Below are 72,089 nucleotides of genomic sequence, written 5' to 3'. Positions count from 1 at the left end.
ATTTTTATATATTTATGACTATGGCCACGAATACACTTTGATTTAATCTTTATTTTAGATTCTAATAAAGGAAGAAAATGTATTTGAAATATGATGATTTTTTAAAATAAATTGTTTTTTTAATAAAGAATAATAATTTTAAGTATTATTCATATTCCGACTATGACCGTAAATACGAACTTTACTTAGTTTTATTTATCTTTTATTAAATGGTTCACGTGACATTCAAGTTTTCCCATAGTAAATTAAAAATAAAATAAAAATAAATACAATAATTAATTATGAGAAATTAAAACTAATCTATATGTTCATTCATTCTAAACTAAGTATAAAGTAATTTCTCATTAATGGAATTATTATAATACTTGAATGAATTTACATTAATTAAAAATAAAGAAAAGAAAAATCTTGCAAAATGAGCGAACATGTTAGAAATAAATGTAGGAATTTATGAATTTTCTTCAATTATTGAAAAATTGAGAAAATCCCTAATTTAGCCTTTTTATGCCCCAAAGATAAAGGAAAGATCTATAAACATATTAGAAATTGATGAAATTTGATTTGAAGATTTCTAATAACCTAAAAAGTATCCTAAAATAAAAAATGCAGAAAAATGTTTGGAGGAAAACTCGAATTTGGGTTTTTTTATCCAAGTAAAACAAGATATTTCAAATTTGAGATATGTAAATCGACCCTATTAGAGTATTTTGAATGAATAGAAGCCTAAAACAACTCCGATTGAGTTGAAAATTGATTTCATGGATTTCTAACTTTTCAAGAAAGCATATCCTTTTTACATATCTCAAAAAGCATTTTTAAAACTTGAGATATGATTAAAATATTAAGAAATAAATTTTGAAAACAGGAAATTAAGCTTTGACAGATAAGTTTATGTAATTTTTGTGTTTTAGAGGCTAAATTGATTCAATTTCTTCCAAATTTGTGGTAGAAGTTGATCAGTTCAACTATGAAACATTTCCAATTTACAGATTCAAAAAATGATCTCCCATTATGGAGATCCCAGCTAATCAAGTTGATCAAAAATCTGTAAAAGCCTGTTAAAGAAAATTCAATAGGTTTAGGATTTTTTTTTGAATGATAGATGAAAACTTAATAAAAACTTCTAAAAATTGTCATGCATAAACTAGACATTTTAAAGAGAAAACTTTTTTTATAGATATAAAAATTGATCTCCCATTAGGGAGATATGAATACAACAAGTTGCTTTTAGGTCAGAATAATGCCCGTAATTGTAAACATATAAGGTTTTGACTTAAAATAAAAATATTTCATAAAAATGAATGAAATTTACATAAAGAAACTAGGCATGCAGATAAAGACGATCATTTTTACAAATCTTGAAAACGATCTTCCATTAGGGAGATATCATTAAAACAAATTGGGCCAAAACCGGACCATAAAAGTGACATAGTAAAACATAGTTGCGGTTTTTTGCCAAAAACAGATATCAAAACACTATGGAAATTGATGAAAAATTACATAAAAAAAACTAGACTTAATAGTAAAAATTTCCATTTTTACATATTTGAAATATCACCTTTGGTTATGGAGAGATCACTCAAATAAGTTGGTCTGATTTCAGGAAAAATCCAGACAAGGCTAAACAGCAGGGTCCGAATCCTGATTTTTTTGAGGGATCAAACCAACTCAGATTGATCTGTTTTTTTGTGCGAATCTCAAAAATATACTAATAAAGATGTGATAAAAAAAGCAGATAAAAATAAGACCTAATTATATGCAAAATGATGAAGGCAAAAATGGACCAGAATTGAAAATACTGAGCGGTTTGAACTTCTGGTGAACTTAGATCAGACTCACTGGGATGGGATCTAATGGATTTAACTAACTTGGGGACAGTTTGGTTAAAATTCAAGCTAAAATGAGTTCATTTCGCCTAAAATGAGCTAATTTAGCTGAAATGATAAAAAATGATCAAGATTCGCTCATCGTGAGCCTAGAGGAGCTAGAGATGACAAACATTCTAACTTTTCTAAACTTGAGATGGGCTTGGTTAAACCTAACTGATGAAAGGTCTAAGGGTGACCTAGAGGTAAAATGATAATTTTATTGGTTGAAAGGGGGTAAACTGGTCTCTAAACTGGGATAAACCTAGGGATATCACCCTGCAGAGGACTGACATCTGTGAAATGAAGATGTCTGGAATGGACTTGGAAAATTTGGGGTGTTTACAGAGCTCCATAAACATGGAGGGAACCTAGCTCACTGGTACCTACACTCATCAGTGGTGACTTTCGCTGGCCTTGACAGAGCCAACACGACATCTGTGATAGGTCAGCAGACAGTGTGTCGCTATTCTGCACCTCCTTCCTTATGTCATCGATTCTTAAAAACTGAATGAGTGTCCGGTGATGGAGATGAAAGTGTTATCAAATCTGGCAAGCATGGCTAGATCGCTGATGCACCCACATGCGCAGCAACAACGTGATGTGGGCCTATAACCTAATGTTAGTGTAAACTATGGGAGGACACTACTTAATGTAGGACACCATGGTCGATATGATCGAAGCTTTGATAAACATGGGTGGTCAACATTCTCCTCAGCCAATCGACGCCCTTGACGAGCCCAAGCCATCAAGTCAAATGGTGAGCAGGACTCTTGAATCCAGAGAGAGATCATCTAGGTAGTTCTCATCAAGCTACCATGGGTCTCCTTATCTAGTGGGAGATGAGTGGGGATACATGCATGACGTTCATGCATATTGAATGTGAACCTTTTATATAAACATAACAACCCTCCCACTCTTATGACATATCTTGGTGTGCTTGTGTCCAACCAGATCACATCTGGTTGGACCCAATCCAAAAGTTCAACAAAGGCTACCCTAATGCAAAAATAAAATTTTTGATATGATGGGGAAGAATTTTTCCTATCAAAAACCTGACTTTTTTGAAAAAAAAATCATTCAAAAATTTTTTTTCATTTGAAACAGATGAAAAAGTTACAAAATTTTCTTTCCCACTTTCACTTTTCCTACTGTTTTCCTGCTTCCAATCTAAGGATCTCTTAACTGACCTCTTCCTTATCCAAATAGAGATACCCTTGATTCTCCCCCCTTATATCAATGATTTATAATCCCTAATATAAGATCTCCACGGTTTGAAATGCTTTCATAACATATGCAGTGTTGTTGCATGGTGGACATGTAGTAACCTGCCTCACAGTCGTCTATATTGGCGCATTTTTTAAGGTGGGCGTGGTTTCTATCTTGAGAAATGTTGAGATGGATGAGCAGCCGCAACAATTGTAAAAGAGTGATTTATTTTTTAACCTATTTTGTTTGTAAGCTCTAGGGTTGAGCTATCGTGAGCCAAAAAAGTTCATGTTGTTGTTTTACAAGGGGTGCAAAATGGTTGTATTGGTTACTAGCACCGTTAAGCTAGTAGATTTAGCGGATTGAGCATGAGGCTGAGAGGATGTAGGCCAAAATTGGTTGAACCTCTATAAATTTGGTATCTTGAATTATCTCATTCTCCCTATCTCTAGCAATTTCTCTTGTGTGAAGCAAAAGGTTTTAAAACTCAATTCACTCCTCCCCTTGGGCATTTTGCCATATTGGGACCCAATAATTGGTATCAGAACTTGGCTTATTCTTTAAGAACTTCATTGTTCGAAGAAGAAGATCTTTATGGCAAACATCGTAGGAACTCATCTTGGTGAAGAAGCTTCATCGACCCGACCTTGTCTATTCGATGGATCAAATTATAGCTATTAAAAAATTATGATGAGCATCTTTATTCAATCCATTGACTATAAGGTATGGAAGGTTGTTATGAATGAGTCATTCAAACCAAGTGTAGTGGATGAGTCAAAATGGATAAAATTTGATTTCAAAAAACTAGCCATCAATGTTAAAGCTATAAAATTTGTTATTTTGTGTTCTTGATGCTAATAAACTTAATTGTGTGTCTATTTGTAGAAACGCTAAAGAGATATGAGACAAGCTTGAAGTCACTCACGAAGGAACTACTCAAGTGAAGCAATCCAAAGTAAACATGTTGGTACATGATTATAAAATCTTTAAGATGAAGTTCGAAGAGACAATATCTGAAATGTTCTCAAGGTTCACTAACATCATCAACGGATTAAAAACTCTTGGGAAAGAATACTCAAGCTCAAAGTTGGTAAGTAAGGTACTTTGATCACTTTCCAAAACTTTGAGCCTGAAAGTAACAACTATTGAGGAAGCCATAGACCTCAACAAATTGTCTTTGGATGAACTCGTGGGTTTTCTCAAGACTCATATAATCATCTTAAAAAGAGAGAATAATGAAACCAAGACAAAAGAAAAAAAGACATTTGCTTTAAAAGCAAAGTCATGAAGTCTTCTTGAATCAAGTAGTGAAGAAAAAAAATTGAGTGAAGATGAAGAATTTACCATGATGTCAAGAAAGTCTAAAGAATTTCTTAGATAGAAAAAGAATTGCAAATAAAGCAGTAGAAGATTCATAAAGAAATCATCACCCCACAAAAAACAAGATAAAGAAGAAACTTAGTGTTTTGAGTGTAAGAAACCTGAATATATTATAATAGATTGTCTCTTATTGAAGAACAATCAAAGTAAAAAAAAAAAAGAGAAAATGCAAGAAAGTTATGATTGCTACTTGGAGTTATGAAGATGACTCATCATCAGATGAAAGTGAGCATGAAGTAGCAAATATATGTTTCATGGCCAGCGAGAACGGCCATTAGGAGGTAATTGATCTTGATCACTCATCATTTACCTTTGATGAACTTTTAGAAGCATTCAAGAAAATTTTGTAAGAAAATTGTTAAAAGATTACTTAAACTCAACGAAGATTGCAAGATGAAGTAAATGACTTGACAATAGACAAAAATAACTTTTGTGTTAAAAATGAATGACTTGAGAAATAAATTATTGATTTGAACAAATATCTTGCAAAATTTATATGAGGCAAAGAAAAATTATATGCTATGCTCGGGTCTCAGAAGGGGGTGTTTCGAAAGAAAGGAATAAAATATTCTCTTAAAAATGATCCTTCCCTATAAAAGAATGTTTAAGCTAAAGTTATATTTTCCAAATCTAAATTATATAGTACTTTTGTCACTTGTAATTTTTGTGGTAAAAAGAGACGTGTATAAGGCTTGTTGGTTCTAGAAAAATAGTTACAAAGGAAAAATTACGTGGGTTTCTAAAGATCAAATTAAATTATTGACTAACATTGGTGGACCCAAACACATTTAAGTACCAAAAACATGTACTCAAACTTGTCTCTCTTATAGGTATGCTTTGGAGCCAAAGATGATGGTGATACTTGGATCTTGGATAGCGGATGCTCAAGGCATATGACCGGGGACATATCCCACTTTAACTTTCTCATCATGCAAGATGGTGGATGGATTGTCTATGAAGATAATAGGAGAGAAAAAATCATTGGGGTAGAAACCATAGGTAATGAAAGTTCCACCTTTATTGAAAATGTCTTTTATGTAGATGAAGTTAAACACAATCTTCTTAGCATTAGCCAACTATGTGATAAAGGACATAAAGTATACTTTGATGAATCACATTATAGAGTAATAACTAACTCATCTAATATTATAAAATTTCATAAAAAAAACCCTTAAAAATGTGTATGTCATTAAATTGGATAAATTGAATGAGAAAAATGTATGTCTTATATCTAATGGCAATGATGAGATTTGGTATAGAGGGTTAGGACATGCTATCACTAGTGTTATATCCAAGTTAATCAAGCATGATTTAGTAAATATGATTTGTCAAGACTACGTTTTGCTTTAGAAAACAATTGTGATGTATGTGCAAAATGTAAACACACTAAATCCTTATTTAAATAAAAAATATATTATTTTTACCTCTAGACCATTAGAGCTTTTTTGTTCCAACTAAAACTAATAGTCTTGGTGAAAAAAGATTTGGCTTTGTAATTGTTGATGATTTTTCACGTTTTACTTGGGTTATTATTCTTGCAAACAAGAATAATGTGTTAAATGAGTTTATTAAATTTTGTAAATGCACTCAATTACAAAAAAGAAAATTAATTACATACATTGTAAGTGATCATGATGTATAATTTAAAATTTTAGAGTTTGCAAAATTTTGTGATGAGAATGAATTCTCTCACAACTTTTCGGCACCTAGAACTATTCAACAAAATTGAGTTGTTGAAAGAAGAAATAAGACTTTAGAGGAAATTACTAAAATCATGTCTTGTGAAAACAATCTTCCTCGTTATTTTTTAGTCAAAGCCATAAATAAATCATGTTATATCATAAATAGGGCTATAATAAAGCATATCCTTAAAAATACTCTATATGAGCTTTACAAGAGAAAAAAGCCTAACATTTCATATTTTAAACATTTTTGTTGCAAATGCTTTGTTTCAATGGTAAAGATAATTAAGATAATTTTGAGGTTAAAAGTGATGAAAGGATACTCATTGTCTTTTAAAGCTAATAGAATTTTTAATAAAAGAACTCTTGTTGTTAAAGAATTGATTCATGTTATACTTGATGAATCTAACATCTTTCCAAATGAGAACAATATTAATGATAAGATCAATATTTTTGAAAGCAAGAAAGAAGGTGAAAACATGAACCAAGATAAGAGTACACAAAAAGAGATAAAGCCACCTTTAAAAGATTTGCAAAAGAAGAGAATCTAACATAATGATCTTCCTAAGGAATAGATGTATGTCAAGGATCATCCAAAGGAAAACATTCTTGGTAATCTAAGTGGAGGGATAGAAACTCGACTAATTTGAATAATGTATGCAAGTTTCTCAATTTTGTTTCTCAAATAAAACCTAAATCTATTGAAGTAGCCCTTAGTGATGAACCTTAGATAATAGCTATGCAAGAATAACTTAATCAATTTGAAAGAAATGATGTTTGATATTTAGTTCCTAGGCCTAAAGATCATCATGTTATTTAGACAAAATGGATATTTAGAAATAAACTTGAAGAATTCGGTGAAATAATTTAAAAAAGCCTACACTTATTTTCCAAGGATATAACCAAGAAGAAGGAATTGACGTTGGTGAAACGTATGTATTGGTAGCTAGATTAGATCTAATTAAAATATTACTAGCATTTTCATGTATACTTGACTTCAAATTATATCAAATGGATGTCAAAAGTGCATCTTTAAATGAATTTATTAAAGAATAAGTTTATATAGAACAACCCCCTAGTTTGAAGATCCGCATTTCTCAAACCACATTTTTAATTCAAAGAAAACTCTTTATGGTTTGAAACAAACCACATCATGCTTGGTATAAAAGGCTTAGCACATTTTTGATAAATCAAGGTTTTACAAAAGGTCAAGTAGATACTACTTTTTTCATCAAAAAGAATGAGTATGACATTTTAATAATTCAAATTTATGTAAATGATATTATTTTTTGTGCTACTAATGATGCTAGGAGTAAAAAAAATTCTAAACTTGTGCAAGGAGAATTTAAAATGAGCATGATTGGAGAATTAAGTTTTTTTCTTGAACTTCATATTAAACAAAACAAATAAGGTATCTTTATTAGTCAAACTAAGTACACAATGGAGTTACTTAAGACAGATTGCATAACTCAAAAGGAAGCTCAACTCTTATGTCTACCTCAACAAAATTAGAAATTGATAAAAATAAATAAATCTATTGACCCCAAACTCTATAGAGGTATGATAAGTTCATTATTGTATTTAATGGCTAGTAGACCGAACATTCTATTTAGTGTTTGTGTGTGTGTGCTTGATATCAAAGCAATCATATACTTCATGGCATAGTCTACCACAAAGGCCGAGTATGTGGTTGGCGGTAGTTGTTGTGCTCAAATTTTATGGCTCAAGCATCAATTATGTGAGTTTGGTATAAATTTAGATCATATTTCTCTCTATTGTGACAATACTAGTGCCATCAATCTTTCAAAAAACCCAATTCAACACTCTAGATCTAAACATATTGAAGTTAGACATCACTTCATTAAAGATTATGTAAGGGTGATATAGAACTATGGTTGATTGACATCGATAAACAATTAGCAGATATCTTTATTAAGCCCTTGAATGAAGAAAGATTCACCACAATTAGAAGAGAGCTTGGTATGTGCAATAGTTCATGATTTTCTATGAAAACTAATGCTCTTAGATGTATATGGTGCTTACTAACAATTGTGTGAATCTTCCAATGTTATGAGATTGATTTGCTTGCTAAATTATTATTTTTTAAGTAGTTCTTTTGTCATTCTCAAAAGTATGCTTTGATCACATACTCTCATCACTTTTAAAACTCAAGCCTGCTTTGGTCAATTTATTTTATCCTAAGAGTCGACCCCTCCTTAATTTTGTCCTCTCGAGTCTTAGTTGTAAGCTCTGAGAGTCGACTCATCTAGTTTAAGAGTTGGCCCCTTTCACTCTTAGACTCCTCTGCTTAAATTGCAAGAGTCAACTCATCTATTTGAAGAGTTGACCCATCTCATATTTTGAATATATTAGTCTCAAGAGTCAACTCATTGAAAACCTTGAGTAGTCTACCCCCCTCTTTCGAGAGTCTACCCACCTAATAAACCCTAAAGCGCCTATTTATGGCAGAGCCAACCCTGAGTCTTCACTTTTTCTCCCTATTTCTCTCTCTTTCGCTCTCTCTCTCTCTTACCAACTCTAGCGTAGGGCTTTGAAGATTCCAAACCACCACATCCCCTGTCGGGTGTGGATTCCTCACCATCCATCGTGTGCATTTATATGTGTTCATCAACGGTGTAAATCCCTTGAGGAAACTGAAAATGATGCAAAAAACCTTGCAGACAAGAAACACACGGCCTTCATCAAGGGAAAGAGAGGTGCAATTAAAGGTGTCTCAAGGGACATCAGAACCTCCTTCCTCTACAAGGAAAAGAGAGGTTCATTCTAAAGCATCACAGGAAATCCATGTTCCTCCAACCACTTTCAGGGAAAGGGAAGTCAAGTCCAAAGCAAGCCAAGACACTTTTGTTCCTCCCTCTTCCTCCAGGCAAAAAGAAGCAACGAAGGCTTCTCAAGACATATCTGCTCATCCACCTGATTTTGACCACTGCTACTTTCTAAGCAAGAATCAGGCCTTATTTGAACTCAAGTTTAGGGATAGGAGGGTGTTGAACAGTAAAAAGGGTAGATTTTGACTTTATGAAGATATTTTTGTTACCACTGAAAGAGAAGTTTGAAGCCATGGGTGGACTGATTTTATGTTTATTAGAGATCCCACATACCCCATCTTGACTGGGCATTTTTACTATAATATGAGAATGTCTAATAATGGATTCACTATATTTGTAAAAGGGAAGCAAATAGAAGTAAACAGAGATATTTTAAACCATATTTTGCATCTGCCGAACAAATGAGTGGTAAATATGGATGACTTTCATAAATGTGAAGCGCTTAGATTCATTTATGAAATTTCATCTGAGATGAAGTATTATGTGCTACAAAGTTTAGGGTGGATTGTCGACTAATCCACTACATCATTATAAATATTCTGCTACCTATTAGCAAAAAACTAGGTGGAGTTTTTGTTCTTCAACTAATGTTCATAGAAAGCTTCATAAAGGGTCATCACGTAAATTTGTCTATGATCAAAGTATTGTGCACAAAATGGGTTATATATGGCAAAACCATAAATGGATTTTGAATATAAGAAGACAATCAACATCTATTGAAGGGGAGCCTACTGAGACATAGGAGGAGGTGCCTTATTCAAATGTCTAATAATGGATTCATTGTTAGTTGAGCAGTGTGGCCATATATTTGATCTGGAGGAGCAGCCTCACAGATATCAAAGGGGAGTTTGAGAACCTCAAAATTTAGACTTCATCACAAAAGAAGCATCAGTAAATTTTGGATCATCTTCGCTTATCCAGAATTTTCTTTTCATCATCATGTTTCTCTGGTCTAGTTTATGACCTTTTTTGGATTTCATGGCGTGTTTGTGTTTAATGACATATATTGACTAATGACCATGTATTTTGTGATTATTATGAGACATATCTATGATGGATACTTTTTTGGCTCTCTATATGTGTTGGGCTATATTTACTTATAATGTTTTATATCTTTTGTGCATTGACTTTTTTATAATGTCAAAAAGGGGAAGATATGGTATCAAATGAAAACATATGAGCTTAATCCATATATGAAAATGAGCAATATGAAAAGAATGCAAAAATAAGATAAGAATGTTGAACTGGTTATATTTATCTTCTTATTGAATTATCACATTTTTACGGTTGCATATTTTTTTTTCTTGCATTATTATTGAAAAGGTTGGTCATCATAAAAAAGGGAGAGATTGTTGAGCTCCTAAATTGATTTTGATGATTGCAAAACTCTCCAAGGGCTAATATTTGAATCATAAGTATGCAAGAATTTGATCTTAAATCATATGCCTATAAAGTTCAAAATGCAGATAAAAATATCCAAAATGTGCTTAAAAGAATACTCATATTCAATGGAATTAATTGAAGCAAAGTAGGCAAAGTATCTTGACTCCAGTGAAGAAGAGTCTACTCTTGAAGAAGCTTCTGTTCATGAGTCAACCCAAGATAAGACTCAAGCACAATGCATAGATAATCACTCTAGGGTCGACCCTTAACTATACTAGAGTCGACCCTCAAAAATCCAAACAAAAATCACATTTTCTATGCAGAATGAGTCGACTCTACCTATCATGAATTGATCCTCAGAGAAGGTTGAGTCAACTCACAAGGATGGATGAGTCGACCCTCAAGTTTAAGAGTCGACTCACTAATATTTGAGTCAACTCACTATATTAACAAGAGCTAACTCTCACAGTTACTTTTCATCCCCAGTTATAAATTGATGACGAAGGAGTCATTTGGAACTGTTGAAATGACATCTACCTTCAAGTGCATCAAAAATTTAAAGGTTTCAATCATTCAAGGTCTTCAAAGATCTCCAACAACGACCTATCTTGAATTTCTTCACTTGTGTTGGATATATTTTAGGCGGTTTTGCTTGGGTTTATTTTACTTTTGATTATCATTGTATACAAATCTTGTATTGTAAAAGAGTGACTTGTTTTCAACTTATTTTTGTTTGTAAGCGCTAGGGTTGAGCTATCATGAGTCAGAAAAGTTCATGTTATTTCACAAGGGGTGTGAAATGGTTGTATTGGTTACTAGCACTGTTAAGCTAGTGGATTTAGTGGATTAAGCATGAGGATGAGGGGATGTAGGTTGTGATTGGCCAAACCTCTATAAATTTGGTGTCCTGAATTATCTTTTTCTCTTTATCTCTAGCAATTTTTCTTATGTGAAGCAAAAAGTTTTAAAACCCAATCCATCCCTCTTTTAGGTGTTTCACCATATTGGAACTCAACAGAACAGTGCTCCATGCATCTTTGTGCATTGGATCTTCCAAGGGTAATCAACCATAGTCTATGGGTTCTTTCTCGTACATACAACTGTGACTCTGTTACTGCAACTCTTCATGAATTTTGCTTTAGAATTATTCTTGATCACATGATTTTTCAAAAACTCATGATATTACTCAAGATCATTAAACCTTTTATTGCAAGCAATTTTTCCATCATTTAAGTTTGTTGTTAGCCATTGAAACTATTAAAAATCATTGAGTTTTTCATTGTGCAACTCGTCATAAAACTCAGATGCCTCCACTTAAATGATTTTTAATTGCTCTTTATTGAATGAGAAACCATTAAACGAAAACCAAAGGTTTGACTTCCCAAATGTCATTCGTGTATCGTTCTCACCCATCATTATTTGTCTCATATCATCATTGTCTTGGTGCTCTCCTATCATTTCTGATTACTGCTCACCTGATATATTATAGTCATCATTATCACTATCATCTAAGTTTTCATTGTAGTCATCATCGCTATCACCCCCAAATGGACTGATCATTTGTATAAACTAAATCAAAATTTATCGTATATATCGCTCTCTTTGCTTTCATACATGCAACATTTCTATATTTTCAACTTTCAATATTAACAATAAAAATAACACTTTTTTTTTTAAAGTCCAACAACCTTTACCTAGGTTTGTCATCTATATTAAAAGGCTTGATGTCATCAAATTTACTGCAATGAAGATCACTAGCACTGATTTGCCCATGTGGTTTCACATCCTCTATAGTGATCCTCTCAACGTTAATTTTTTGGGACGGTGAGATGTTCTCCAAAGGACTAAGCCAATACATAAATATGTCTGAGATAGATCCATATTATCCACAAGATCTCATCATTTCATTCATCAATTGGTTCTTGTACATCGCTTCTAATTGTTTCTTGTACATCACTTCTTACTGCTTCTTTTGCAACTTTGCAACCAACTTCTTTTTTAACTTCGCAAACAATGGCTTCTTGATTACCTTTACTAGCACATATAACTTTACTAACAACTAAGTAAACAATCACTACTATATAATACTAGTTCTAAATCATCATCGTTCAAGACATGTATTAATATATGTTAGTTATATAATTTTGAAGAACACTTACACCAGAGGATCATTAACTCTTCCATATATCTGGTTTTACAAGACATCGATGTTACAGATTCCTTATAGTTGTTTTTAGAGATCAATATAGATCTCCAAAAGGTTGATCAATGCTACAGTAAAATACTCCTACCCTTTCACAAGCCATCATAATTGCTTACACCAACCACACAACATCAGTTAACATCAATCACCTAAAAAACCAACAACCCACAATTACCCATGTAACCCATATTCAATGCTATTGCAGAGTCAACCCAACCACATCTACCAGAGGAGAAATGACCAAGATTTGAAAAGATCAACCCCAAACTAACACCCATTAACAAAAGGGTGAATTTTTGTATACAAATCACAAGTATTAGATCAATGAACACGTAGGCGTCTTCCTAACACCAGCTTGACTATATAAAAAAATAACAAATATATATATATATATATATATATGTGCAAAAAACCCTAAACATAATAAACCCTAAACGATAAATCTGGTGTCAAATATTAAATAAAATATTCACAACATGAAAACATACATAATACATCAACATCAACATCAACATCAACAACCAAACAAAAACACTACAAGGCTATTAATTGCTCATATCTTTAGAAGAAAAAAATCTGAAAACAACATTAATCGCTTGAATGAAACGAAAAAGCTAACCAAAGAAGTCGATGATTAGAATGGAGCAAAAAAAATTTATAGGAATCAATGCAAGGATACAAGAAAAAAGGTTAAGGTTAGGGTTCTATATGAAAAAAATTACTGTTCTTTTTATATACAAATGAAAAAAAGAAAAAAAATGACAAATGCCTAAATATAAAGGTAAATCCCAATGCTAAAACAGAATCTCGCATCGCTTAAAGTCGACAGCATGCAAAAGTCAGTGAATACCACAAACTTTTTATGAATTTCAAATCGAAACTAGACTTTCGCAATAGTCAACACGAAACTCTTGATGAAATTCACACTCTAATCGCCTATATATACACGTAAATTTGCACAATAAAACAGAATTTTGTGTCACTATAAGTCAACAACATGCGAAAGTCCATGAATTCCACAAACCTTTTATAAATTCTATATTAAAAGATAGACTTTTGCAACCACCAACATGATACTCTTGACAAAATCCTCAAAGTCACAGATTTTCGTAAGCATTGTCACGATATTTGTACTATTTGTGTGAAATTCATGATTTATGTAGAAATATTGTGTGAATTTCATTTTTAGTGAGATTTAGTAAGATCTAGAAAGTGTTGCGACATAATGCATCAGGAGATATGCTCATGCTAAAGGTAAAAAGGTCTTACAAAGTAGAAAACCTAGAAAATTGGATATCAGACTAATTTTGAAATTTGTGGAGCATTTGGGAAAACACGTTAAATTTGTCGTACAGTATAATCATTTTCTGTAAAAATAAAGATCATGACCATTCCACCTGGGTAACTAATGGCCTATCCAGCTGCATTCTTAGACAAAACAAAGGATGGGGATAATTAGTCATTAGCCATATTAAAAACTATGAAATCACAGACATGGAAAGCACGATCCCATTTCTAGATGATGAACTTATAGACCAATAGTGAGATGATAGAGAAAAATCAACACGTGGGTGGTAGTCAAGCTGAAGAAAAACACTAATCCAAACTAAGAAAAAAAATAAAAATCTTAGAAAGCAAGGGAACACATAATCATTCATTTCAGGTATTTAAACATCCATAAAACAAGCATCAAACTATCATAGGTTCCTTGATCACAATATCGACAAAACCTGTTGGTAATTCAGATTGTCAAAGAAGCAGTAGCTCCTACCAACCACGCCAGTGGTACGATTGAATAATAAAGATACGAAGACACTTAATTTTTAGGGTTATTTGCAATGACACTCAGTTTTCTTTGATAATTCAGATTCACACCCAAAAAAGTTGGTAATTCAAATACACACTTTATTTATCTTATCGGTTAACAAAAAATCATAACAGTGGTTAGTTTCCCACGCTGACGGTTCACATTCTCAATCTAAGTCTCCATTTTATTAAAAATTATGCTTTACCCTTGACAGTTTTATTCTTCATCCGACTCCTGTTCTTTTTTTTCACACTTCTAAAATACCACATTACACTACATTCATTCATCCGAGTCTCCATCTTCTACAACCAAGATCAGAAGTTCATGGAAGACACAGAAGGCAATACCCATACATGAATGAATCTCTTTGAACCACCATGATGCTTCCCCAATTGGGTGTTCAGGTTTTTTGTGGTGCAAAGTGGATTGAAATCTAGTTGGAAGGAGGTTAAAAAAGAGGGCGAAGAGGAGGAAAACCTGCAATTTTCTGGTTGGGCAATGACCCACTTGAAGATGGTGTTTGTGTTGTAACCCACTCACAAGAACCCATCCAAAATGGTGATTTTGATCACCAAGACTATAGATTGACTGAAGTCGTCTAAACAAATGCAGAGAGAGAGAGAGAGAGAGCAAGGTGGTAACGGGATGAATTGAGACAGAGTGAAAATATTTAATGAGGGTAAAATTGGTAAGTTCAAAAAAATACTAATTATTAACTATGGTTAAAAGGAGTGCAGCTACTTTAGGTATGCATTTGAATAATTACATATAAACTTAACTATGCACTTGAATTATAAGTTTTTTTAGGTATAATTCCCAATTATAAAAATGAACTGGGTATATTTTTTAAATAACCCTTGTATCTACTTCAACATCAGTACATACATTTTTTTTATAGGCAGTACATGCATTTACTTTATCAGTAGAGAACAAAAATCAATTTTAACAATTTCGGAAGATCTATTTTGAATCACATTAATAAAAAAGTACGTAGGCTGAATGTAATAACCAAAAGGTTGGGCAGCTTTTTGTGAATAGGTTATAATTTGGAAGGCGCTTCGTACTACGCTCAAGAAGAAAATTTTGGCAAGCTAGAGGACCTTTAGCTCATGTTAAAATAATATCATTCCGAGGTTAAATGTGGTGACTGACTCATTTGAATTGCCACATTCCGATGAAGGGATATGAGGTTGAAATCCTACACATGACAATTAGTTAAACACCAAGCTGACTTATGAATTATGATAAATTTTGGTTGCTTAGGTTGAGTAACAATGGCAACGCTAAAAAAGGCCCCCCAGCATGTAAGGTACAAAGGGAAACGTATCACTTGACTTCTTGGTTCAGGCATTTGGAGAAACAGCATCTACAAAAATTGTCTACGAAAAACCCTGCCTGTGACAGTCAAACTGTAAAAGAGTTGTCACCAGAAGACCACAATGAAAATATTTCCAAGCATGGAAAGAAAATGCAGACTATGGATTATTCTGACAAAACCAGCAACTCTATAGCCCTGCGGGTTCCATGGCCAGTGGGGTCTGAAAGTTGTCACCTGTCACAGGATGGCCAAGGATCGAAACCAACCTCAGTCGAAGCAAGTGAATGTACCCTGGGAGCAGGGGGGGCTATAAAGGGGTTTTTACTGGCACAAAACCGAGTTCAGATCTAGTCTCCAAGTCAGGTCAGATTTTTGCTCTCTAATAAAAATAACAAAAACAAAAACAGCAACTCTAAAACAAAGAGTCCTCAAGGAAGCTAGATACAGACGGATGCTTGATCCCATGGATTACATTCTTAGGGAAGCAATCAGGTGTATAGATAAATACCATGTAGAAGGGTCTTCCCATGAAGATTGGCATAGAAAAACGACCACTTCAAGAAATGAAATGAAACTTGGAGAACCACAAAGCAAGGAAGAAGCATCCTACACTTGAAATGCTTTCCTTAAATATCTGCAGAAAAGCAGCATCTGAAACTCATGCATTCCCCTTGTGGATGTTTCTCTACAATCTTGGATATGCTCTGAAGATCCTTTCACCTCATAAACAGTAGGTTCCACTCAATTTGTTGCCAATCTAAATGAGTTTTGCCATACTTCATAGGATTTAGCAGTTTTTCCAGCCAGTTGCCTGTGTCTTGACACAAACCATATTTCATGTTAAGGTTTAGAATGACAAAGGCAGAAGCTTTATTATACAGCAAGAAAACCCAATATTGTGAAATGCAGACCCTTTTTCCTTTATCTTTTCCATGGTTTTGCTGTTATTTCATGTCAAAATCATGTTTTGAATTGCTCTAATAGTCTCAAAAGACTATATGACTCCGCATCAGGTCTTGCCCCTCCTAAAATCATCTTTCTCAGAAAATCAGGAGCATAAATCTTTGACTTCACATATGATCTTAGCAGAGTATTATGTACAAAAGTGTACCTACTATACCTTCCTTCTTTCAACTCCCTAAACAATTTCTTTGTGTTCTCTACATCACCCACAGCAGCAAGAATCTCAATTATCGAAAGCGTAGTTTCCAACCATGGTGTTGATCTGCTGACCTCTTTAGATGAGCTATGATCATATGCCATATCCAAAGTCTTTAGTGCCTGCTCCAGTAGGCCAGCTCTCAAGCAACCTAAGGTAAGATGTCGATATGTTATTGCATTAGGTTTGCAATTAAATGCTAGCATCTTTTTAAATAGTTCAGATGCTTTGTCCACAAGGCCATGTCTAGCATAAACTGATATAATTGAATTAAACTGCTCTGTGAACTTCAGTGTTTTCTTCGACTTCATTTCCAGCCATAGTTCTTCAGCCCTATTAATCTGACCAATCCTACCAAATGCTTCAATTGCCAATACATAGCTTTTAGATCTGACATGCGGAAGGCTTCCAATAACCTTCCATGTACGTTCAATCATGTCCTCCTTACCCACATACCCGTAGAGTGTCATCAGCACATCTAAAGTAGACCAGTTGGCACCTGTTTTGGATGCTTCCACAGCTTCAATGTAAGCCTCACACACAGTATATAATCTTGCCACAGCATGTGCAGTGGCTAATATACAATAAGTAACTTCATTGGGCTCAACATTTGCCCGCTTCATGTCACTAAAAACCTTCATGACTCCTTCAATATTGTGTTCACTAGCTTCTAATTTCAGGAGAATGTTGTATGTGGATGAACTTGGGTTCACACCATCAGCCTTCATCTGAGTCATGATTCTTGGTATGTTTTTCTTGCGACCTGGCGAGGAATGCAATATTATCAAGCGGTTGAAGACCAGAGGAGAGATCCGGAAACCCAATTCCCTCATCTTCTTCATGTAATCCAGTGCCAACCTTATTGCGCTTTTTTCCAGACATGCCAGGACAAGGTTATTATACAACAACTCGTTTTGGAACTCAACAGGAACACGAGTGAAGAGCTTTTCACCTTGCACTATACCATGAAGTTTTGTTGTGAACTCCAGTAGATATGAATAGTCTAGTTCCTTCAGTTTATATGGTCTCTCTCTGATAACCCACTCCATAACCTGCCATAAAAGGAAAGCGTTAAAAGTCATTTTAGTTCATTAATGCCTCTTGAAAAATGAGCATGTATTAGATTATGTTCTAGCTGATGGTTACATAGGAAAACTATCTCAACATGAGAATTATCATTTTTCACACTTGAGAATGCTTAGATTCTTTTGAAGTACATGCTGCATTCAAAGTATCAATAAAACACCAAAACTGGCAAGGATGCTGGGAACAATCCATAAGAATAAAAGATTCAAAATTAAAATTGAAGTAATTTACCAAATCCCTCATGATATTGGAAAATAAATGGTAAGAGAAACCTTGGAACTTATGGCAACAATACTGAGTATTTTATCAAACATTTGGTGGGTATCATTCATATCACTGTCGGCACCTCTTCACACATATATTAGCTAATAAAATTGATCATAAGGAACAAGAATGGGAGAGAATGAAGCAGTTTTGTCTACTGAAAACTCGGATCATTGAAAATCAGAAGAAGCAAGGGTTGTTGGAAGTGGGAGATGCTATTGTAACTTAGGCTCATTTGGAAGTCGTGAATTGAGATGGAAACACCATTTCCATGTGCTACCAAAATGTGTTGTTGAGTATGGTGTTGCCAAAAACATCCTCTTGTGAATGACGTTGATATGTGGTATTGGGGCTGCCAACTCCATTTCCAATGCAGTGTTTTGGCATAACCGTTGCTCCCAAACAGCAGAGAGCATGAAAGCAGTGAGGGAAACCGCAACACACCTCCGATTCAAGGCTCCTGAACAGACCCTTAAGCATGCCATCAAAATTCTGTAATATCAACTTTCTCTTTTGAATTTTTAAAATTTAGTCGGCCTTTCCATGTTTTGGATAACTTCCATGTTTTCCACATATAAGTGCCCCATTCTACCTCTCAATTTTTTTTTTGACAGAGAAAACTGGGGCAGACCCCTACCAGTTAAAAAACCATGCCATTTGGGGTTCGAACTTGCAACGTCCCAACACAAGGTGACGTGCACTACCTCTCAATTTAGCATAAGCTTCAGTTATTCTCATCTTGAGTGAAACTCAGTAAGTTGGTCATCCAGTTCCAGTAAAGGAGGCACTCAGACCACGGAGAGCAGTCCAAGATCCTCACTGAATTCCACAAGGTGGGCCAAGTGCCGCTTCAATTCAGCAACTCGAGGCACGAACTTCTCAATGAGATCGACTCCCACAGAATGACAATCCTTTTGACAAGAATTCACTCCAAGTAACCAGTAAATCATAGGTAATTCATTTTTTTTTTTAAAAAATCATTGGTAAAGCATTTGAAAACTTTATTTACTTTTCATGATCCTATAGTACCTTGTGGTTAACTTGATTTTCACATCTCAGTCGAAAGAGTTCCAATGTCTCCTCATACTGATTTTACATCCTCACTAGAAAGGGCTTCATCTTTCCTTCTTTCCACACATCTTGAACGATGCCCACTCTCAGTGTTCATGTATGCATGTTGGAAATTCATTCACAAACTTAACACATTCAACAATAAAGCCTCATATTTTGCGAAATCCAAGTCTTCCAACTACATAAATATCTGTTCACACGTCGCCCCAACAATAAAAAATCTCTAAAACAATACTGAATCAAACTACATATCACCAACAATCAAGCAATAACACCCAAAGTATCTACATTGCACATCAAAACCAAAATTTTCTCAAACAACAAAGAATTCAGAAAAAAGAGAAATGCTCATATGGATTCAGACAAACATTTACCATAATGCAAAAAAAGAACCTCAAAAGAAACCGCTATGTCGGTCGTTCGGAAATCACCTCGAGAGCGCGTTTGTTCATCTTTAGCTTCCTTAACCGATTGATGGTATGAAAGATATCGCCGCTGTGGACAGGGAACCCTTCTCCCATCCACCCCCGGAACGCCAAAACGACCGATTTCCCTCTCTGAAGCTTCTCGATTCTGTAAGAAAGGCACGTGGATGCATCACCATTCTGGGTTTCGACGCAACCCGCGTCGTGGGCATCCTCCGAGCTGCCCGAGTCGTTAAGAGAAACGCTAAATCTCGCGAAGAGAGTCGTGGTGATCGAGAGGAAGTTGGGAGGGAACACCCTTCTCTCGTGGGAGAAGATGGCTCTCATCGGAGTTGCTTGAGAAAGAGAGAGAGAGAGAGAGAGAGACAACATTGGTATTGGGTGGGTCGGATCGAAGTCGATCTGTGAAGAACTTGGGTCGGTTCTAAGCTCTCGGATCTAGGTCGATCCAAAAAACTCTTGGGTTGGTTCTGAAAACGTAGAACTGGACACAATTTGCTTCATATCCCAGTGATTATGAGTTAGGATTTAGGTAAAGAATACGTTAAATGAGTCTTGTAAACCTACGGCCAGACATGACCCAAGCTGGGTCCATTAAAATTTGCGTTGAATCTATGGTTGCATTAGTATTTCATGCCAGTGGGTGGCAGCTAAGGGTGCAAAAACGGAATCCACAGTTCTCATGATTTTGTCCAATCCATGCCCATGTTTAGGGACACTGGTATAACTCTCATGAGAATTTACCACTCCCAACCGGTTGCCTGTTTGGAATGCCACTTTAAAGCTGCATTTACAACATTGGAAGGTTATCAGAAGATGAAGATGAACTGGAGCAGTGGAATGCTCGGTCGGCATGAGAACCGGGGTGATAGTTGGCAACTACCACCTCGTTAAGGTGGTAGCTGAAATGAGGAACTGGACGTCGCAACTACCACCCCAATTCCCTCTTTTCCCTTTGTTCCCTCTCCAAACTCTCCAAGCACGCTTGCAAACAAGGCCTTAGGGTGTATTTCCCAGTTCCTCACCGGGTGCCTAGGATGCCCAGTTTGCAAACAAGGCCTTAGGGTAGGAAGCACGCTTTCTAAAACAGGAAGTGCATTCTTTTCAAATCACTTTTTGATAGCCTCTTTCTTGCTACACAGTTACACTTTCTATGTTTTTTATATGGAAAAATGACCGTAATGTATGACAAATTTGATGTGTTTTCCTAAATGCCCGGCAAATTTTGAAATCAGCCTCATGTCTAATTTCGTAGGTTTTCACCTTTTTACCCTTAACACGTGCGAATTTCATTTGGTTTTCATGCGTTATGTCATAACGCTCTCCGGTCTAGCTAAATCACACTAAAAACAAAATTTGCACACGATGTTTTCTCAGAATTCATGAATTTCGCATAAATAGTACGGATATTATGACACTGCTTGCAAAAATCTCTTAAAAAATTCGTCAAGAGTTTTGTGTTGGTGGTTACGAAAGTTTGTTTATCGATGAAAAATTCATAAAAAACTTGCAGAATTCACAGACTTTCGCATGTTGACTTATAGTGATGTAAAATTTTGTTTTAGTGTGTGAATTTACGTGTGTGTGTGATTAGAGTGTTAATTTTGCCAAGAGTTTTGCATCGGTGGTTGTGAAAGTCTACTTTGATGCAGAATTCATTGAAGTTTGTGAAATTTATGAACTTTCACATGTTGACTTTAAGCGATGTGAGATTTTGTTTTAGCGTGCAAATTTACCTGTATATGTATAGGCATTTGTATTCATTTTTTTTTTCATGTGGAAAGAGTGATAACTATTTTTCCTTTAGAACCTTAATCATTTACTTTGTACCCTTACAGAGATTCCTATGAAAGTTTTTTCGTTCTATTCTAACGTTCATCGACTTCTCTTGTTAGTTTTTTCGCATCATTTCGGTGATTACGGTTGTTTACAAACTTTTTCCTTTTTCTGTAGATATGATCAGTTAATAACCTTTTAGTGTTTTTGTTTGGTTATTGTTGTGGATATATTATTTATGTTTCTCTATTGTGGACATTTTTTTATATAACCCTATGTTTTATATAACATTTGTTATCAGATTTATCTTTTAGGGTTTACTATATTTAGGTATGTATATATATATGTGTGTGTGTGTGTGTGTGTGTGTTATTTTTTTTTTAGTCAAACTGTATATCCCTACCTATTCATTGATTCAATAATTATTGTGATTTGTATACAAAAAATCACCCTTCTGCCAATGGGTGTTAGTTTAGGGGTTCATCTTTTCAAATATTGGGCATTCCCCCTGTAACTAACTATGTTAGGTTTTTAACCAAAAAGTGAGCTTGATAATAATTATAGGTAATGTTAACCCTATCAATATTGTACAAAATATGTAACATATCTATAGACAACTCTCCTCTTGAATTCCTTCCTTCCAAGGCTTGTAATATTTAAGTTATTTCTTTGATGACTTTTTCTTTCACTCTCAGATTCTTTAAGATTTTCTATCATGATCATTCCCTATCTTTTAACTTCTCATATTTTGAGAATTAATTTAGCTAATGGTTTTTAATCAATTAATTTTTTGTAATTTATATAGTATTTTTTATTGAACTACTCTAATGTCTTATATTTGTTGTGTATATTTAGGTATCTCGTGAAAGGTATATGTATAGACGTGGTACAAGAAAAAACTATAATCTTAGGGCATCGGCCTCAACACCACCCCCATTATCACCCCCTAAGGAAGGATGCAATTGAGGTAGCTGAGGTATAATTATTAATGTCTTGAGTTATGTATGTATACAACCAATGATACTTACGTGTACGTGTTGATATTCAATTTTAATTTTTGATGAAATAGGGTAGTGAGAATGAAGATGGTATACATCAACCAAAATATTGTTAATTGTTTTTGTTCGGAGAAAAACATTGTTGGCCAGTGAAGTGAGTATATTATATGTTGTTTCATTGTTTGTTTGTTATATTTATATGTGGACTCATTTAAATCTAACATGAATGTATCACTTATTTTGATGATGTAGCACCTAAAAAGATTCATAGAGAGACTTCAAAAGTATCACATTGAGCAAATGCAAGCATGATTCAGACTACCAAATACCATTTATTGTATCATATATTTTTTTATGAGTCTCAAAAGTGATGTTTCTTTTATTTTTTACTGTCTAATAGAAATTAATCGGTAAACATTGATATCTACAATAAATACTCAAAATGCCAAAACATCGATAAGGAGCTCTCAATTGCTTGGAGACCGACCAGTTGTCATATCCATTCTGTGAATATGACAAGGTATGCTTAACGTTTACATTTACATAGCATAAATTTTCAATTGTACAACGACCTTAAACTCAATATATTTTACATATCTCGATTCCTGTCAATTTTGGGCAATTATCATTGGATTCTTTGGTAGAAAATGAATATCAATGCGAAAGAGTTTAGGTTGTATAATTTTATAGGTTTTATAGATCTTGTTGATCAAAATGTTGGAGATATGGTACAATAATATTATTTATTCAATAATATGCTTATTTTTCTTATGTACTCGTTAGGTTAAATATTGTATTGCAGATTTATTTTTCACAAGGTAGTTTGTTTATAATGTTTACACCAACTAGATGATTACTGTTGTGCAAGATATACATAAGCAAATGAACTTATAATTACTTTGCACATGTTTGTTAACTCAATTTGTACATGTGTCTATTATTGACTTGGTATATGACTGTGGAATATTTGTCCTAATGTAGAAGCAATACTTTGGCTTAGATAAAAAATTAAATTTCACGCAGGTATGTTGTATCATGTTTGTTACAAGTATATATTTTATTTTATTTTTTATGTAAGCTATTGTTAGTTGTTTACTAATAACCTTTTTTCAGAATGATGTATCTATTTACAGGAAGCGTATAAGCATGAGAGGAACAAAGTCTGTTTGTAATGGGCCAAAGAGATGTTTGAGGGAGAGGAAGAAAGCATTAGACGATGAGGTATCAAATGTCAATGAGAAGTTTCACTTATTTTGAAGAAAACTTGTATGTATACATAGGAATTTGCAAAGAAAATTTACATATTTTGAGAGAATTCGCACAATTCAATCTTCAATTCAAACACATTTCAAACTTTCTTTTAAATTGAGAATTTTCTTGTTATTACAAAATTCAATCTTCAATTCAAACACATTTCAAACTTTATTTTAAACTGAGAATTTTTTTTTTATTATAAAATTCAATCTTCAATTCAAACACACTTCTTAAACTAAAAATTTTGATGTTATGTATAAAATTCAAACTTTATTTCAACTAAGTCACCTATATTATATATAATTCATTCTTTATTTCAAACTTCTAGATAATAAAGTTGCATGTTATATATACAATTTAATCTTCAATTAAACACATTTCAAAATTTAATTCAATAATGTGTCACCTATTATATACACAACTCAATTTTCAATTTAAACACATTTCGAACTCTATTTCAATAAAATGTCACCCATTATATACAAAATTTAATCTTTAATTCAAACACATTTTCAACTCCATTTTAACACAATCACTTGTTATATATACAATCTTCATTTCAAATGCATTTGAAAAAACGCATCGAATTTACCGTACGATCATTTTTTGTTTTTATATTGATATACATTATATTTTATAAGTGTAGTACTCTTTCTTTGTTGATTTTATCTCGCTTTCTATTTATTTTCAAGTTGTTTCTTACTCATTTTCACTTTGGCTTTCCACGTGTTTCCTGTTTGGCTTTTCAAACGTTTCTATAATTGCTTCGTAACCGCATCATTCATACTTCATAGTATTATTAGTATCTTTTAGCATTTGCTCCCCCACTTTAGCTTATTGTAATTCCATTTCACACGCTGGTAACTATATACTCTGTACACCGTAGCACTGTAGCCGTGATCGGCTATGAATCACGATCAGGTAGAGAGGCGATTTGGCGACACTGAATTTCCAAGAAAATTGGTAAATCATCAGTACGCCGAACGAATGGCCATGAATCAGAGAGAGAGAGAGAGAGAGTATTGCTTCAGGTATAATATAAATAAATATATATATTATTTTATCATATAGTCACAAAATAATTTTTTGTAAAAGATAATGTGAAGATAAATGTGAAAACAAAAAATGAATATAAATTTAAAACTAATAGTATTTTATGTATTTTTAAAAATATTAATCTAATAATTTTAATAAATTTAAATTTAAAGTTGACAGTATTTATGTACATTCTTTTTGTTTCTTTTTGAAAGGCAAGCTGGAGTTAGGCAGACCCCTACCATAACAACAGCTGCCCCATGTGGTAGAGGGATTCGATCCTGGGCCTTCAGCTTGACACAGGACCCCATTTACCACATGGGATACCACTTCGGTGCTAGTATTTATGTACATTAAAAAATACTAAATCTAGCAGGTTTAACGATACATTTAAAACTAACTATTTTTTTAGAATTAAATATATTATATATTTGCTTTAAATTTCATTAGTTTCAGCATTTTGCTATCACAGATTATACATATTGGTTAAAGTACCATAGTTTTGACATAATATTGTTACATATTTAAAACATCAACGTGCCACCGGTTCTAAGGGTGTAATCAGATCAATCTTTTTGTTTATATTTTAAATGTAACTGTTTATAACTTTTAATGTGATATGCCCTATGTTGCCGATTAATTACAATTCTTGACGCAAAGGTAAAATTCTTTAAATTCTCTCGGAAAAGAAACTCCCATTGATTGTTTGATGGATGGTCTAATAATTAACCTGCCTGACTGACCATATGTGGTTTAAAAGCAAATTCCAAACATAAATGGCTTGTCTGTGCAATGAAACCAAAGACCACTTCACTCAGCTAGCAGGTGAATAGACTGGTCCACTAGTGCACCCTATGATCAAGTACACTGTCAATAAAGAACCAAGGAGCCTATGACAACAATAGCACTTAGCATGGACAATGCGACCTAACTTAGCATGGGTTAATAGGTGGTCAGTTGGTTATGGTACTTGATACGGTGATCTAGTTTAGTCTCGCCTTTCCTGCATTTTACAAACAATCAAGTCGCCATCCGATTGAGTCGGATCCGGTGAAATCGCAATTTACGAGAAAAATGTGCTGCTGCACCCCCACCAGGCAACACCTATCCGTTTAGATGGACGACTTGCATGAAATTTTGAGATGAAGAATACCAACAATAAGGGCGTGTTTGATGCCCCCGGGATAAAAAATCCCCCTCAATTTTGGGGTGAAACTTCGCCCCCCCCCCCCCCCCCAAAAAAAAAAAAATGTTTAATGGGGGAGTGTGGGCCCCACTAAAAAAGAGGGGAATTTTACCCCAGCACAACTTTCCGGTTTTGAAACACACCCCAACAGACGTTTTAATGATATCATGGTGAAAAACTGAACTGAAACACCAGAATTCAAGACACTAAATTGTCCAGTCCCTATGATGCTATGTTTGGGAGTCTTGAATCGGAGGTTGTGTTGTGGCTTCCACCATGATCTCATTCTTGCTGTTTGGAAGCAGTGGTGTGGCTGAAACAATTCACTGGGAATGGTGTTGGCAGCCCCAAAACCACATTTCAATCCCATTCTCCGGAGGGTTTTGGCAACTCCATCTCCTCAACATCACACACTGACAAAACAATATTTTGGCCACACACAAGCCGTGTTGTCGTCCCATTGCAAGGATCACTAAAACTGGTTAATGTGAAACACAAAGCTCGGTGGAAACAGATACAAGAAATCAGCCTAGCTCAATGTGCAGATCAAATAGAATACAGACCAATGAATCATCTCTTAGAATACATGAAGGCAGCACTTTCAGATGGTGCCTGATACAGTATGAAGGACAATGGTGTAAAGTACATGATGTTGAAGAACCATACATGCTACAACCTGAACATGATAAAATTTAGTCAAGTAAATTCATGGGAAAAAACACCTTTGGATACATAGGAAACTTCTTGCCCTCCAATATCAGAATAGTCACCTTCTTGGCCAAGGTTTTCATGTTTATTATCAACAGTATTATTCTTGAAGTGATTGCGGCAAAATGCCCTCACACCAATAATTTCAAGTCTCCTTTGCATGACAAGACAACTGTTAGTGTATACACAACTCAGCAAAATTACGAGAGCCACACCGGTACCCCATGGGATTGAGCCACAGTGAATGCAAGGAGAACTTGCAACAGAACATGACCTCTGGATGGCTATCAAAAAAATCACATCTTGTCAGTGTTTGACTAGCTGAAACTCCCGGAATTCAAACAGCCCAGAAAGGTTTTGCTGAGAATGTTGGAGGTCTCAAATCATTTCTGTGGGATTCTCCATTAACAGCCTCATCGTCGTCGTCATCATCCCCATACTCAGCAAGCTTGAGCAGAATGTCTGAAACAATTTAAAGTTTGACAAGTAGAGTGAAAATAAAAAAAATGATGATAATTTAGTGAACTTGGACTTCCGAAAACAATACCAGAGGAAGGACCCTGCTCCAGTTTGTTGTCACTGGATTGTGCAACTTCAAGTTTTGGAGGTGGGGGAGCAAACTTGGGGGGTGGTGGAAACATAGACTTTGAAGGCGGCAGTGGCATAGACTTTGGAGGGGGGGGTGGCATCCCATTGGCAGATGGAGGAACCAACTTCTTTGGTGGTGGCATAGTCAGAAGATTTCTTGAGCTTTGATCCTCTGAAGAAGTACCTGACTTAAGAAATTCTGTTTCCTGTTGTAAGTGATGAAAAAAAAAAGAAACACGAAACCAATTTCATATCTCCCTTACACCACAATGAAATAAGAATTCAAGCAAAAGTCAGTTCAAAAATCCTCAAGCTGTCAAGAATGCACATGAACCTGAAAAAGAATCATCAAACCAACATACAAGTGAAAAAGGGCAAATTTTTCTAAATAGTTCTTTGAAGAGAAAACCTATTGACCTGAAGGCCTCACAAAACTGCTTCTTGTGAGAGCACAGACCAGCAAGAAATTTTCCAAATATTCTAACTAAAACTTTTCAGGCTCACCCAAAAACCAACTCCCTCTTTTCCCTTTCTGTTCAGCAATGATATACTTCACAGGTCAACTTTGAGACAGCTGATAAAAAAAAAACTTTTGAGACTGTTAGAAGAGCCGAATTCCATAGGGGCCTAGAAGAAACCAAATTCCACAGGATCCTAGAAGACATCGAGTCAACAAAGAACTCCAATGCTATAACCAAATTTCAAAAGTTTGTCTCTCATAAAAACTGGAACAAGCATCCTCTCGTGCATAGCAGTTTTGAAAGTTGTATTCTGTGAAACATGCAAACCAATATCGAACATAGACAGAATCTGTAGCAGCCTACGTCACACGGACACTCCATTTTTTACTCCGTACCATTGTCGACACGTGTGTCCCTGTGTCGACAAGCGTCAACACCTGGACACGCCATTTTACCCTCTATGCATACAAGTTTGTATTCAATTTATAATTTATAATTAGATTTTCAGTTTATAACTTTATATTTTCAGTATATAATATATATTTTAGATATAGAATATATATTTAGATTAGATTCAGTTTATTTTGTATTTATGTGATATTTAATGTGTGTATATAGCCATGTCCCCGTAGCCACATTTTTTGGAATTGCCATGTTGTACCCGTACCCGAACCGGTACCGGTACCCGAACCCAGGTGACATAGGTAGCAGCCCATCAGCATGATAGAAGGTCAGAGAAAATACCTGGAATGATTAGCAGCATTAATCAGCAAATAAACATAATGAAGCCCTCAGAACAGAGAGATTCAAAAGTGCAAGTCAAATTGACAAAAGAACCTTCCTTTTTCACTTTAGAGGAGATACTATGAATTCCTTAAAAACTTTACAAATCAACAGACCCCTCACAAAATGACTAAAATGAAAACATAGACTGCTATAAATATCAAAAATATTTACACCAGGTGAAAGACAGGAGGAGGTCTAAGAACAGTGGACAAAGTTGACCCAAAAAAACTTAAAATATTACAGGTAAAACAGGATTATTGATGACAGACTAAATAACATGGTCATCTTTAAATATAAATCAACCGCTAACTAATTATCTCTAAAATGTCGCGGCAGTAGAGTCTCTTGTTTGACATACCTGCCCTCAAAGTAAAAAGTCACGGGGATGGACCAAATGGCAACCAGGAAAAAATTTAAATTGATAAGAATCATCTTCCAAACATGGTTTGTCAGCTGTGTGTGTGTGTGTGAGAGAGAGAGAGGAAAATAATAAGGGTGCTTCATCCATATTTTTCTCTAAAAAGAGCCACTCATCTATCTAGCTTTTTACTTTTGAACTTGATAAGATGCACTAAAGTTAACATATAGTATGGCAAAAATGGAATATAGAACAACAACAAACAACAACAACAACAACTACGCCTTCATCCCAAAACAATTGGGGTCAGCGATATGAACCAAAAAAGAAATTCATTTTGGGTCTTCCACATGAATCCTTTTCCTCCAATCATTTCTATCCAATGCCATGTCCTCGGTGAGGTTCAAAGCATTCATATCCTTTCCTATCATCTCCATCCAAGTCTTCCTAGGCCTACCCCGACCTCTTTTAACTAATATATTTTCCCATTTCTCCAACCTTCTAACTGGAGCATCATTAGGCCTTCGCCGAATATGTCCAAACCACCGTAAACGATTCTCTCGCATCTTATTTTCAATGGGTGCAACACCTACCTTCTTACGTATCTCCTCGTTCCGAATCTTATCTTTTATTGTATTTCCACACATCCATCTAAGCATCCGCATCTCAGCTACACTCATTTTTTGAATATGATGTCTCTTGGCAGCCCAACATTCCGTACCATATAGTAAAGCGGGTCTAATAGTCGTCCTATAAAACTTTCCCTTCAACTGCAATGGCATTCTACGATCGCACAGCACTCCAGTTGCACTTTTCCATTTCATTCACCCAACCTTTATCCTATGATTTACATCTCCATCAATTTCTCCATACTTTTGAATAATGGATCCCAAATATTTGAAATAATCATTCACCGGTATTTCTTGCTCACCAAGCTTCACTACACTCCCTTCATTACTTCGTTGCTTACTAAACCAACATTCCATATATTCAGTCTTACTCTTACTCAACTTAAAACCTCTAGCTTCCAATGTCTGTCTCCATAATTCTAACTTAGCATTAACCCCAGCTCTAGACTCATCAATCAAAACAATATCATCAGCAAACAACATACACCACGGTACATTTTCTTGAATTGATCTCGTAAGCTCATCCATCACTATCGCAAATAGGAAAGGGCTTAAAGCAGATCCTTGATGTAACCCAACCGTTATCGGAAAATTGGTTGTCACCCCTCCACAAGTGCGGACATTGGTTACTACTCCTTCATACATATCTTTAATTATACTAATGTACTTGAGAGAAACACCTTTCTTCATCATTGGAAAGAAAGATGGAATATAGACTTGTAAGAAAACATTTAGAAGTACTAGCAAATAGTAATTTGAAGAGAAAAATCAAGGAAAGAAAGATGTTCATTAGTATGATTCTACAAATATTCACTTGTTTCAAGACTACAAGACATGCAAGACACACCTCATGACGCATTGCAGATTCCTTGGGATCAACAGGTAACTCTTGAAACTTCCTCCTCTGAGACCGCTTGTCAGTTTGAGGTTTATCAGGGACTGAGATCTTGGTGCAGGCATCTGAAGGTGGAGGACCTTGCATTGAAGTGGCTTGAGTTGGTGGCTGTATTAATGCAAGTGCAACTTGCTGTAATGGTGTAGCCTGGGGATAAATTCCACCATACCCATTGTAGTTTGTCCCTCCAGTGAATGAAGGTGGGCGATAGTTTACAGTATTCAAATGTGACTGTCCATAACTGAAGATGCGCCCAGTTGGATCTGCAACTTGAGAATAAACTGCAGAGACACCAGGTAGAGCAGGAGCAGGAGTAGCAAGCGTGGAAGGTGAAGCTAAGGATACAGAAATGGCAGCTGAACATGCTGAACCAGCAACAATCCCGTCAGAAATTTTATCTTCTTCATCTGCACTGGAGGTTTGAACACCAACCATCAACTGTTGAGGGGGTGGGACTGCATTATAAACCTTACTTGTAGATGTCCTGAAACTCAAAAACAAAGTCCACCATAGTCATGTATATGAGTAAGAATATTTAAGAGAGGAACTAAAACAAAAAGATGAAAAGTACACCTGAAATTAAAGTTTAGATAAAACACAGATAACAGAATTGACATAAAGCAACAGTATGAATCAGTTATAGGCAACATTAACAGCTTATGTCACTGTGAAATCCAAATAAAACTGCAAATTCCAGATAAAATGGCATGTGTCTACCCTTAAATGCATGACAAATTACAACATATGCACAAATTCATGAGAACAGGTAATGGCAAAGATGTTGTGCATCCTTAACCTACAAGGGGAAAGATCAATTCCCATTGATCTCTCTTCCTGCTAAAAAGTTGACAGAAAAAGAAGGTGAGGACCAACACCAGTAAGCCCCTCCCAGCACCCCAGAATACAGGACTGAATTGTGATGGCCCTTTTCTCTCTTCCTACAAAAAGGACAGTATTAGCACCTATGCAATGCTCGCATACACATGCACACATGTTTGCAGGCACAACTGCACGCACACCCACTAAATGCGCACATGCATACACGAGTCATAAGACTGCAACCTATGTTTTAAAAGGTTCCTCACTTTCAATTGAAGGTGAACTCTAAGGAGTAAGCCTCCTCAACAGCCAGATAACACACACATCCAATCCAAGTTGGGTTTGATGATTGCATTTTTTTTCTCAGTGAGACTCTTAATGAATGATAGCTTTTTATAGCTAAACCTTTGAATGATTGTTAATTCACTTACAATACTCCCTTAAATGAACAATACCCCCAGTTCTTGGACAGTGGGCCTGCCATGTCATTTAAGCCAACAATGAAAGTCTATGTAACAAAGATTCACTGACTCAAGGACACGGACAAAAAATGGGATGCAAAAACACAACTGTTTAATTTTTTCATCAACAAAAAACTGTTTTTTATATTTTAATATTTAAAATTTTCTTTAATTTAATTATTATTACATAAAAATTATTTAAAATATTAAAATAACAGTCGCACAAATCTGTGGCCAAATCTGCATGTCCCGCACATGTCATCAGGGACATAGATGAAAGTTCATCAACTTATCCTCTTTATATAGGTCTAGATTGGTTAAAGTCATCTCTTAATACACTAAGATTTTGGTTTAGAAAGGTAAGCACATTTGGGAAATGAAGGGAGGGTAGCAGCAAAGCAAATAACTACTATCTTTGACCAACATTATGTCCCAGTTTAGGTCTCATACACTTTATTGACTCTCTCACGTGCATGAGATTCAGATGACCTCTCTAAATGGCCAAAATATCCCTGAAAAACAAAAACTTTTAATATCTACAAATAACAAAAATATCCTTTTGTTGATTTTAGTGAACTTGTCCAGCGGCTACAGGTGGAATTGAATGAACTATCTATTTATTATTCTATTGAATGGTTTTTTTTATTCTTATTAGAGGAGATTTGAAGATTTCACCTTGCCTCCAATTCAAGCCCTTCTAGACCTTGACTACACCCTTTTTGTAGGACCAGCATGTAGACCCTTCTTTCAGAAAAAGTCTGCGAATCTCATTTGCCTTTTGTGTCTGTAATCATGCCCTATTGACCATGAACTTCCAAATAGGAAGTGCTTCATGCCTGGAGTTTCTTCTTTGTTGTAATACAAGCAAAGCCTTAAGTATAGTTCCTGCTAGCGACTATCACACACACACACACACACACACACACACACATATATATATATATATAATCCTTATACAGAGCGATGAAAGCATGCTAAATGGGTTTTCCAGTGCTTTATTTTGCAATTCTGACCCCAAGATGTGTTTGGCATGGTCAATTTACTAGGAATTGACGCCCGGATCAAGCCTTTTCGATGAAAAAAACGATATTTGGAGACAAAAATTTACGAAGGTTTTGGAACAGCCATTTTTCAAACCTCATAAAAACCTACTCATTTGTCGGAGTTGATCGCTCCAAGAGCTGATCCCTATAAAATCAAAGTGCGTAGATCACATCTGTCCAGTCAAACTTTAAAAAAAAAAATTGGAAAACCCATTTAGCAAGCTTTCATTATTCTCCTTATATATATATATATATATAGGGAAATGAAAACCTCCCCAAATGGAAAACCCTCCCAAACCTCCCCAATGGACGTTTTATTGGATTTTTGGTTCTTTTACCATACAGATGTAATCTATATGCTTGTTTTTATCTGAATCAGTTCTTGGGGCATTTGATTCCGATGCATGGATAGGTTTTTATAAGTTTCAAAATCAACGGCGTACAATTTCTTTCGAGGCTCCAAATACCATTTTTTCTATCTAAATTCATGATCCAAGTGTCAATTTATAGTAAATCAATCATGCTAAACACATCTGTACGGTCAGAATTTTGACAAAAACAAAAAAAAATCCATTGGGGAGGTTTGGGAGGGTTTTCATTCCCCTATATATATATATATATATATATATATATATATATATATATATATATATATATATATATATATATATATATATATATATATATATATATATATACCCTTGACATGTCCAACACTCTGTACTTATGTCCAACACCAGAACCCATATCCATGTTTAGGTAAGATAGATTCATAGAAACCAGTTAACCAAGAAAAAGTTGAAAGAAGGCAAAATCAAAGTGACAAGTGTAGAGTCAAGAAAATAAATTGAATGAAGTTTGTGGAAAGTTGGGTCCCAGTAAAATAGATCAAAGGCAAGTAATTAAATAAGTAAACATAAAAACTTCAAAAGTAACTAATGAACATGGAACCCAATAGATAAAGGGCAAACAATTAAATAAGTTCAAAGATGTTCAAATATGGGTTGTGTATATATATATATGGTTGTAATATGCATTACCCTCCAGGGGTATTTTGGTCTTTTTAACCATTGTACTTTTCTATAATAGGTGTCGCCCAATAGGGTCTGTTTTATTTTTATTTGTAGTATGTTATATTGTCAAGGGCGTTTATGTCCCTGACAATATAACAGTAATATAGCTGTTGGAGCTTCCAACGGCCGTTGGGGGTCAGACCCCTTGTAATGATATGCATTGTGTATGAAATAAAGATTATACTTTTTAAGTGTTGTGTGTTTCTCTAAGCCCCTAAGTGACTATTGTGTTTTTTCCCTTTATGTGGGCTTTGTATTGGCCTCTTGTTTGATGTGTGTGGAGAACACTTGGTTTCATTACATGATATCAGAGTCACTATGACCTTGCTCGTGTGGACGTGAGATCGTGGACTCGTGGTGCCCAAAAGTCTTTTGCTTTCATATCTTCCTTCTTCCTATCTATCTCTTTATCTTTCTCTCTCTTTCTTTTCTTGTATTTATGGAGTATGAACGAGAAGTGGTTGTCACCGTACCCGTGAGACTCAATCACACAAACTATGTGATGTAGGCATCCACACTGAAGCACAAGATTTGGAAAAAGGAGTCTATGGGGTTTGGTGGATGGATCCGAGAAAGAACTAAAGCTTACACTTGTTAAAAGTGAAACGGCAAAGAAATTGCACTCGAAGAAAAATGGATGAATAAGGCCATTGCCGACTATGAAAAGAGATGGATGGAGTGGAGGATGAGTCATTCCAAAATCGTGGGATGGCTCATTAATAGTATTGAAATAAAAAATTTGTTCCAGCTTAGCAAAGTTCAAATTTGCTAGTGATGCTTAGAAATATCTCAAAGATATGTATTCTCTAAAGGATGTAGCTCATGTATGTAATCTCCAAAGAAAAAAAGAACTATGACCCAAGGAGATATGAGCATAAGTGAATACTAGAATGCTCTCTCTTTCCTTTGGGATGAATTAGCTCTCTTAGAGCTTAAATAGCATTGTCCACTTAACATTGAACTTCGAGAAAAACAAATCAACTTGGAGCATTTCTACCATTTCATAAATGGGCTTAGGCCAGAATTTGAAGGGACAAAATCGGTCCTTCTTCATAGAGGTGGTGTTTCTTCCATAGTAAAAACTTTAGAACTAACTATGGAAGAGAATAGATTAAAGAAATTATCTCCTAACAAAGATGAAGAATCGGTGCTTGCTATGTCAAGACTCAAAAATCATACCAATAGGCATCCTCACTTTGAAAGAAACCAAAATGACTATAGAAAGAGCTCAAATGACTATGAAAGAAATTCAAGTGAGTATAAATATAAAAAAGGTAGTAAGATAATATGCCACTTTTGCAAAGAGCCAGATCACATCAAGCCATTTTTCCCAAAAAAGAGAAATGAAAAGAAAACGGCCTATATGAGATCATCAAGTGAAGAAGGTGGTGTAGATGAAGGGTCCAAGAATTTTTTGTTTGCTCAACTCATGGAAATCCTTCAACCACTAATCAAAGACCAATCTTTCTCTCTCTCCGGTGCGGCCGTATCAACATGCATGAATCCCGGTAAGAACTCTTGGATTCTTTATTCCAGTGGCTCTTTTCATATGACTCCTAATGAGTCCATACCATCCAAATGTCTCATTAGCTTCAATTATTTTTATGTTTCAACCATGAAACGTCTTTAAAAATTAAAAGTTTGGGCACTTTACAAAATTCTTCCAAAAATAATCAAAAATTTTATGTTCCAAATATTAGAGTAGTACCCAAACTTAATCTTAACCTTTTATCCGTTTCTCAAATCACCGACCATGGATGTAAGGTCACTTTTTCATTTAATAATTGCTTGGTACAGGATCTTCAATTGAAGAAGTCTATTGGACGAGGCCATAGAAGAGGTGACCTCTACTACATGGACAATTTAGAACTATCAAATCAAAAAAATTGTAATTTTGTTGAGAAAAATACTATTGAACATTGGCATAAGAGATTAGAACATCCAAGTATGTCACAAATGTATTTATTCTGTTTTCTTGAAAGTTGTAATGAAAAATATTTTGTTTATGAAGATTGCATAATTGAAAAAATGAAATCTTTACCTTTTGGAAATAAACAATTTATATCTAAAGAACCTTTTGAGTTAATACATTCAGATGTATAGGGACCGGCACCGGTTATGTCTAAAGGAGGAATCTCTTATTATGTGATTTGTGTGGATGATTATAATAGACACACATGGATTTATTTTCTTAGACACAAATCTGAAGTATTTGAGTGTTTTCAAAAAATTTACAATTACATCAAAAATCAATTCAAAACCTCCACCAAAATATTTAGATTTGATTCTGATGGAGAGTTTGTCAAAAGATTTTAAAAGTTTTCTTAATCAACAAGGGTTGGCCGAAAAAAAACATCGGCACATTATTAAAACCACTAGGACTCTTCTAATATCCAAAAATGTTCCGAAAAAGTTTTGAGCCGAAGCTGCTCTTACGGCGGTTTATTTAATTAATAGAATGCCTTCTACTATTCTTGAAAATACGTCTCCCATTGAAAAATTATTTAAAATCCCTCCCGATTACTCAAGATTAACTTTCCAACAAAAACGATAAACTTTCCGCTAAGGTCATTCCTTGTGTTTTCTTAGGATATGTCAAAAATCAAAAAGGGTTTAGGTGTTATGATATTGAGAAAGACAAACTTTATGTTTCAAGGAATGTAACTTTTCTTGAAAAAAAATGGATTTTAAAAAATTGAGTCTAAGAAACCATATGAGTATTCATTTTTGTTTGTTCTTATGCATGAGCATAATGATGATTATGTTAATGGAAATGAAAGTAATGATATTCATGATATGCATGAGAGTGTCGATGGTAACACTCATGATGCACATGAAGGTGATATGACTAATGTTGAACCTCACAATGAACTTCAAAACATACTTTTGTCATGCACAAGGCCAACGACCATGCGCATTAGAAAGGTATATACAAAATCAAGACATAGATCAATCTAGTGTTAGAAGATCTACAAGAATATACCAAATATCTAGTAGGTTTGTATCTTATGAATCATTTGAACCCCACTATAAAGCCTGCCTTATGGCCATACACTCCTATGTTCAACCATCTTTTTATAATGAGGCCAAAAATCATCATGAATTGATTGAGACCATGAATAATGAATTAAAAGCCTTAAAAAGACTTGGAAGATTCAGAAAACCATAGGATGTCGATGAGCTAGTAGCCAAAGGGTATAGTCAAGAATATGTGATAGATTGTGAGGAAACATTTGCCACAGTAGCTACGGTGACCACAATTCGAACTCCCATCACCATCACATCTATTAGAAAATGGTTTATCTTTCAAATGAATGTTAAAAATGTTTTTTTAAATGAAACGCTTAATGAAGAAGTCTATATGAAACCTCCACCGAGTTAGGTTTGGCACATGAAAAAAAAATTGTTTACGAAAGGCTTTGTATGGTCTAAAACAAGCTCCCAAGGCTTGGTATGATTGTTTTAGTAATGAGATGGTTCAACTAGGATTTAGATCTTGTTATACTGATATTGCCTTGTTTGTCAAGTCCTCTGATGCAGGTATAGTTATTTTGTTCCTCTATATGGACGATACGATTATCCCAGGAGGTGATAAACAGAGAGTTAGTCATATCAAGGATGTTCTCAAAAAACACTTTGATATAATAGATCTAGGCTTTCTTCAATATTTCCTTTGGATAAAAGTTGTTTACTCACCCCGAGGGTATTTCTTGTCTCAAACTAAATATGCAGTGGAGATAATTAAAAGGTGGGTCTTATAAATGAAAAGAGATTGGACACGACAGAGTTCATCAATGCAAAAATGAAGAAAGATGATGGAGAACCTCTGAAAGATCCAATTCCATATCGTCAAATGATTGGTGCCTTAACTTACATTTCTATTACTCGTCCTGATATTGCTCATGTTATTCATACTGCTAGTTAATTTCAGCATTCTCTCACTATATTATATATGAATGTTGTAATAAGGATAGTTAGATATTTTAAAATACTATCAATCACGGTTTATTTTTATCATATTCATCTCCATTAGATGTTACTGCATATACTAACTCTGATTGGGGAGGAGATGTAAATGATCATCACTCAACCACTGGTTTTTATGTTTTTGTATGTGATTCCTTGATATCTTGAAGATACAAGAAACAATAGAATGTGTCTTTGTCTTCCACAAAAGCCAAGTATCGTGCAAATGGCCACTGCAACTTCTGAATTGGTGTGATTGTGACATTTACTTGAAAACTTGGGGGTTTTCATATCTGCACCCTCAAGATTATGTTGAAATAACAAGAGTGTCGTCTATATCGAGAGCAACCATACATTTCATGAGCAAACGAAGCACATCGAAATGGATTGTCATTATATCCGCGAAGAGTTCCTGAAGAAAACCATCACTCTACCATATGTGCCATCTGAGTATCAACTAGCGGACCTCTTCACTAAGGCGTTACCATCTCCCAGATTCCACTTTCTTCTTGGCAAACTCTCAATTGTCATTCTGTGAGTTTGAGGGGAGTGTTAAAATATGGGTGATAATATATATATATATATATATATATATATATATATATATATATATATATATATATATATATATATATAATCACGGTTGTCTGTATCATGTTGTATCATCCGATACATGGTGTCTCATGCAATATACTTTTGACACACTTTAAAAAGGCCAAAAAAATATTTTTTAAAATTTTGGGTTTTAAATACCTTTTGAGGACCAACTTCTTCATTTATTTAGAGGCCATTAGAAGTGCATTTCCACTATTTTTTCACCCAAAGAAGTGGGTTAAGATAAAAAAATGCATTTCTACTATTTTTCACTCAAAAAAAATGGGTTAAGGTAAAAAAACTTTATTATGAGTAAAACTACAACGCAACTCTCCAAAAAAAATTTCTTACCATGAAGTTGGATCCACAAAAATTAAAGATTTATATCAAGATATAAATCAGGCTTCACAAAACCTCCAGCAAAGATGGCATTAGATGATCTGAAATGGTAATGGAGCACTCAAGTAATGAGTAGAAACCAATTTAAAATTGAGTGCAACTATTGCTACAATATTTTTGTTTATGTATAATGAAAGTATGAGTCTTGTGGTATGTTCTTAATTGCAAGATATTTAATATTTTGGATTGTTCTTGTGAGATAGTTGATGTTGATAATGTCTTATGCAGCTCATAGAGACATCAATGCTTTATATGTGATTTTATGGTTGTATTTTGTGCAATTCATCATTATTTCATGTGATATGATTTTTTTAGATTTTTTACTAATGTTTTCTGATTTTTCATAATTTTTTTGGATTTTTTGAAATTTTTATTAAAAATTTACGAGACGGTGTTACTATTGACCCGACCGCTACAGGTAACGATATGCTACTTACAACCTCGATATATATATATATGTGTGTGTGTGTGTGATTGTAATATGTATTACCCTCCAAGGGTATCTTGATCTTTTTAACCATTGTACTTTTCTATAATAGGTGTTGCCCAATAGAGGTTGTTTTATTTTTATTTGTAGTATGTTATATTGTAAAGGGCATTTTTGTCCTTGACAATATTCATAAAACTCCTGCAGAAATCGAGAAATGGGGGGGGGGGGGAGAGAGAGCTATGATTCTTGTTGGGAATCGGCAGCCACTGTTATTCTTAGTGGCTGCACTAAACATCATTAAGATAAATAGGTTTTACAATTATTTTACAAGGACAAAACTGCCCTGGGTTAGTAATGTATATTACATTACAATATAACATACACGTGAATCATATGGATCCCCTACTGGATCCATATCCGATCCATATTCTAATACCCTCCCTCAAGTTGTGCATGGGAGTGAACCATGTGCAACTTGTTCTTCAGATACCAAAAACGGTTACTTGTGAGACCTTTTGTGAACATATCAGCGACTTGGTCTTCTGAAGACACATAAACCGGTTCAATCTCTTTGTCTGCTACCTTTTGTCTGATGAAATGTTGGTCAATCTCAATATGCTTGGTCCGACTATGATGAACGGGATTGAACGCAATTTGTACAGCACTTCTATTATCACACATGAGAGTCAAACTTGAGATACACTCTCCCATCTCTGTAAGTAGATGTCTAATCCAGGTCACTTCTGCTATGGTAGCGGCCATAGATCTATATTTTGCCGTTGTGCTAGATCTTGTCATTTTCTGATACTCCATGAGATAAGGTTGCTTCCAATGAAAACACAGTATCCTAAAACAGACCTCCTTTCATCTGGATCCCCTGCCCAGTCTGCATCTGTATAGGCCAATATGTCATGTTTTGGTGTTACCCATGAAGATTGTACATATGTGAGTCTATCACCCATCGTGCCTTTTAAATAGCGAAGAATACGTTTGACGGCATCCATGTGACCAGCCTTTGGTTCATGCATGAACTGAGATACTTGATTTACAGAATATACAATGTCTGGTCTAGTAAAGGTAAGGTACTGTAACATGCCCACTAAACTGTGATACTTGCTTGCATCAGGATATAATTCACCATCATAGATACTGAATTTTTGATTGACAACACTGGGTGTAGGCACAGGTTTGTAATCTGTCATTTCTGCTTTGGCCAGAAGATCAAGAGTGTATTTGTGTTGAGTCAATGACATTTTTTCATCCTGTCTGTCCACCTCTACACCAAGAAAATATCTCAGTTCTCCAAGATCTTTCATCTTGAATCGCATATTTAGTAAAGCTTTAATTCGTTGAATATGGTTTGGAGCATTACTAGTGATCACTATATCATCAACATATATAAGTAAGAAAACCATAGTGGTTTCATCCCTGTATATGAATAGAGAATGATCTAGTTGGGAACGAATGAAACCGTGATTTTGAATCTCTAAGGAGAAACTTTCAAACCATGACCTGGAGGCTTGCTTTAAACCATACAGTGCTCTGGTTAATTTGCATACATATTCTTTTAGGTCTCCCTCTGCATAACCTTGAGGTTGCTCCATGTAGACCTCTTCTTTTAAATCCCCACGAAGGAATGCATTTTTAACATCAAGCCGACTAAGGGTCCACCCATGTTCAATAGTCAGGCCAAGGATAATACGAATAGTTCTCATTTTGACCACTGGGTTGAAAGTCTCATCATAATCTTGACCGTATTCTTGAGTGAATCCTTTGGCAACAAGACGTGCCTTGTATCGTTCAATGCTACCGTCCGGTTTATATTTAATCTTATACACCCATTTTGAGCCGACAACATTTTTATCTGGGGGGCAACCAACTATCTCCCATGTTTGACACTCATGAAGTGCCTCGATCTTCTCATTCATTACTTCAATCCATTTGTTAGATTGAACAGCTTGACAGAACCCAAGTGGTTCCTCGTGCTTTTCAATCTTGGATAGAAAGATCTGAAAATCCATAGCCAAGTTATCATAACTCACCCATTTTTCAATAGGGTGCCTGATCTTCTTGGTACCTCTCTGTTGCTGGACAATGCCACGTGTTCTCCAACAGGTGCATCTGTTTGCTCTCTGGGTCTCCTAGTATAGACATTTCCTTTGTATCTCAGACATTCTGTTTCCAATATCTTATCTGAAGTGGTCTCATCATGTATGCCTTCAGGAGCCAAAGTGGTATGTTCAGCAGCATGTGAAATAAGTTCAGCACTGAGCCATGGATCATACCAATTATCAGCTGCGTCACCATGTTCACGATTGTGATTTGCTTTATTTTCCAGAAAACTATTTTCATCAAAAATGTTTCTGAAAATTCTGATCTTATTATTGGCAGGGTCACAGCACCTGTAACCCTTGTGTTCATCTGCATAACCTACAAATTGGCATATAGAGGCTTTGTCCTAAAATTTAGTTCTCATGGATTTGTCAATGTGTACATAACATGTGCATCCAAAAACTCGTAACTCATCATAATCAGGATGTACACCAAAGAGAATATAATAGGGAGACTGGTTTTCAAGGATAGGCATAGAAAGACGATTTATCACATGAGTGGCAGTGTGAAAAGCTTTTGTCCAAAGACTAATGGGCAAGTTGCAACCATGCATCATACTCATTGCACTTTCCACAATATATCTGTGTTTACGTTCAGCAATTCCATTTTGTTGTGGAGTGTACGGGCAAAAAACTCTACGATGTATCCCATTATCTTGAAGAAAATCTAAAAATTCTTTGGAGGAATACTCACCACCTCCATCACATTGGAGAATTTGAATATTTGGGGAGAATTGAGTTTTAACATAGGCATGAAAGTGACGGAAGATAAGAAAAACCTTTGATTTGTGTTTCATAAAGAATATCCAGGTAAAACGAGAGAAATTGTCAATAAAATATACATAATATTTACTTCCAGAAGAGGATGGATTGGGGGTTGGGCCCCAAACATCAGAACATATTATCTCAAAGGGAATGGAGGCTCTTTTATTTATTTGATGAAAAAGAAGTACATGACTTTTGCAGACCTGACAACTAGGACACATTTTATCCTTCAATGAAGGTGAAACAGACTCTGAAAGAAAACCATTGGACACTAACTTTTCAATAAAGACTTGACTACAATGACCAAGACAAGAATGCCAAAGATCTGACTTATTATATTTGGATATACTTAGGACGCTTTTAGAGATATGATCAGACTTGGGCTTCAGGACACTGGAGGCTGGATCTTCATTGAAGACATACATGTTTCCACGTCGCTCTCCTTTAGCGAACATCTCCTTCGTTTGAAGATCCTTGACAAAGACAGAAGTAGGAGTAAATTTCACAGATGAATTGGTAGTCAACAAGCTTAGAAACAGAGACAATATTTTTCTTTATATAACATCAGATAAAGGAATAGATGACTCAGACAAAGTAATGAGGACGTTGCCTATGTTTGAAATAGGGTGGTGAGTCCCATCTCCAGTTGCAATATTAGATTAACCAAAATAGGAAGTCAAAGTAGAGAACTTACCTGCATTGTCAGTGACATGAGTTGTTGCCCCAGAGTCAACATACCATATTCCATCATCATTCTGTTTCAGATTCAAGTTGGCCATCGCAGATAAGAGAAGATCCTTGGCATCATCACTGACCCGAAATGTACCTGAAGTTCCTGATGTAACAACATTTCTATTGTTTTGCGTTCTATTCCGATTTTGTGGGTTGAACCAGCAGTTGGCTTTGATGTGACCTTGTTTGTTACACTGGTAGCATGTGAGAACATTCTTTGAAAAACTGACATTGGAATTTGGTGTAGGTAGTAACCCACGTCCACCCTGGATTGGAGTTCCCCTGCCTCTGCCACGTCCTCCTCGTACACGATCAGCTATCATCCCTGTGGCAAAAACCTCATGCGTAGATGATTGTCCTGCTGAAGCATCAAACATGCTTTTCAGAGTCATCTCGTACTGAAAAAGTTTGGCACGTAATTCCTCAAAACTGAGCAACGTAGGTAGGCATAATAAAGAGGTAACAAGAACATGATACTCTAGTCCCAGGGCATTCAGTGTCTGTTGCACCTTTTCTTTATCTGACACTGGATACCCAACCATGGCTAATTGATTTGTGATGCTTTTGACTTGATTTAAGAATTCAATAATGCTCATTGCCCCCTTTTTTAACATTTGAAATTCACGTTTAAGAAACAAACACTTTAGCCTCTGATATCTGAGAGTAGCTCTGAGCTAAAGCCTCCCACAAAACTTTAGATGTGCAATCATCCGGAATGGAAATCAATACTTCTTATGACAATGTGGAAGTGATGTACGTGACGAGGGCCTGACCGCGTTTCATCCAAGTAACAAATACAGGGTTGCGAATAATATTTGGCAATCCTCCATCCTCTTTGGCTTTGGTTGTGATAAATTCTGGAGGCATTGGAGTGGAGCCATCCAAGTGACCTGAAAGATCTTGACTTCGAATAAAAAGGGCAATTTGCCTTTTCCGAGGCAGATAGTTGTTTGTAGTTAGCTTTTCTGAAACTAGCTGCCCCAGGAAATTGGAAGAAAGAGCCGAATTGGCTTAAGTATCTATTTGTAGACTTGTTGACAAATTATTATTTTTTTTTAACAGAATGACACTAGTGGCTGAAACTGGATTGTTTTATCATAAACTGACACAGTTGACAGAAATCGGCACAATGTCACGACAAGAGAAATATATTTTTGTGAGTGTATGAAAAAATTTGACAGAAAATGAATGGGAGACGAAAACGGTTGATGGACACGTAAAATGAACCAAAATGGGGCAAGGGTGACAGGCAGATTCCTGGTTGGTAAAACCAGGGAACTCGACTTTTCTACGCAGGCATGACAGGCAGATTCCTGGTTGGGAAAACCAGGGAACTCGACTTTTCTAATATTAGAATATTAGATATTAGATATTAGAAGATGATGAGACAAGATGGAAAAGCTAGAAAATAGACTTTTCACGGCAAAACAAGTTGTGAGATGAGATAAGAAGAAAACAGGAAACTCAACCTGTTTAGAAAAGACTGGGCTTTTGGGTTCGGCTGAAGAAGATGAGGAGGACTCGGCTGAAGGAACTCGGCGAGAAGAACTTGGTTTTTGGGTTCGACTGAAGAAGATGAGGAGGACTCGGCTGAAGGAACTCGACCTTTGGGCTCTTATGAAGATCTTGTGAACTTGTCTGAAGAAGAGATGGAGTAGGCGTGACCAAAAGGCAGATAGTGGTCAATGGAGTAAGGCCTTTCACATTCCTGATGAAGACACTTTTACGCCCAGATTTGTCGCTGCTCCGATGCCATGATAAAACTCCTGCAAAAATCGAGAAGGGGGGGGGGGGGGGGGGGGTGGAAGAGAGAGAGAGAGAGAGAGAGAGAGAGCTCTGATTCTTGTTGGGAATCGGCAGCCACTGTTATTCTTAGTGATTGCACTAAACATCATTAAGATAAATAGGTTTTACAATTATTTTACAAGGACAAAACTGCCCTGGGTTAGTAATGTATATTACATTACAATATAACATACACGTGAACCATATGGATCCTCTACTGGATCCATATCCAATCCATATTCTAATAAATATAACAGTAATACAGTTGTTGGAGCTCCCAACAGCTAGAAATCTAGCCGTTGGGGAGCCCCAACAGCTATATTTTGGGGAGCCTCTCACTCCCCTTTTAGCATATAAATGTGGGGTCAGACCTCTTGTAATGTTATGCATTTTGTGTGCATTGTGTATGAAATAAAGATTATATTTTTTAAGTGTTGTGTGTTTCTCTAAGCCCCTAAGTGACTATTGTGTTTTTTCCCTTTGTGTGGGCTTTGTATTGGCCTCTTGTTTGATGTGTGTGGAGAACACTTTGTTTCATTACAAAAGAAACTTTAAAAGTAAATAGTGAACAAGTAATATGAATAAGTAGAAGTGGATATCAAAGTTTTGAGAAATAAGATCATTATGGCTGAAACCTCCGATTCCAAACAGCTTCATAGCCTGCATAATTCAGCGTTCCAGAGCCACAGATAGTCTATGGAGTAAAATTGGTTTATATATAATACACACTGGTCTGTGGAGAGTTCATTGTTTAGCCACTCAGCCAGCTGGTTCAGCATCTTGAATTATACTTGTAGCAAGTAAAATAGTTGTCATTAAAATCCACTAATCTCAATTTAAAGCTGGTGGTAGCAAAACAAACAGAAGAACAGACATCACAAGATAAGTTGAAGATTGGCAGGATCAAATTGGACACATTTAGACAGCTCACCCAAGTCTCAAATGCACAATTAAATAACAGGACACAGAATCAGAATCAATTGCACCACAAGTTCAAGGAACCGACCTTGTAGCACCACATTCCATACTGATTGTGTCTAAAAGGTTTTCTGCTAAAAACTTTGCAGCTTCAAGACTCTTCAGATCATTACTTGATAGGTGCAAATGTAAAGGCTGTGTTTCTACAAAAGCAAATGGAAAAAATAAAAACTATATAAGTTTATCTAGAGAAAACAGGCCAAAGACTAATGACTTTTTTTCGGAAAATTAGTCGCCTGAAGAGGTTTATGCCTTCACCTGTCACGGTATCATGGATTCCAGAACCATGACCTCTCAATACAACAGTTGCTCCTGTTTCATTCATAATGTGATTTATATATTGGTCCTGCAAGTACAAATCCCAACCACCACCAGCACAAAAACAATTTCTCCCAATGATATGGAGATGTCAGAGAATGACTTGAGATATCAAAAACTCACAATCATAAAAATAAAAAAATAAAAATAAAACAGAGAACGATTAAATGAATTACATCCCAATGGCACATTTAGTAAAAAATGAAAAATGATATCATATGGAATGACCAAAAATTTTAAAATATGAGGGGAAAAAAGAAAAAAAATGGTTTTAAGACATTAGTTTTTAAGATACATTCAACTAAAGATCGAAAGAGAACAAGAAATGTGTGGTCCATGGTTAGAAGTAAGAGTAACATAGAAGATAGAACCTAGCCATGAAAAAACAAAAAGATTGCAGTTAAGTTATCACTGCTGATAACAGGAAGGCCAAGAAAAAAACAAGCTTACATTTGGTCCACGAATCCGAGCAGCAATATTTAATGATGGATCAGTATCAAAGCCCAAGAACAAACATGCACTTAGAGGTTGAATTGCCTGCATTTATCGTCACAACAGAAGAAAAAGAGTCCTTTTTTACATAATTCACCCAAGTGACATGCTATAATTTTTTAGACATAAGACAGACTCACCTGGCCTGTGGTGCTTGCTATTGGAAGGAAAGGTATTGATACAGGATGCCCATGCTGACCTTGTCTTAGAATTTCCTCAACCACTGCAGCTGCGCGGTCAACTGCTCTAATGCGTTCTGCTGTGTCTTTTAGCTAGAAAAGAGCAATATTAACAAAATTATTAGCATCCAAGTTCAATGTTTGACAAAAATAAAGCAATAGCTTTTTACGTTTTTATGCATTGGAGAGCAGAATCAAGGGCCGCTTACATTTTGTATTTATTTTAGTCAGAAAATTCTATAAATTCCAAGATGACATGCAGATGCACCATTTTTGTTGGCAAAAATGTGTGAAGGTAACAACAAAAGTTCATTCCTCATTTTTTTTACTTGAGATGCAAAAGCATTGCTAAGGAGTGAGAAATCCAATATAAAAGAACAGAGGTGATATTCAAAATTGTGTTAACTATAAGATTGATACAACAAAGCTTTAGGAGAGAATAACAGCCAACATTTAACATTATTGAAATCATTTGAGAGATGTATATGGAGGTCATAATAACTATTAAAACAATATGAAAGAGAGACAAAGTAAGATTGAACTACACGAAGAAACCACTTTAAGCCCATACTTGCATTAGTTATAGATAAAACATGGTTTAAGAGGTAAAAGAAATAGTACAGAAGGAATATAAGTTTATGAAAAAGATAGCAAGAAAAAAACGTCATAATCAAGATACAATATCTTACAATAACAACAATGTCAAGTTTTTTTATAATTACACAATTATACAACAAGATTGTGGGTTTGAGAAAAATATCACTAGTTAAGGGGAGTTGTCGTGACCAGAAACAAGTCAAAAAGGATGAGAAATGGAAATCTAAACATCTGGGGAACATATTTGGCGGGAAAGAAACCTCAGGATCCTTGAAAATAAAAGAAAAAGGACTTGGTCTGTCATTTTCTCTTCAATTCAGTTGGATTGCAAACTGACAGCTGTTAATCAGTGGCCAAAAATTCAGCAATACGGAGTGGAAGCACAGAGGATTTGGTATGTAGGAGTGACAGGTAGTGTTCCCAATGCAGCAACAGCGCAATTGGACGGACAGAACCTGATCTGAGCACCCGGAGCAGCAGCCTCCAGCAGTGTTACCTGGATGGATGGAGAGAGGTTGACTTGGATGTCCTGCATTTATCGAGCTGCGGCATTGGTGTTGTATGAAGAGTTTCTCAGGATTGGGCCGCAGCTATGCATGTGTGTGGAATTTATGTGTGGATGTGTCAGTGTTTTTTTGTATGTGTTTGTGTTGGTTGTATGTAGGGTGTGTAAACGCATAACAGATACTTTGTTGAATAGTGGGTGCATTTCATATAGGTTGCACCAGCCTCGTCCAGAAGTTCTCAAATGCCTCATGGATCAATTGTTTCCAACATCCACGCTGGTGACAAACTGTGAAGCAACACGGAGGTTCACAATAAATTTCAGATCATGGAAGAAACAGAGCATCCTCTATTCAAGATTTCACCTGAGCATCCAGCGATGACACCTTGGCACTCCTATGTCTTTGTTGCATCTCAAGTTACCAGAAGCTTCTTAGGTAAGGTGGGAAGCACGCTTCTCATAAACTCACTTTGGAAGCACAATACGCCTCGCTTCCAAAACTTCATGTGAATGTTGATTCCCCCATGCTTCTTTTATGTTTCCCACACACATTGTCCATATTTTCCTATATGCTTCATATATGTTTTCTCACATTTCTTTTCATGTTTTTCATGTGCTTCATCTCACGCTTCCACTCACTTCCCATGTGCTTTCTCTAAATTGGTAACAAAAATGTAATTCTTTTACTGAAAAATCATGAAATATAAGAATATCAGTTTTATTTTGCTTTTTATTTGCTTCTTGTTCGATTCCTATTCAGTTCTCATATTGCTTCTTTTTTTATTCTTGTTTCATTTTCAAATTGTTACTTTACTTCTCACTTCCAATAAATTTTAAAATGCCTTGCTTCTCACTTCCGCTTCCCGTATCGTTTCCCGCTTCCACTTCCTAGTTTGGCAACCTTGATTGCACTAGACTCGCAAGACCTGCTTTGGTGCACTCATATTAACTTCTCTGCTATGACATTTGGTTAGCTGCATAATTGTATTTTTCTGCTCTGGAAATAATGGAAACCAATGCGCTGTTGGCATAGAGTGTATATCAAAACTGGTCCCCATATTTTGCTATGTTTCTGTACTTTATGCTATCTTTGTACAGCTTTTATATGAGCTGAGCAATTCCTCATCGCGCTGCTCTAAAATACTTCCTGTGATCATTTTTCCTATTTTTAATAAAGTTTCCTCTCCGAAAAAAAAAGGATTATTCTTGCCAGATGAAGTGGAGACAATCTGGTGGGGTGATATGTGATAGACTACTTTTACAACTGACAGGATGTTGCTAAACCTATACTCCTATATGGTGTTAGGCAACTATAAAATTGACAAAAAAGATAAGGATATATGGTGCAACAAAGAAAGACATGACTAGAAATGAATAAAATAAAAGATGTTTAGGAGCCATTTAAGAAGGTTTGGACATGTTGTGCAGAAACCTATGTCACATGGATGTTTCATGTTTTTCCCTCCTACACTATCTGCCTATCCCTTATACACTAGTCATACTAGAAAACTACAACTTCATCCATGTGATATAAATAGACACCCATCATACCAATTAAAAAGGTTGGCATGATGAAAGCAGGGAAAAAGTTAGAAACAAGGGAAGACCATTGAAGACTTTGAGTGAGAACGTAAGAGGGGATAGGAAAGATTTCAGGATGACCAAGGTTGTAGCTCTAGATGGGAAGGGATGGAGAAACAAGAATCCTAAACCCAACGCCATGTAAGTGGAATAAGGATTGATGATGATGAACTTATTTTTATAAAATTAGATATATAATAAAAACCAACATATCATATGAATAAGACAAAATTGACTCATTGAAACATGTAAAGGACCTAAAAGTTCCAGAATTTGCAACCTGATTAGATGCATACAGAATTAATTATGCATGAAATCATTTTTAAAACAAATGATGTTCCTAATAATGTCATACTACATATATTCTGAGAGTAATATGGCATTCAGTAGCTATGTTCAGAGTTCTTAGTTTAGTTGTATGGATCTTAGTGATGGAGATGTATTGCCATTATGCATCTAAACCAGTCATAGTAAAATCTATACTTTCATATAGCTACTCAAAAATAGTATTTCTATACATCTTGATAATTCACTTCCTTATAACATATATTACATCATCAGCAATTAAACTACCACAGGTAATATACTATAATATTGTAATACAAGAAGTGCATTGCATGACCTGCATCAGAATAGAAACTTTGAGTTCATGACTACAACTTATTCAATATATTCCAGTACCAGACATTGGATTGAGTAGAAAATATTTCCTTAGTGACTGCAGAAGCTATAACACAGTAATACCATGATCATAGATTAAGCGAGCTTATAGAGTGTAGCTTTAAACCAGTGTGTAGAAACTAGAAACTTATTGGAGACCATACTTACATGAGCACCAGCAGAAATGTGAAGATACAATGGTTTTTCATTATCTGGTAATGCATTTGGAGGACGATATTTACCCCTACAAGATAGATTTGATGCACACGCAAGCAGTTAGTGAAAAGAAAGAATAAAACAGGACTTCATCACAAACATTATGTTCTTCCAATCAAACACAACCTAGTTATAACCACGGCACCAGTGCATTTCTGGATCTGCAGAAGAAAATAAAGGAAATGTTTCATTTTAACTGAGGATATAAACAAGTTCAAGATAAAAAACTATCACAAGACAATGCACAGGAATAGCAAATGAGTATTTCACCTCTTCTTGTGTCTGTCTTTTTGTGAGTTTATACCGTATGGTAGATTCAGCATCATTTATGACAATCTCTCTGGCAATTAGTTCATCTTGAATCTTTGGCTGTAAAGTCACTGCTTTTGCTGCTGTCTCCTGTACCAAACATAATTTTTTTATTATAAAGGAAGTGGTAAGACATCCTTGTCAAAAGAAAAGGGAAATGTTTTCAAAGCCAACTTAACAAATAGCATAAACTATTTTCATCTGCTATGCACACACACAAGTGTGTGTGCATGTGGAAAACGAAACTGTTCACACTCTACAATCCAGATGACTCCATCCTCGGGGATGCTTCTGATGTTAAAAGATGAGAATCTACAAATCTTTACCTCAGGATATATACAGAGAGAGAGAGAGAGAGAGAGAGATCTGCAGGTTGCGACAGTCTCTTTCAAGTGGTTAGGACAGTTAGGACAGAAAAGTGGTTAGAACCTGTATGCATCTTTTTATTTACATATGTATGTATATCCTACCCTATAAAAGAAGAAGCAAGGGGTAGACATGACAAAAAGTTCATTTTGCTTACATCTCTCTAAAGATAGAAATCCAGACAACCCTTCTCAAATCAACGTTCCCCCAAAAGATGCAGCCTTTTAGTAACAAACACATCTCCTAGAACCTTTTGAAATCTATAAAAACACATGCAAAACATTATTCCTTTAAACATCAATTAATTGGTTATTAGAGTTATTGATATGTAAACCCCCTCCACTCCCTTTTTCTCTACAATTTGTTTCCATGTTAATATTTTAGTTATCCTTTTCCGCTTACATTATATTTCTCTTTTCAGATACTGTAGTCTAAATAAAAATGCATGTTGATTTTGTTTTAGTAAAATGTGTCATGAAATGGCATGGAACCCAAGGCACAAGAAGCACTAAAAAATGACAACATAAATGAAGTCCAAATGCATTATTAAAATGCACTTGATTAGATACAATAAACCATGCAGAGCCATGAAGAAGAAACAAGACATAAAAAAAATATTTTATTAATGAAAATTGTACAAAAAATATACAAGAACACCTCACTACAACACTAATGCACGAGAGCGGATCCTGTCAAACTCTGGGTGAGATTAGCAATCTCACCCAGCATTTACAACCACAAACCCCACCCCTCAGTGGGTCTCACTTGCACTGACAGGGTGGGGTTTGTGGTTGTAAATGCTGGGTGAGATTGTTAATCTCACCCAGCGTTTGACGGGATCCACTCTCCTCATGCACACACACTCTACATACATACATCCTCTGTCAAAAAAGTGTAATGAAGCATATGCCTCATATAAATAACCCACCAAAGACTAGACGGTACTATGGCCTATCCTAGATGATCCCAACAGCTAGTCCAACGGGCTAGTTGGACTAGCTACCAATAATACAGAAAAATAAAAATAAAAATAAAATCCTAAAAATTAACCTACAAGTATACATGAGTATAGTTTGTGAAAATATCTTCAAGAAGATCAATCAAGTTCAAAGACGACTTGATTAACCCACTATATTTACAACGAAAAATATGTGCACAAAGGCACAAAAGAGCACAAATGCACAAAGGCATAAAAAAGAATCTATTATTGAGAGAGAGAGAGCTTTACAAAAAGCTTATTTTGTACAAGGGGATTTATCCCCTATATATAAGTTAAAGGGGGGGGGGGGGCTGACCAGCTGGTCAAACCAGTTAAACCTCAAAAAGAAAGAATAAAAAAAGAAAAATACAATAAAAAAAGGGAAAAGTACAAGAGGTAACCTATATATTTAATATAAAGTATGTGAAAACACACACACACATATATATAGTTAAATATATATGTATTTACATAAAATCTATAATAATTTTAGCACCCCCACCCGCCCTCAAACTTACGGGAAAGTTGGTCAAGAAGAAAATTGTTTTTGGAGAAGAGAGCGCCTTAGTAAAAAAGTCAGTCAGTTGATATTATGATGTTACATAAGGTAGATCTATAACTTTCTTGAGATATTCTTCTCTAACATAGTGGCAGTCCATCTCAATATGCTTTATGCGCTCATGAAAAGTGTGATTCTTAGCAATATATATTGCACCCTTGTTATCATAACACAATTTCGTGGGTCCTTAAACAAGAACCCTCATATCTTCCAACAGCTGGTGAATCCAAACAATCTTCATAGTTGTAGTTGTCATGGCTCGGTATTCGGCCTCAGTGGATAACAGAGACACATTTTGTTGCTTCTTGCATCTCCAAGAAATTAATGATTCACCTAAGAAGACACAAAAACCAATGGTAGATGATCCCAACAGCTAGTCCAACGGGCTAGTTGGACTAGCTACCAATAAAACAAAAAACAAAACAACAACTACGCCTTCATCCCAAAACAATTGGGGTCGGCGATATGAACCAAAAAAGAAAATCATTTTGGGTCTTCCACATGAATCCTTCTCCTCCAATCATTTCTATCCAATGCCATGTCCTCGGTGAGGTTCAAAGCATTCATATCCTTTCCTATCACCTCCATCCATGTCTTCCTAGGCCTACCCCTACCTCTTTTAACTAATATATTTTTCCATTTCTCCATCCTTCTAACTGGAGCATCATTAGGCCTTCGCCGAATATGTTGGACTAGCTACCAATAATACAGAAAAAAAAAAATAAAATCCTAAAAATTAACCTACAAGTATAATTTAGTATAGTTTGTGAAAATATCTTCAAGAAGATGAAGCCCACTATCAAATGCTCACAAAAGATCTCTCACAAGAACCACGATGGTTCACAAATAGTACACACTCAAAACAACCACTAGGGTTCAAACCAAAAAGAATATGCACGAAAATAAAAATAAAAAGGTATATATCTCACTCAAGTGGGATAACACCCACACAAAAGTTGTTCTTTACAAAGGGGAAAGTCCCCTATTTATAACAAATGAAATGAGAGAAAGGAAGGAGTCATTGGGAGTCCAACGACTCTCTACTTTATGCTTTTTGACTTTGGTTAAAAAAGCATAAAGTTTATATTATGTCCAAAAATCTAAAAATAAAGCTAACTGCCCTAATCCTAAACCTAACTAAACTAAAAGAAAAAGATTACATATGATGGTATATTACAAATGAGATTATCTATGAGATTACATTTTTAACACTCTCCCTCAAACTTACGGTTGAATAACTGAAAGTTTGTCCAAGACAAAGTGAAATCGAGGAGCAGCGAGAGGTTTGGTAAAAAAATCCTTCAGTTGATATTCCGAGGAGACATATGGGAGATCAATGGTGCTCCTCCATAGAATGTCAGATAACCGAAAGTTTGTCCAAGACAAAGTGAAATCGAGGAGCAGCGAAAGGTTTGGTAAAAAAATCCGCCAGTTGATATTCTGAGGAGACATATGGGAGATCAATGGTGTTCCTCCATAGAATGTCAGAGTTTGGAACACAATTTTAAGGTGTTGAACATGCTCCTCCATAGAATTGTTGTACACCACTATGTCGTCTAGGTAAACCATGATTAACTAGTCAAGGTGAGGGTAAAATATCTTATTTATCAGTGTAAAGAAGGTCGTGGGTGTGTTCGTTAAGCATAATGACATAACAAGAAACTTGAATGCCCCATATCGTGTCACGCAAGCGGTCTTGGCTTTATCCCCTTCGACAATTCTAATCTACCAATAGCCTGATCACATATCCAACTTTAAGAAAACATAAACTTTACCCAACTGATCAAACAAGTTTGTGATCAATGAAAGCCAATAAAAGCGGATATTTGTTCATAACAGTCAATTTGTTTAATGCTCGATAATCCACACACAAGCGCTTCAATTTGTTTAATACTCGATCAATGGTGCCTTGTAGGAATTCTTCTAGTACGTAGTGACAATCAATCTCGATGTGCTTGGTTCGTTTGTGGAATGTCCGATTATTGGCAATGTAAATAGAACTTTTATTGACAGTCCATCTACTGTGCTTGCATGTCCTCCCTACTTTTGAAGAGTTGTGTGCCAAGTTGATTCAGTATGAAATGACTCTGAAGGGTTTTTCTGAGGAACCACAGTCTCACACAAATACTCAGGAGGTCCTTGCTACATGAATGTCATATGGGCGAGGACGAGGAGGTTTTGGATTTCGTGGAAGACGAGGACAAGGTGGACGTGGACGGCTGCCTACACCAAATATATTGCCAAATGCGCAAGGGCAAAAGATATTAAATAGAACTTTTATTGACAGTCCATCTACTGTGCTTGCCTGTCCTCCCAAACTTTTAAAAAGTTATGTGCCAAATTGATTCAGTATGAAATGACTCTAAAGGGTTTTTCTGAGGAGCCAGAGTCTCACACAAATACTAAGGAGGTCCTTGCTACAAGAATGTCATATGGGCGAGGACGAGGAGGTTTTGTGTTTCGTGGAAGAGGACAAAGTAGACGTGGATTGTTGCCTACACTAAATATATTGCCAAATGTGCAAGGGCAAAAGACAGTACCCACTTGTTATCTTTGTAATAAAAGAAAACATATTAAGGCAAATTGTTGGTTTAATCCTCAAAATAAAGGAAAGTCTCTACAGGCAGATGTCAAGAGAGAGTCTGGTAGTGCCCAGGCTAATGATGAAATCAGAGAGTTACTTTTATCTGCATTGGCAGGATTGAATCTGAAGCAGAGTGATCACAGGACTTGGTACGTTGACTCACCCATGTGACGGGTGATGCTGGTAAGATTCTTAATCCTATCCCTTATTTTGGTAAAAGTAGCATCATCACTGGAGAAGAAACTCATCACCTTGTCTATCATATTGGGAACTCCATTGTTCCTATGTCAACCTCTACTCTTAAGTTGTCTAATGTTCTTCATGCTCCCAACATTAAGAAAAACATTGTTTCTGTTTCTAAGCTTGTTGATGATAATCATGCCTCATTTGAATTCACTCCCTTTTCTGTGCAGGTCAAGGACCTTCGCATGAGAAAAATGTTCGCTGAGAGAAAAAGACAAGGGAACATGTACGTCTTCCAATAACATATCTTGGATTCTGCTCGTCCTGCTTGTTCCATCTCGAAGAATTCACCTGTGTCATCTTCAGTGTCGACTAAGTGTGTTATGAATGTCTTTGAATGTAATAAGCCACATCTTTGGCATAGTCGGTTGGGTCATTGTGGGAGTCATTTTGTTGAAAAGCTTTTTTCCAATAATCTCATTCCTAAAGATAGTTTGAATACAGGGATGAGTGATCAAATGTGTTTCAGTTGTCGTCTATGCAAGAGTCATGTACTGCCTTTTAATTCTGTTAATAAAAAAGCTTCAAAGCCTTTTGAGACTATTTGTTCTGACGTGTGGAGGCCTGCTCCTGTTACTTCTGATTCTGGAAGCAGATACTACTCAATCTTTGTCGATAATTACTCTCGTTACACTTGGATATACTTTATGAAAAGTAAATTTGAAGTTTTTTCTTTGTTCCAAAACTTTCATTCTCTAGTCAAAAACCAGTTTTCTGAATCTATTCAACATTTCCAATCTGATGGAGGCGGTGAATTTTCCTCCAGTGACTTCATACATTTTCTCCAAATTAATGGGATAGAAAAAAGAGTTTTTGCCCACATACACCACAACAAAATGGGATAGTTGAACGAAAGCATAGATATATTGTTGAGAGTGCAATGAGTATGATGCATGACAGCAATCTTCCTTCTTCCTAATTCCTTGTGGAAGGAAGCTTTTCATGTGATAAATAGATTACCTATGACTATTTTGGAGAATAAGTCACCTTATTTCTCCCTTTTTGGTGTTCATCCCAACTACCATGACTTACATGTTTTTTTTTTTGGGGTTTGCTATGTTCATATTGATGGGTCCTTGAGGCACAAATTTCAGGACAAGGCATTAAAGTGCAGGTTTGTAGGGTATGCAGACGATTACAAAGGATACAGATGTTATGATCCCATAAGTAAACGCATCAAGATATCGAGGAATGTTATCTTTGATGAGCTGAATTTTGATCTTCAAACCAACATGACTCCTGCAGATTCCCCACCAGGTGAAATCTATCATCCTTGGCTCAGCTCAGAACTTTTTAGCAAAGTTGATGATAATTGTCCTTCGAGTTGTATCCACAAGAATGTACTGGCACAGAGGATGAGACACCGTCTCCAAGAGAAATGACATTACCGCTTGGACCAGACAAGTATAAGGGCATCATTTACACCCGACGAAATGGGGAGGATTCACCTATTTCGAGACAAGGGACTGAACAATCATCCACTTTCTCGCGTACTCTTGATGACAGGAGGTCCACTCATGTTCGTCACCCAATTGAAAGATGGGTTAGTTATGACAATTTATCTATGGACTTTCAGTTGTTCATGACGGCTCTACAGAAAGAGGATGAACCTGTCACATTCTATCAAGCAAATAATTCTAAAAAATGGGTGGAAGCCATGAATGGTGAGATGGAAGCTTTGCATGAGTGTGGAACATGGGAGATTGTCCCAAGACCGTCCAACAGGAATGTGGTAGGATGCAAGTGGGTGTATAAAATAAAGTACAAGCCAGACAGAAGCATTGAAAGGTATAAGGCAAGACTTGTAGCTAAAAGATTTACACAGGCGCCAGGTCAGGATTATGACGAGACCTTCAACCCAGTTGTGAGAACGGGGACCATTAGAATTATTATTTCCCTAGCAGTTGAACATGGATGGAAACTCAGTCAGCTCGACGTAAAAAATGCCTTACTGCATGGCGACTTAAAGGAGGAGGTCTACATGGAACAGCCTCCTGGATATGCAGAAGGGGATCCTAGGAACTACGTCTGCAGATTGAGGAGAGCCCTCTATGGGCTGAAGCAGGTGTCCCGCTCCTGGTTTGACAGTTTTTCATCTGAGATACAGAAACATGGTTTTCGTCGATCTCTTCTAGACCATTCCATGTTTATATTCAAAAGTGGAGATATAGATACTTTACTGGTTATATATGTGGATGATATTGTTATTACAGGTAACTCAGAGGATCAAATTGCAAAGGTGAAACAACTGTTAAGTCAGAGATTTAAAATGAAAGACCTTGGAGACTTGCGATATTTTCTTGGGGTGAAAGTTGATAGAAGAGAAGATGGGTTGGCACTCACCCAGCACAAATACACAGTGGATGTCCTGAGCAAAGCATGTATGAAGGATTGTAAGCCTTTAGCCACTCCAAGCATTCTTCATCAAAAATTGAGCGTCCAAGATAGGGATTTATACGAGGACCCTACCAGATATCAGAGCCTAGTTGGGATGTTACAGTATCTTACGTTCACCCGACCTGACATTGTCTACTCAGTCAACCAGGTGTCTCAATTCATGCATGAACCGCGCGCACTGGACACATGGAAGTGGTCAAAAGAATCCTTAGATATTTAAAGGGGACAATTGGTGATGGACTTCTCTACAAGCAAAGGCCGACAGGACAAAGCACGCATAAAATTGTTGTCTACAGTGATGCGGATTGGGTCGGGGATCCAGATGAGCAAAGATCTGTCTCGGGGTATTGTGCTTTCATTGGACAAAACTTGGTCTCCTGGAGTAGTAAGAAACAGAAAGTTGTAGCTAGGTCAAACATTGAGGCGGAGTATTGATCTATGGTTGTTGCCACTGCAGAATTTACATGGGTCAAGCACATATTGACAGAAGTAGGGGAAGAAATTTCACGATCATCTTTGCTATGTGATAATCAAAGTGCTACCAACATATCTTTTAACCCAATCCACCACAGTCGAGCCAAGCATATTGAGATAGATCAACATTTTGTGCGGCAGAAGGTTGAAGAGAAGGAGATTGAACCTAAATTTGTGAGAACTGAAGATCAAGTAGCAGATCTGTTCACTAAAGAATTAACTAAAGACAGGTTTTGGGCACTCAAAAACAAGTTGTTCATGGTATAAGACCATGCACAACTTGAAGGGGGGTGAAAAATAGAATCAGTTATTGGACTGGATTTTATTGGAGCCAGATCCAGACCCGTGTGTGTTATGTGTCGCGTCAGCCACTTAATAATGGCTTTGTTGTAATTTCTATTTTCTGTTGCAGGGTAGTTTAGTACCCTAAATTATTGTAAACCAAAATATATGTTAATGAAATCATATTTGTAGCTAACGATTGTTGTTGTGGGTATACAACTGATATCAACCCTTCCCATCGTGTCTTCCTCTATTCACTGCAACAGATCCTGATGATTCAAGAATTAACAAAAAGTACCATATATATAGCCATCAATCACACATTTCATGAGCGAACGAAACATATTGAGATGGATTGCCACTATGTTCGAGAAGAATACTTAAAGGGTATGATTATTTTATCATATGTTATGTCCGAGTTTCAAATTGCAAACTTCTTCACCAAAACTCTTTCTCTACCAGGACTTTTGTATCTTCTTAGCAAACTTTCGGTGATTTCACCGTAAGTTTGTGCGGGAGTGTTAAAGTATTGTGTATATATTTATACCTAATTGATATACATATATTTATATAATATATGTATATCAGGGGTATTTTGGTTATTTAATAACATATAATTTAGTACAATCCAATAGGGGTTGTAAAGTTTTTTTGTTTTTTTTATTTTGTTTTTTTATTATGTAAATTCAAAAGAACTGTCGGGGAGGCAGTCCAACTTCAATGCATGTGAGGCTCTATAAATAGAGCTTCACCCCTCTTCGTAAAGTATCCTTTTTCCAAAGCATTTTTATGTGTTAATACAAGATCTATTTTTATATTGTGCTCTTGTGGAATTCGTGCTTTTGTATATCTCATTTATGAGATTGGCATTGGTCCATTAGAGACCATAGTATATTTTTGCACTTGTGTAGCCCTTCGCTGGCATTGTGATTGTGCACTCTTGTTTCATTACACCCAGGCTTAGGTTCAGCAGAACCGAACATAAGCCTACTAGGTTCGGTTAAAAATTATATAGATATACCCTCCCCGCACCTAAATTTTTTTAAAGTGCCGCATCCACATCTGCACCCGCACCTATGTGACAGCATAAATGCATACATACATATATATAGGGGGAGAGAGAGAGAGAGTAACATCAAGCTCCATAAGAGGTTCATGTATGAGAAATGGCTTATGTTTAATTAATGATAACAACATCATGTAATCACAAATGCAGGAAACATGTGACAAAAAAATCTCAGGTTGCTTACTTGATTTAGCTTGTGGACTATAGAGGCTGCACTGTGATGTAAAAGAGGTGCTTGATAAACTTGTTGTACAGTTGCAGAAACAGTTGGAATCAAAGCTGTTGGAATAGCAACAGAAGGTGAAGCAACACCAGGAATGGCAACAGCAACAGCTCCCATGCTGCTGGGTGGACAGACACTTGGTATATGTAATCCAGCTGAAACTAATGACTCGGCAGGTTGATCCCATTTCCTCTTTCTCCTGTAAATATACAGTTAAATTAAGAAATTCTAGATACACATAAGAAATAGAAATTGTAAAACAAATAGCAAAAAAAGGAATCATCAATACGAGGTATTATGAGATTAAGACGTCAATATCACAGAATAACAAAAATGCAAGCTCATAAAGCACCCTGATACTAAAACAAAATTAGAAAAAACAAAATTTTGTCGACAAACGAAATACTACATTAAACTGATGATTATTCTGATAATTGGTTCCTACCTTCTGTAATAAAAAACCGGTATCATGCATGACCACCTAATCCTATACACAATTTCAGAGATGGATAGATCAGTGCCACGACATAGGTACATAACTATGTCATGGTTGGTATTGCATAAAGATACCAACCGCATGGTATCTGTTCAGTTTATGCTGTATCATACATTTTGAACAAGTTATGCAGTCTACTTAGTTATATTCTCACAGATATATCAGCCTCAACACAAATTCATATTGCAAAATCAGTGACAAGCAATGAACTTATTGCAACATCCTTGATGGACGTTTTCTACCCTTGCTCCATAGTTCAACCATGTCATGGTTATAGCAATGCTGGAAATCCAAACTAAAGATCCCCGAGATAGGCCCAGGCATCAGTTTCCAAGCAAAAAGAGGATCTATGTTTGCGAAGGAATTACTTGTTCTATTGTGTGTTGATGATGGGATTATGTACAATTCATAATTTCATATTCTCGAGGATATCAATTAGTAACTATAAACATAAAACCATTAACAGGATACAAAGAGATATTGAATATATTTCCAGCAACCAACACGCTTCCATCCACATGTAAAACATACACATGTGCACATACGCAAGCACACAGACACACATATGAACATGCACATCCAAGAAAAACACCCACACCCACCCACCCCACCATATCAACTCTTGCACCTTTTCCTCTCCGCTTTGTTCCAACGCAGCCATGTCAGCTTCCTCAAAGCACTGTGTGCATGGTGCACCGTAGCCCAGGGATATTTCTCACACATAGGGCCATAGATACAGCGATAAATCAGTTTTCTGGAGGAATGGTATATAAATAGCACATATAATATGCCTAGTTGTTTCTGGCGGAGGGATACGGTGCAGGAGTGAAGTGGACTACTGTAAGACTTTAATTTAGCCTTGGTCCGTACTCGATGACGCATCAAAAGCGAAAATCTGTTGCCATGCGACAATTACCCACATGACATAATAAAGCGCAGTTTTCACTGCAAGTGCTGCCAGTACAGAAAACAATAAGGGGGCGTTTGCATGTCACGGAATGGGGGTGCAGTGGCACCCCCTTCCTTGGATTCCACTGCCGCCGAAATGGAATCGGACTACCCCAATGGAAACCATTTCCGCGGAAAACCCACTTCCAGTGTGTAAAATGGCACACCCATCGAGGGTTTTCCGCAGAAATGCACGATTCCAGTGTTTGTGTTGTCACTGTGGGCCCCGCCGAAACGCATCGATGCTTTTACGCGGAAAACAACCCACTTTCAGTGACACACAAATGCCCCCTAAGAATAACAATCCCCTTCCTCCCCCTTCATCGTCATCATCATCATCTTCAAAGAAAGCATGCGCATGCCATGATCACCGATCAAGCTCAATTTCCTTCCTCGTTGCAGAATCAAGCATCTTCTTCTTTGTTTTTTATTCTCTCGTTGACTATTTAATAAGACATAACCCCAAAACTCTCTCTTATTCATACCTTCATGCCATCCTCCATGTTTCTCCGCTATTCTCCATTTCTGAACCCTTACTTTTCATCATATTTAACGTCTTTTTCCCTCTTATGTTCAGTGATTCGACCTCCCTTTCATCATTTTCTATTTTCTTAGATGAACAACTTTGCAATTTTGAGTGTCCACACCAGAGCGAACAATCTCCGAAAAACCCATCTGAAGTCGGTTTGAAATATCTTTACAATGAAACCCTGAAAACAAATTTTTCCGTTCCTTGAATAATTTATCGCCTTCATCTTGCACGAGTATCGCAATTTTTCGGAAAGAAGAGAGAGCAACGGACAACAAAAACCCTTGAACAAGGGAAAGGGAATCAATCGCGTGTGATTCCTTCTCTGAATTACGCGAAATTGAAGGGTTTTCCGAAACAGTCAGGTTGAAAACTTCCCGTAAATCGAATGGGCAGCAAAACACATGAATGACATGCAACAATTCGAGTAAGGAAGGACATAACACGGGAAATTAGGGTTTCTCTTTTCTTGCATCGTCCCACATAGCATAAAACAACAAGAGGGAAGGAATGAATTAGGGTGGGAGTACCTCTGCCTGGCGTTCGCAGATGCTACGGATTCTTTAGAAGACTTAGGGCAGTTCTCCTCTGTCATCGCGGGCGGGCCGAGGGATGAGAAGAAACACTCTCTCTCTCTCTCTCTCTCTCTCTCTCTCTCTCTATATATATATATATATATAGAGAGAGAGAGAGAGAGAGAGAGAGATTATATAAATATATATCCTTCTCGTTTTCCAATTATGAGAGGCGTTTGTTTGATAAGCCCTTTTGTTTTTTCAAAGACAAGTTGAACCCCTATCACTTATACAACTACATCATCAGGTTTTGAACTTGGAACCTCCCCCAACACAGGGTGACTTGCACTAGCTACTCCTGTCAGACAAGCAGAACCCCATTAGTGAAACAAACCGAAGAAGGTTATATGTTCCCACCCGAAGACGGTTGTTAACCACAGTGCATGTTCGTGGGTCTCAATGAGCGCCATGTATATAAGCTCATGGGGTTCGTATCCTCGTGTGTGTCTGCATCAATTAGCATCATAATTTGGTGTGATTGCAAAGACATAAGTACATTTTCTCACCATTTTTGCCATGAAATGACGGTTTGGAAAGATGACAAAAATATTCTTCATTCAAAAAAAAGGAAACAACAGTTCGAGATCCTCCACCTAGAAAAGTGAAATGGCGGTTCGAGAATGATGTTAACTCTTTATAGTTCAAACATTCTGTTTTCGCCCTAAGCAGTAAACTTTTGCACGAGTTCTCTTTGACGACGCAAACTTTGTCATCGTCTCCTACCACCAGAATAGCAGTTGTATCGTCTTCTGCTATCGTCGAAGCATCTATTGTCGTCGTCTGCTACCGTCGAAGCACCTTTTTTCATTGTCTACTGCCACCGGAGCATCCTTTATCATCGTCTGCGCAGTGACAGCATCGTTGCCACCGTCGGCTGTGTCTACCTTCTGAGTGTTTCTCCAACACTGTCGGATTATCAAGGCTTCGTTATGCAAATAAATTGATTTGTAAATATGATTGCTAAATCTTATAACTGGTTTTACTATTCATGTTAAATAACACCTATTTTCATACTGAAACAAAATGATTTATACCTATCCACCTTCTGGGCATCGAAAAATAGTTAGCACGATTTGTTCTTATGAAGACCAAATATTTCAACGATGTGCACTTATGAAGGCTAAATTTCTACAACAATTTGTATGTTCGATGCAACAACGATTTATACGTTTGAAACAATAACGATTTAATGAAACTACCACGATTTGTATTAAAGTTTGATAAATCGTACAATAATGTATATGTATGAAGCTACACATTACAATGATATATACTTATAAAGGTTGCGATTTATACAATGATTTATAAGTTTGAAGCAACAATAATTTTTATATTTAAAGCACTATCGATATTATTTATAAAATTACCTCAATTTGTACTTAAGTTTGCTAAATCTTACAACAATATTTACTTATGAAGCTAAATATTGCAACGATTTGTAATATTGGTGATTGTGTAACTAATGGGATAATTTGTATTAATATATACTTGGGGAGGCGGTTGTAACATATAATGATGCGGTTAAATTTATGTGTTATGCGGGTTAGCAATGTCTAAAGCTCCTCAAACAAGAAATCCTCCTTCGTTCTATGGGATGAATATTAGAGAAGTTATTTGTAAATCCTATCTATATGAGTGTTATGAAAGGTACCAAAATATAATAAAGATTGAGAATGATAAAGACCGGAACAGTGCGTTGGAATTGTATTATGCAGAGGATTATTCATCAGATATTAAGGCTGAAGACCAAAGGAAGAATGAGGAAGAACTAAAGATAAAGAAGAAGAATGATGACGAATAGAAGAAAAAGCAAAAAAAGGAGGAGGAGAATGAAATGCAAAAAAATAATAAGGAGGAGGAGGAGAGGGAACGGCAAAAAAAGAATAAGGAGGAGGAAGAGGAGAGGGAAAGACAATTGAAGAAGAAAAAGGAGGAGAAAGAGAAGGAAAGGCAACTGATGAAGCAAGAATATTTTGAAAAACAAAGGAGGATAAGGCAAATGAAAATTGAGGCAGAGGAGATAAAAAGGCAAAAAAAGAATAAGGAAGAGGAGGAGAGGGAAAGGCAATTGAAGAATAAGAAGGAGGAATAAAAGAAGAAAAGGCAAATGATGAAGATGGAAGATGAAAAGCAAAGGAAGAAGCATCAGGATGAGGAAGAGAAGGAAAGGCAAAGGAAGGAGGAGGACGAGAAAGGGAAGGAAAGGCAAATGAAGGATAAGGAGGATAAGGAAGAGAAGGAAAGTCAAAGGAAGGAGAAGGAGGATGAGGAAGATAAAGAAAGAGAAAGAAAGAAGCATGAAGAGGAAGAGAAGGAAAAGAAAAGGAAAAAGTAGGATGAAGAGAAGGAAAGGGAAAGGAATGAAGAAATTGAAAAGCAGATGAGGGAGGCAATGGAGCGAAGGATGGAAGAAGTAGAAAAGCAATTGGAGGTGGCAGAGCAACAAGAAAGGGAGGGGATGAAGAGAAAAAAATTATGACCAAGGTACGTAAATCAATCATGTATGCCATGATTTACTGTGATAGGTTTTACTGTGATAGTGATTATTATGTATAACAATTATTGTGATAGTGATTAATGTGATAACGATTACTGTGAATGATTTACTATAATAGGTATTACTATGTATAGTGATTACTGTGATATCGATTATTATGTATAGCAATTATTATGTTAGCGATTACTGTGATAGTGTGTGTGCAACGATTACTATTTATAGCGATTATTATCTACAACGAGGTATAGAAGTACAAATGAGACTAATTTACAATTGATATAAATAATATACTATTTTGTATTACAAGGAGGTTAGAAGAGAAGTAGAGCACAAGGTGAAAAGCTCGGAGGGCAGTGTCAGTGGCATGTAGTTCTGTCGTGGTATGGACAGCTGAGTGAATATCAGAATGATCGATTACAAAATATGCACTTCGGCGGCGTTCTCGACTATCATTATTTTGAAACGTGCTGGAACACCATGACCCACCTGGTAAATAAGTGGAATCATCAGACGAACACATTCCAGTTTGATTCTTTTGAGATCACCATGACCTAAAAGATGTGACGCTGATTACTGGCCTTAAGTGTCATGGCAGTGTTGTCCTATTACGGGATTTAAACTATAGCGCAAGGGAAAAGTGCATGGTTCTTCTAGGAATGTCGATAGACGACTGAAGTCAATGTATTTCTAATGGAAGCAATTCTACATCGATGAAAGTTTTTTTTTTGTTAATAAATGGAAAGGTCGGTCTGCTACATATGCATCTGAACGAGCTAACAAAGAGTTGTGCGGCTTCCTTCTTTATTTTTTTTGTCTTACTTTATTTTTTTATTATTCTGGTTCGAGAATAAGTTACTTGTGGCTGCAGTTCCTTAAAGACTTAGATGAAGTCGACAACTATGCATGGGTTGATGCTATACTCGCACACTTGTACAATCAACTTTGTCGTGCGAGTAAGGGTACGAAAACCATTGGGGGTTTTGGTCATTTGTTTAGGTATTTGTTTATTACATATTTAGTACTTATAAACTAAGCTCATTGAAGGTTGTAATCTTACTAATATATTATTTTTGTAGGCCTGTGCGTGAGAGCATATTATCGTGTTGCGTTCTTAGTATGGCCCTGCGATTTGTGGTATTATAAAGATCGGTCAGTGAGCTATAATAAATGTCAAGGAGGATAGTGCTAAGTTCATTTTAAAAGATCTACAACTAAATAAAGTAAATGGTTTAAAATTGTTTACAATCGGTTCAACATTTATCATTCAATAGTATAAATCATTGAAATGTTTAGCATTCTTACGTAATCATTGCTGCAGGATTTTGTCTTCGTTAGTACAAATCATTGTCGCTTTAGCATTTATCTTTTAGTACTGTAAATAGTAGTAATCGTTTGCAGTCTTAGTAACAGTCGTTGTAATACATTTAACACTTGTTATTATAAATAATTTTAATATTTAGCATTTATTAGCATAAATAATCATCTATACCTAAACCATAATCTCCAATGTACAGGTTGTGTGGCGACCGCATGAAGATGGGGAGGATGAGGACCAAGAGCTTATTGTTGAGGGTGTGAGGTTGTCTGACCGCGATATTTGGCTGTTTAACAATTATGAAGCCGAGTTGCAACATGGTAGTCAAGTTCTCCTACAATCTGGCTTGGGACAGTCTATCCCAAAGAAGTCTGTGGAAGTCAGAAGGAAGATGAATAGTGGTGGGGCCAAGAATGTGAATTGGCACAAATGTTACAGGGAACAATTGGATAGCTGGAACAAAGTAGGTGTTTGTGCCATAGCATATGATTATAAAGAACGACAATATGATCCCAACTATTTCTAAAAATATTAGGAACTCATGCATCGAAATCTGGAGATTGAGAATATTGAGAACCTATGCCTCTCTCCTATCCCCCATCATGTCGCATCCCAGCATAGAAAACACGTCAATCGTCTCCCTCCGGCTACAACAATGATTACCTCAGTAACAGTACACGATGAGGAGCGAACACAACTCATAAGAGAGAATGTAGTCTCTAGCACAAGGTTCGAGATGTTGAAGAGGAAGAATAAAGACTTACGGAAAGAGGTGAGCAATTTGGGGAGACAAATACGGTCACTGGTAGAGATGATGACTAGTGTTTATAATAAGATTGAGAGAACCAAGAGGCCACCGAGGATAGAGAGTCCACCAAGAAAAAAAAGAGACGATTTGTATGTCATAGTCCATATGAGTCGGCAAGTGTCACTGAATAAACAATAGTGATTCTTTTTATCTCGATAATTATTTATTATAATTCTATAATTCTTTGTTGTAATTCTATAATTATTTTATGTAACATGACATATTTTAATTATTTAATTCTTTTTTTAATAATTATAACACACAAGTGCCACTGAACAGATCTTTGTAATGTTCGGCCTTCATAAATAAAATTGATCGCATTTATTTTTTATAAGAGATCGCGATTGACTTGCAATCAGTTGTATATAAGAGATAATGATTTATTTTTATAGAAGGTGTTCTATCACGATCTGTACAGTCATCCCACCTAAACCCATCAAATAATCGAGCCAAGTCTGTTTGAATATCCTATTACGATTTTCCTTAATGAACTTTGTCCTAGGGAAAGATATGTTCCATCGCAATTTACACAATGACATTAAAAATGGCGGAAAAAATAATAATAAATCGACACGATGTTTAGACTTAATAAAGAACAAATCAAGTTAACTTGACTGATACAAACATCATTGTGTATATCACTCTGGGACAATATCTGGTATATTGATTCAGATACAATACATGTACAATGATTTGTCTTATCACGAATTACACAATGACTAATAAAAATTAAAAAGTAAAAAGAAAAGATTATTGAAGGTTATAGTCTTACTAATATATTTATTTTATAGAATTGGGCGTGGGAGCATATTATGGCATTGCGGCCTTAATGTGGCCCTGCGATTTGTGTTTTTTCAAAGATCGGCTGGTGGTCTAGAATTAATGTAAAGCAAGATAATGCTAAGTTCATTTTAGATGGTCTACAATTAAATGAGGTAAATGGTTTAAAATCGTTTATAATCATTTCAGTATTTAGCATTCAGTAGTATAAATCATTGAAATGTTTAGCATTCTTAAGTAATTATCGTTGCTGGATTTTATCTTTGTTAGTACAAATCGTTATCTCTTTAGTATTTATCTTTCAGTACTATAAATCGTTGTAATCATTTTCATTCTTAAGTAATGATCATTGCAGGCTTTTGTATTCTTTAGTACAAATCGTTATCGCTTTAACATTTATCTTTCAGTACTGTTTGTTATCGCTTTAACATTTATCTTCCAGTACTGTAAATCATAGTAATTGTTTGCCTTCTTAAGTAATGATCTTTGCTGGATTGTGTATTCTTTAGTACATATCGTTACGGCTTTAGCATTTAACTTTCAGTACTGTAAATCGTTCTAATCGTTTGCATTCATAAGTAATGATAGTTGCAGGATTTTGTATTCCTTAATACAAATCGTTATCGCTTAAGCATTTAACTTTCAGTACTATAAATCGTAGCAATCGTTTGCATTCTTAAGTAATGATCTTTGCAAGATTTTGTATTCCTTAGTACATATCATTATAGCTTTAGCATTTAACTTTCAATACTGTAAATTGTTGTAATCGTTTACATTCATAAGTAATGATCATTGCTGGAATTTGTATTCCTTAGTACAAATCGTTATCGCTTTAGCATTTAACTTTTATTAGTGTACATCGTTGTAATCGTTAGCATTCTTAGTAACAGTCGTAAGATATTTAGCACTCGTTATTATAAATAATTTTAACGATATATTACAACCACATTCATTTACATGAGTATTTAGTTACAATACATCATGACCAATGGTTTTGCTTAGATACAATACATGACCATCATCATCATCAAAGAAAATAGACATCATCAGCAGCATCAACCCACGTCTAAATAGTGATGTGCTTTGAAACAGACATCATCATTAGCATCAACACTTTCAGTTTACTCAGTGGCCTTCGGTAATCACTGAGAACGATTGAAGGCAAATCTATCTACCAATGGAGGTCCTTATCTGTTTGCAAGTTTTTTGTCATGATGTATATTGACAGCGGATAAAGGTATGGATCCCAACAAGCAAAGAAGATGCAACTCACACGACTAAAATATTTGTCATGAAGTATATCGAAGATTAGGCAAATATTTTTTCAACTGAAACATATGGTTTGCAAACAATTGAGAGTCCGACAGTAGGAATAGATCAAATAAATGGTCATCAGCACCCACCTATCTATCATGCAAAATGTATGTGCTTGTTTCGGTATGACAACAAAAATTGAGGATAATTATGGTCGTTATATTCTGCATAAGCTTCGATATACTGCATGACAAATACGCCATAGTCGTATGTGTCATAAATATATCGATGTATCCATAGAAGATAACCACTATAATCATCATCAATGATTATATATATATATATATATATATATATATATATATATATATCTTTCCGAACGACATGAAACAACTACGATATCTGCATTAAACACCATCCATCAAGCAAAGGTAGAAAGAACACGCAGAAAAGAAAGAGGAAGAGAGGTTAAATAGATTAGGGTTTTAGACCTGGACAACGGGTCCGGTCGGGTCGAGTCACTCCCTCACCTAAACCCATCATACAAATCGAGACATTGTTCAGACTACAAATCTAGGTAATTTAATAAATACAAATCTAGGTAACTTAATAAATACAAATCAACTTACAACCACAATACTTTAAGTTTCATAATTTAATAATATTTGTCCTATTGCGATTTGCTGTTACGAGCTTTGTCAATGTGAACAATATGTCCTATCATGATTTACACAATGACTGATTCATAAATGGCAAAAAAGAAAACAATAAACAAATCGATATGATGTTTAGACTGATACGTCATATCGCGTTGACTAGTTTTGTAAAAGTCAGATGAAACAATGTTTTTTATTTAATTAATGCACAATGTAATTAATTTGCACGCAGTTTTTGAAAATGGTTCGTAGGTGAAACAATATTTTCTTTATATATGAATGACATGTCGCACAAGTTCAGAAGGGTGTCGCTTCACTTTGCTTCATGATTAAGGAACCAACGATTCCTTTAGAATGATGTGTTTGTGAAACGAACATATAACCTGCTTTATCGCAAAGAGGGTATCCATATCGAGGAAGGAGACAATGATAGCTATACGGACAACGATGTCGATGAAGACGACCAGCGATGGTGACAAAGGAGATGATCACAGCTACACGACCAACGATGGTGATTCAGGCATATATTTTCTAAACCTTGTGACTAGTTTTTACAATATTTGCCTCTTTTATGTTGTATATTCGATTTTTGTTATGTAGTGTAGAAAGCAATTTCAATGTCGTTTACTGAATATTCTGCTTATGTCAGTGAAACATCCACAAAAAAAGGTGGGCGAAAACGCTGCAAAGAGCTCCAACAGAACATTAATCGGTTGCAAGATGAATTTGCAGATGGAAACACTATCAGTAATTTTGTACGTATGAAACCACTAACAGTTATATATTTACGTATGTCATGAATATGTATGTTAACAAGTTCATATTTCTTTGCATGCAGACTATATCTGACTTCGTCATGTATATAAGCAGCACAACAAGCAATACTAGACGCATTGTCACCCCTTATTTTATGGTATATCGATACTCTTATTTGTTTATTTTCTTTTTTGATTTACTCTTGTTGCTCTATGTTTTAACCTTACTATTACCACTCTTTCGGACAACAGACTTACATCCGTCGAAAGCCATATACCATTGGATTTCAAGATGCACTACCATGCTGGGGTAACGATGATCACTGCAGAGACTTTTGGTCAAGTAATGTTGTAAGTGAATAAACCGTTTGTCCAAGGTTTAGGCCTAACATTTCTAACATGATTTGTCTATCGATTTCTAATATATTGTAGCGATTCACAGATATTGATTCATACACTCTGGCAAACTGTTAAGCATTGGGTCTTATACGTGATGCATTTACGGAAAAAACAACTACGGTGCTATAACTCATTGGACTTTCACACTAGTGTACAACGTGACGTTATGTAGTTGGTAAGTTTTTGTTTATAAGTATATCATATCTTTTATGGTGGCCCAAATTTTACTATATTTTGCATTAACCACAGAAGGGATTCCTAAAAGACATTTTGGGTGTCGACATTGGTGAGTGGAGCTTGCTCTGTGCAGATCATGCTCCTTTACAAAGTAATGGTGTCGATTGTGACGCATTCGTAATGAAGTATATTGAAGCAATATATAATGGATGAGAAACTGATATTGATGATGTATGCTCTTTATTATCCTCTGTTATTAGAGACTCAATTTATATATTGGTGTCACATTACAATTTTGTTGCAAGATGATATACCGGGATTCTGCACCGAACTATGCCAAAAATTGACTGAGTTTCTAAATGTGAAAGACAAAAAGAATCAGCCAGCAAGAGTACTTATAAGGCAACGAACGACGCGACCCCCCATGATTAATATGATGTACAAAGATTTCTAACAGATTTTGTAGACTGTGTATACCAAATTTTGTATACAATTTTTGTAAAACTGTGTACAAATTATGTAAATCTCTCTAGGTTGGAATAAAATTTCAATTTTACTAAACACGCGAATAAGTTGGACTCTTATTTGTCACCTTTATAGATGAGTACTCTCTGTACATGTATCTCTACTTACAATTTGAGAAATTTGAAGTCTTTCAGGCCATTAGTGTGGTTTCTAAAAGAAGAAGGCATTATGCCTCATTATACTATGTGTATGTTGGCTCCGACATAGACATCATTTTGCAAATAGTATTTGTCTTATCGTGATTTGCTTTTTATGAAGTTTATCTATGTGAACAAATCGTTGTAATGTTCTCACTTTGTAAATGAAAATCACAAAAGGGATTAGCGATGTATACGGTGAACAAAGCCTTGTAATGGTTGCCCTTCATTAATGAAAATCGTAAAAGCGATTAGAGTTGTGTATTGTTCAAAAAGCATTGTAATGCTCACCCTCCGTAAATGAAAATCGTAAAGCGATTACCATTGTGTACAATGAACAAAGGCTTGTAATGTCCACCTTTCGTTAATAAAAATTGTAAAAGCGATTAGAGTTGTGTATTGTTCAAAAAGCGTTGTAATGCTCACCCTTCGTAAATAAAAATCGTAAAGTGATTACCATTCTGGATAGTGAACAAAGGCTTGTAATGTTTGTCCTTCATAAATGAAAATCCTATAAGCGATTAGAGATGTGTACTGTTCATATATCATTGTAATGCTCACCCTCCGTAAATGAAAATCGTAAAGCGATTACCATTGTGTACAATGAACAAAGGCTTGTAATGTTCGCCCTTCGTAAATGAAAACTCTATAAGCGATTAAAGATGTGTACTGTTCAA

The 72,089-nt window shown here is 35.7% G+C and overlaps 2 protein-coding genes across 7 annotated transcripts; both read right to left on the bottom strand.

The window, feature by feature from the left end:
* Positions 1-16,656: 16,656 nt before the first annotated feature.
* Positions 16,657-20,033, bottom strand: LOC149818833 (Tetratricopeptide repeat (TPR)-like superfamily protein). The gene is made up of 2 exons (XM_089985646.1): positions 19,708-20,033; positions 16,657-17,907 (listed from the first exon to the last, which is right to left on the bottom strand). The coding sequence occupies exons 1-2, from the start codon at positions 20,026-20,028 to the stop codon at positions 16,657-16,659; spliced, it is 1,572 nt and encodes a 523-aa protein (XP_089841772.1). The 5' UTR covers positions 20,029-20,033.
* A 6,472-nt stretch (positions 20,034-26,505) lies between these two features.
* RIK (RS2-interacting KH protein) lies at positions 26,506-62,195 on the bottom strand. 6 transcript variants are annotated; one of them, XR_016427016.1, is made up of 12 exons: positions 62,065-62,191; positions 59,523-59,760; positions 50,350-50,478; positions 50,206-50,240; positions 50,032-50,107; positions 46,482-46,613; positions 46,300-46,386; positions 45,790-45,877; positions 45,560-45,674; positions 30,328-30,859; positions 27,206-27,445; positions 26,506-27,120 (listed from the first exon to the last, which is right to left on the bottom strand). XR_016427016.1 is itself a non-coding variant. In XM_089984183.1 (12 exons), exons 1-12 carry the CDS (start codon positions 62,127-62,129, stop codon positions 26,996-26,998), a joined length of 1,851 nt encoding a protein of 616 aa, XP_089840309.1. In that variant the 5' UTR covers positions 62,130-62,195; the 3' UTR covers positions 26,506-26,995. The 6 variants fall into 6 exon arrangements, 3 of the variants coding, with proteins under 3 accessions (XP_089840309.1, XP_089840308.1, XP_089840310.1); XR_016427017.1 differs by having other exon boundaries at positions 27,206-27,430; XM_089984183.1 differs by having other exon boundaries at positions 27,206-27,434; positions 62,065-62,195.
* Positions 62,196-72,089: the final 9,894 nt, after the last annotated feature.

This window comes from Nuphar pumila, chromosome 13 (genome assembly GCF_984573655.1).
Source record: "Nuphar pumila chromosome 13, dmNupPumi1.hap1.1, whole genome shotgun sequence".
NCBI classification, from domain to species: Eukaryota; Viridiplantae; Streptophyta; class Magnoliopsida; order Nymphaeales; family Nymphaeaceae; genus Nuphar; species Nuphar pumila.
Note: the sequence above shows the minus strand (reverse complement) of the source record. Positions and strands in the feature narration are given on the sequence as shown.

Coding starts and splice junctions, on each gene's coding strand:
- LOC149818833 (XM_089985646.1), bottom strand. CDS start 20,028: ATGAGAGCCATCTTCTCCCACGAGAGAAGGGTGTTCCCTCCCAACTTC. Junction 17,908..19,707: donor TGAACAAACGCGCTCTCGAG/GTGATTTCCGAA, acceptor CTTTTATGGCAG/GTTATGGAGTGGGTTATCAG.
- RIK (XM_089984182.1), bottom strand. CDS start 62,129: ATGACAGAGGAGAACTGCCCTAAGTCTTCTAAAGAATCCGTAGCATCT. Junction 50,241..50,349: donor AAAGACAGACACAAGAAGAG/GTGAAATACTCA, acceptor TTTCTTCTGCAG/ATCCAGAAATGCACTGGTGC. Junction 45,675..45,789: donor AATCCATGATACCGTGACAG/GTGAAGGCATAA, acceptor TTGCTTTTGTAG/AAACACAGCCTTTACATTTG.